Consider the following 72,089-nt stretch of genomic DNA (forward strand, 5'->3'; position numbering starts at 1 on the left):
ACGTTATTTTATCTTATTTGCATCAGTTTCCTACGAAAAGTAGCTTGTGTTTTATTGAAGTATAATATATTTAAGCCCTTGTTTGGAAGCGCTTATCAATATTTATATATATATATATATATATATATATATATATTTGTTTTTCAGAATGAAATTCATCTTGAAGAAGTGCTTCTGAAAATGGGAAAGTGCTTATTAGATTAAATTTTGCATTTATTCGTTCATTAATAAGTTGCCTAAATATAAAGATATTAACTAAATATTATGACAAAAAAAAATATTTCATCTTCAAAGTTGCTTTCAGTACAGTACAGAAGCTTAATTCACCACAAACACAATCGACTTTAAAAACAAATATTATGTTTTCGAAAATACAGAAAGCTATTTCAGTCAACGAAAACAGTTTCCATTTTGAGATTCAATACGGATTTCAGTTACCGTAAACTGAAATCATTCAACAATTTCAACGTTTTCTCGGCAACCAAGCAGAGAGCGAGCGTACGTACCTGAGAAGACTGGCAGCGGTGAGTGACAGTCGAGTTGAATTTAACAACCGGCTTCGCTTTGAGAGTCAAATCGGTCGATTCAGTTGACGAGGAAGAAGAGGCGGAGGAAGGAGAAGCTAAAGAAGAGTTCCTGACGTGGCTGTTGCTGCTATTGAGATCTAAAGAGAAGATGCGGAAGAAGTAGAGAAGGACGATGAGGAGTAGGAGGATGAGTATCTGGATCCAGATGAGCCACGGAATCTTGAAGATTTCGATGGTGAGTTCTTCGCCAAAATCGAGCATGCTGTGATATTTTGTATCTGTGAGGCGTGTTTGGGGGGGTGAGAAAGAAAGAGAAAACAATGAGTGGAAGGATAGGCGAGAAAATCTTCTTTGCTAGAGAGCTGGAGATGGGAGAGAGTTTTATTTAACGTTTTTGTGGCGTCGAGGAAGAGGGTGGACTTTGCAAGGCAGGATTAGTTTGAAGGGAAGCATTTTTAATGTGGACTTTCACGCGTACATTACCGCGCGTGTAATTACTAGGACAGTTGAGAATTGGGCGGTGCTTAAGCGGCTTATGATACGTAGGGTGTTTCTTGTCAAAACATTTTCCCTTTTATTCAAGGAATATTGAAAAAAATACCCTTTTTTGGGTTGTTTATACAATGTATCACACCCTTTTTTCATTAAAAATTTATACCATAAAATATATATAATCTCTAAAATACTCTTATTGTTAACCAAAGTTTAAACTCGTTAAATCTAGGATTTGGATATATAAAAAATTAAAGACTTTAATATGATAATGAAGAGTTTATAATCGAAATATAAAAGTGTTGATTGTGGCTATGATTTGATTGTGAATTTGCTCGCTTGATCTGAAACAGGACAACAACGTGAAGAATACGCAGGCAATATCACCTACAAGGCCATATCTCCTAGAATCGCTTAGGTGATTTGGCCGAGAGTTACTGTTCACAAAATAGTTTTTTCCCTATATATCAAACGCTTTTCTAATTACTAATATTTGTACTATCAACATCTACAACAGGCTTAGAAACCCATTGAAATATATTTGGATTATGAATGTGACTTGTATATACTTCAATATTTATGGAGTCATGACGTCTCGCACTATACTCTATCTCGTTATTATAAGCATTGGTTTGGCTTGGTACACAGTAAATCTCATCATCATCATAAAATCCTGAAAACTTATCATTATCATTATCATCATCATCGTCATCGTCATTACCCTTAGTGAAAAGCCTTTAATGACAAATTAATCTTAGAGGAGTGTGAATAGTATTATTAAAAAAATTAATCACAAGCTTATCAAATGAAAAATTTAATCAATATTTCCACAAGCAACAATCAAATAAATCAAACAAAGTATAAAGTAAAAAAGAAGGGTTGAGGGAATGCTCAGGAGTTTTTGAGTGGTTCAGAGTTTTTCATCCCAACCTCCTACATCCACTTATTCAAGCGATTGACTTGAAGTTTTTCACTTGAATCACTTTTAGATTACACTAGTTAATTTAGAACTACACCCATTTACAATAGTGATATAAGATTTCACCTAAGTGTAATTGAAAAAAGAATTTCAAATAGTATATGTCTTTAATAGACTAATTTTACTAATGTGTACAAATGTTTCTCTTAAAGATTTGAGTTTGAGATATCAAGAGAAAGATTGAGAGTTTGGAGATTGAAATAATGATGCTTGAATACTTTGGATATGTTCTCTAACCCTTTTGAGTTTCAATCCAACTTGTTTATATAGCTTGAAGGCTTGAAAGATTCGTTGGGTTTATTTTAGTAGTCGTTGACTTATGAAAATTATGTTTTGGCCGTGAGATCATGACTGGAAGGGTGTCCTATATTTAGGGACCAACATCCTCTTACACATTTCTACTTTGGTGGCCTCAAATTAGACATCTAATGGTAAAATTTTTAAAATGCATCACTCAAGGACCGATGTCCCTTTTACTAAGACAAACGTCTTGCCTTGCACATTCAAAATTTCAAAATACTTTAAACATGAAAGGATAGGCAAGTGAACGAGTGTCCCACCATGTTAACTTTGCTGACCATCCCAAATTAGCTTTTGAATGCATTGGAGAAGGGATGTGCATCAAATGGTCGTCTTCCAAGCTTAGAGACAAAAATTCTTAAGAGCTCTAAACTTACAAAGACGTGTATAAACAGACAAAGGAACCCCTATATTTTGGGATAGATGTCTCGTGTCTAAAAAATTAAAAACATAGAATTTGTCTATCTTTCGATCATAAAAATTTTATGTGATGGGCTTAATTAGTGCGTTAAATATTAATTAACAATTTTAAACTTAGTTTTGATATAATCAAAACATCTATGGACTTAGGATTATAATCTTCATTCATATTGTCATTATTATTGTCATCACCATGGTTCATACTATACTCTTGGAAACCTTGAGGTTGTGCCCAGTCGTATGTTGGATGGTCCTCTCTTTTTTCTTTTTGAACCTTTTCGCCTTATTATTGTCTCTTCCTTCTATAAGATTCTTCGTAACATAAAGTTTTGTTGATTCACATGAACTTTTTGTTTCCATCATCACATACTCAAGATTATCATCATCTTGAATCTTAATAAGACTCATTGATGGCTCACTAGCGATAAATATGTGGATATTTGATTAACTTCGATCGATTATGAGATGATATTATATTTTTGTCACAAATCTTTTGAAATCAATACTTATGTCAATGCAAATCAGTTTCTTTTTCCTACTGACATATTTCATCATTTGTAATCTATTGCTCTTCGAAACAAACCATAAATTTGGTTTTTTCAATTTTTTTCTTAAAACCTGCATCGTCAAGCAAATATTGGACAATTGCAAGTTTTAGTGGGCACAAAGGGCAAGCGATCTTGCTTACCCTAGGTGATATCGCCTACCTATTTTTCTTATAATTTTCAAATTTCTGTTAAGCTAATGAATGTTACATTTACCCATTTTCAATCAAGATCCAGGCCTTAGTTGAACTATGAATCAATACTACAACTACTTTTAACCATAAATATCAATATCTAACAATATATTAACATAAATTTATCGTAAATCATCTACTTTCAATACATCTTTAGATTTCAACTATTATACAAAAAAATATGTAAGATAAGGGGTATGGATCAATACATCTATAAGATCTCTGAAGAAAAATATTTTGCTTTTTAGTGTTGAAAAAGATGTTCCTTTTTTGTGTTTATATGGGTGAAAATAAGAGTATTTTAAAGCATTTAACAAACTTTATTATATAAATGTTTAATAGAAAAAAAAATATGGCAGAACTGTATAAATGGCAAAAAGTGGCCTTTTTTTCAATATCGCTTTATTTAAAGTTGATTTGATAAATTATAATTCAAATATGATTTAACTTACATATAACTCATCCTGATGTTATTATTCAATGTAAAATGCATTCATTATTACTAAAAAAATTATATACCTTTTACTATGATAAAAAATAATTTTAAAAAAATTATAATTAAACAAAAAAGAAAAGCAATTGCATCAGGTCAAGAGCGCGTGTAACTTACGCCTTAGCTTCCAGTAGACTGCGTTAACCAGTTTCATGTGGGCGGGATCACGAAAACGACAACAAAGCAAGTACACTGTCAGCTCATAGTGATCTGACGTGAGTCCAAATCTGACGGTCAAGATTAATTTTTGATTCCATCAATATTATGATCTGGTTACATCAACGGCCATCAAACATCATCCGTTCAGCCACTTGTGTAATAACTACAACGGGAACAAATTATTCATGAGAAAGGTTCCAGGCCTTACAAGACAGGCACATAAACTGGTTTCTAGGGCCCATTACCCTTAATCACTGGGGGCCCAAAGTTTTTAGGGACACTTTCAAGAGTAGGGCCTAGCCGACGTATTTCTTGGCACCTTGTCTCTGTATGGAAGTATGCTAGCTTCTTATAAATTTTGAAAATTATTAAAATATAAAAAAAACAATTATTGGATTTTTTAAAATATTTTAATTACATAATTTTAAGAAATGTTTATTAATTATATACACTTTAATTTTTAATCAAACTCTCATAACATGAGAGCATAATCTTAAACATATCAAATTAATGAATCTCTAGTGTCCAATAGTTTTTAACAAGATAAATTTTAAAGATCAATTGTTAATTTCACTTTCATTATATTGTCTGTTTTAAACACATAATTTTTATTATTTTATTTTTAAGATGTTAAAATATATTTAAATATATTTTAAATATATATTTTAGATACATTATTTTCTAGGTTAGTAGATATTCTAAATATATATTTTTCCTTTTTATATTATTGTATATTGATTTATATTTCTTTATATATGATATCTAATAACAATAAATTCATATACTATTCAGATAGTTGAGTATATCATAAATTATAATTTATTCCTATTTTAATAGTCAAAACAGTAAATTTATGTGTAATAAAATAAAGTACCAATTTATATATTAACGATAACATGTCATCATATGATTAGATAATTTTTTTTTAATTTAAAATTACTTAATCACATATGATATATCACTGTTCGTATGCAAATCAGTATTTATTGATAGTACACATAGTTTTTATTTAAAAAAAAAAACACATTTGACAAGTTAAAAAATATCCAAAATTATATATACTTAAGGAACTCTCTCTCTCATGAATTGATCTCTTATATAGGGTTCCCTCCATAGAGTAATGCCCACAATAGAGACTTCAATTGGGTATGACTCATGACATGTGAACTTTTCATATACAAGCTCTTTTATACAGATATATCTAATGTTGTTATGTTATATCACATTTATATAACTTGTATTGTTTTTTTTTTTTTTAAAGTCCAATAGTAACATTGAAAATCCTAGTAGTAAGCTTCAAGTATTAATAGGAAAATGAAAGTTATGTTCAAAGTCAAGGAAGCTTTAGGATCCAACTTTGTTTCTTATTCTGAAAATTCTATGGTGGTCCAACTCCAACGTATATAGTAATTAATTTAAGGCTAATTAATTAAAATAGTTGTTTTTAAAGGGTCTATAATAATTAGCAACTTGGATCCTACACCATGTAGTTATCAAACTATGGCCAAACAAACCATGCCTCTATACATAAAGCAGATTTTTATTGCAACTCTCCCATCTTAAAAAATTCATCCCAATCCCCTCCAACATTTTCACAACCAATATCTGACCAAAATCAACTGTATATATTCATTGTATACTTTTTACGATTAAATGTTGTGTTTTTCTCTTATTTGATAAATTTGGCTGTTTTTTTTTTTTTTAAATTTTGGGTTTCAAGATTTGATATTTGCATTGGTGGTTAAGTTGTGATTGTATTTGGAATTTGACTGAGTTTGAATTTGAATTGTATTTTCATAGGAATAAAAAAAATTTGATCAATTTCAAGCAATATTGGATATTTATGGAATGGGTCGGTAAGGTTCGACATAATACGCTCAACTTTGAAGAAAGTTTAGTGCATTTAATGTCAAAAGAGGGTAATGCAATCCACATTGATCTAATGTTAGCCTATTTTCCTCAAAATATAAGAGTACAATAATACACTGACAATACCTCAAATAAAGATTGATTTCAACATATGAATTTAATTTGTACAATGATTTGCTAGAAGCTTTTACATTTGAGGCTATAGTGTTGAATTAGAAAATGCTTTGAAAAATGAAAAATAAAAATATATGAATATATTTTTTTTTAGTATATAAATAAATATATATATAAAATATGTTTTTATGATATTGAATAATTTTAAATTAAAAATAATATAATATCAGTTATACGAGAACATATATATTAGATATTACATCGTTTATTTATTTGTTGTGGTACAAGATCTGATAATATCCACTGAATTCACTTAACTGGTTCATATTAGCATTCATTGGATTGATTTAAATGCCATGTGAAAAATGTGTTGTATGTTCTTTAGTGGATGCCAATCTTTGATAGACAGAAGAAAAAGGAGCAATTGATGATCTGGGAAAAACCTGGGTTCTTCTTGAGAATTCATGTAATCTCTTTCCTAGTCATTAGGAAGAGAGATAGGATAATATTTTGTATGCAAACTTTTTATATAAACTCTTTTATTTAAGTTGATGTGCTCTAAATTTATAGATAACTTTTAAAAAGGAATTATAACATTTATAAGGAATAATAATTTAAATATTAATATATAATTATATAATTAGATAATATTTTATCTTTAATTTAAAACTCAATATCACATATATATATATAACATTATTGTCCAATTTAATGTATGAAAAAAAACTAAAATCATATAAGATCCAATATAATTTACACAAACTTAAAATCCAATAAAAATTCAGTAAATTGCATTCAGTTGAATTGATTTCATCTAAATCTAATTCCTATTATACTGTTTAAACATTGGAAATGATTATGTTCAAAATTTTAAAAAATAATTCATTGTAGAGGAACATAAATTAAGTTGGTTATCCTTTAAAAATATAAATAAATGCAATAAAACAATGTATGTATATTTTGAATATATAAAATAGGTATACAAATTATATATCACATAAGTGATTAAATTATTTTAAATTAAAAATAAAGTAAAATTCAATTACATGATGATAAATTATCTGTGTATCTATTTTGTATAATTAAAATGTATACATATAATACTGCTCTAAATAATAATAATCTCAATATGATAAATCTATCAAGTATAAAAGATAAATATTTATTATTTAATAATATAGACTAATTTTAATAAATAATTAACAATAAATCTATGCTACATATTTTTTGTACACAAAATGATATATTATCATTTGATTATATGATTTTGAATTAAAAATAAAGTAATTCTTAATCATATGATGACACATTATTTATGTACATATATTGTATAAAAAAATATATACACATAATATTACTTAATGGTTAATTTCTCAATACCATATACATGTAAATATAAAATCTGGATTGAACGATGCTTTGAATTCAACCCTAACTTGAATTGAACTATGTTTAAGTAGATTTAACACAATTCAAATTGACCTGAAATCGTTCACTTTTTTCACTCTCCTAATTAGTGTTACATTTCTTCCCAAAATTACCCCAATGTAGTATTAACAAAACATATAACATAAAACTTTGTCTTGTTTACAAATAACCCAAAAAAATTATATATCAAGACCATTTAAAACATTTTAGTAATCTTAATAACCAAATTTCATTATCACTACCCACAAATGAAATAATTTTTTTAAATGAAAACCAAGATTAATTGGAGTAATCACAACCAGTTGGAGATATAATTATCTATAATATGTAAGGATTTTAACTAGTTTTAATACTTGTTCTTTAACATTTCTTTAATCTACTTCTAACAAATTCTACTATAGTAACATTTTTTTAAATATCCAAGTTAGTTTGGATAAATCTAAATACAACCCAATTTAGTTTTGAGTCTAGTTGAGTTAATGCAAACTGAAGTTTCTTTTAAAAAAACAAGTTCAACCATGATCCAATTTTTTTGTATTTTGTCATGTCAAGTTAACAAGTCATATTAAAAATTTTCGAACTCTAGTTTGAAATTGAATTTACTTTATAAATTTGATAACAATCCAATCCAATTCGATTATACAAATTCAAATTTGATCCACTTAATTATATTACCAATCAATCAATAAAAATTAAACTCGTATTTTGAACACCTCAATTCTCATTAAAAAAAAAAAAAAATCTGAAATCCTACATACAACTCAAAAACAATATCTCTTTCATTCCATTATGTTATAAGGTATTTTTAGCCAGCAAAATTTTTATTTGAGAAACTTCTCTTCAAAGTGAACCAGTCTAAAGTGATTACAAGTAGCAATTAGTAATAGGACCAACAATTCAAGAAGCCTCTTAGACGACAAGGGATGTGAATAGATTTTCAACTCGATGTGGAAAAGAGACCTCCACTTAACAAAATCTTTCATAAGGATTTTATTTTTCTCTTTTGTAATAACAAGAGAAAACCAGAATTCCACATCAACTAGATATATCTCTAGCATGATAGAAGATAGTATTTGCCTAATGTCGATTTTCTCTTGAATACTGAACTCAATTGCTTTGATCACTTAGGTGCTTACTGCATTTTGGGCAAATGCTACAAATAGAAATTTCTCCATACATTAAGGGATGTGAAATTTGTTGATGCAAGTTATTATCTAAATGCCTAGAACATATTCCAAGAGTTTACAGCTGGCTACATTTTCTAAAGAGGTCTAATAGGCATTCAGGTAGTCATGTAGATCTAACTTACAAGTCTAGTGATTGATGTTATCTTACTTCTTAAAACCAATTATAGAACCGATGCTTAGGGCCTTGAGCGATTGTCATCCTTTGATTTGGATTCCTTTTCTGTATATCAAGAGGTGTTATCTACTTATTACTATTGTGTACCTTGGGCTTGACAATTTAGGCCACCTTGCTTGTTGTAGTTGAACATTTGAGTCACTACATGGTGGCAAGATATTGGTCATTTTTTAGTAGGACTAAGAATTTAGTTGCTCGTTCCAGTAAGAATTAGTTGCTAGTCACTTTTGAGAATTTAAATTCATTTTATGCCATTAGTAGAAATAAGGTCCCTGGTTTTGCCATTAAGTGGTATGCACCTTTGTCTGATACATTGAGGGTGATACATTGATGATTAATGTTATGAGTTGAGATGCCACCCATGAATATTCGATTAACTTCGTGATTCGAGTAGACTTATGTTAAGAAATGATATGTGAATGAGAGGAGCAGTGCACTTTTGATGATGCCCACTAATTGTGCTTGGCAAGTTGAACTCTAAGCGATGAAAGGCATGCAAATCATGAGTCTTGACCTCTTCTATGTGTATATCCCCTGTTGGTTTCCTTTGCTTGTATGCAAAGTAATGATTGTATAAGGTTTATTAGGGGGTTCTTTCATATAGGAGTTTGAAAGAAATGTTTTGCCTCAATTGGTAAATTGGGGAGATTTATTCATCTGCTAGTAAGTGTTAGGGGAAACTATATGCTAGTGATTGATGGCAAACTTATACTTTTGTCAAGAGAGAAAGGGACCTTTTTTAATTTAGTAATAAAAAAATAGACAATCACAGTAAAAATAATAATAATATAACAATAAAATAATCACCAAAGAATGTCTTTCGGATCAACAGATTTTTATAATGTAATTTCAAATAGATTAAATATGATTTACTAGCGTTTGAAGGCTTCATCATACAGGTTTCATCTCAAATTTGTTTTTGTTTCCTTTGTCACTTCAACTAGGCCTTTCTCATTCACACATGGGCTCTATGATGTCACTTATTGATACTACTAAGCATCAACTACTTGCTTCATTTGATTACTAGCTGCATGCAAATTGTCTTTCAATTGTTACAGTAAGACATCTCGTTAAATGAAATTTTGATCAACTTCATTAACTGGGGATTTTCCCACCTGGCAGTGAGGAATAATTAGAGGCAGGCGACCATATAATGCTCAGAAAGGTGTCATCCCTTTAGATGTGTGATAAGCTGTATTATACCAAAATTCAGCCCATGGAAGAAGAGAACTATATTTTCATGACTATTGGTGGACAAAGCAGCAAAGATATTACTCCAAGCACCCGTTGATGACGTCTTATTGTCCATCCATTTATGGGTGGTAGGTAAAACTCATCTTTAGCCGTGTTCTTGATAACTTGAAGAATTCATGCTAGAAGTTGCTAATAAAAATAGGGTCACGGTCACTAATGATAGATCGAGGCATCCTATAGAGCTTAACCACACCCTCCACGAATTTTTCAGCTACTATTTTAGTAGTAAATAGATAAGACAAAGCTAGGAAATGTTTTGACTTATTGAGCTGATCTATTACAACTAAAATGGTATCCTTGCCATTAGATCAAGGAAGTCTTTCGATAAAATCCATTGTGATATCCTCTCATACATGGAATTGGTAATGATTGAGAGAGACCTATTGGTGTTAGTGTTTCAACTTTAGCTGGTTGGCAAACAGCACAATAAGTGACATAGTTTTTCACCATTTGATACATAGATGACCAATAAAATTGTTGGGCAATTCGTTTAAATGTCCACAACACTCTTGAATGACCAACAAATGGAGAATCATGGAATTCTTATAAGAGCTAGTTAACTATGCGAGAGTTGGGAGACACCATTACACGATTTTTGATTACTACCAATCCATTACACCAAGTGTAAGGAGCTCCTAGCTTTTCAGCGGCTAACTTGCCAATTTTTTTCCATATACGGATGCCCATCAGTTGTGGCTTTAGTCTTATCATATAATTGAGTCTATGAAACAAATAAAGCATTAAGAATTAGGCTGCTCTTCATTTGTGAGAGGGCATCTGCTATAGAATTTCCTCGACTTGGTTTATAGAGTATTTCATAATCATAACCCAGTAGCTTCGCCACCTATTTTTGTTGCTTTAGCTTCAACATACGTTGCTTCAATAGATATTTGAGGCTTCTTTGGTCTGTCTGAATGCAAAATTTTTTGCCTAATAAATATGGTTGCCAAATTCGTGTAGCTTCAATAATGGCTAGCATCTCTTTTGCATATGCAGACCATGTCAATTTTGAAATCCCTCAAGCTTGGCTCTGAAGGCAATCGATTTACCTTGTAGAGTTAGAACAACACTAATTTCTTCCCCTAAAGTATCTGATTCAATAACAAAAGGCTCATTAAAGTTAGGCATAACAAGAGCAGGAGTCGAAATCATAGCTTGTTTGAGGGATTTGAATGCAGTTTATATTTCTTTTGTCTACCCAAATTGTCATTTCTTCAAAAGATTGGTGAGTGGGTGAGCCAATGTACCATAATTGCGAACAAAGGTTTTTTTAATAACTTCTAAGGCCGAAAAACCAATTTAATTCAGTAATATTAGTAGGTCTAGGCCAATTTAACATTGCCTTAATCTTGCCTTGATCCATTTTTACTCCTTCAAGGGTAACAATATGGCCCAAATATTCTAACTCCTGTTAACCGAAAGCACATTTGCTAGCTTTGATAAAATATTGGTAGATCAAAATATCATAAAAAAAGGCCACTATAAATTTACAAAGATAAGGGCAAAATATAGAATTCATAATGGCCTAAAAAGGTGGATGAAGCATTGCAAATACCAAATGACATAACTAAATATTTATAATGACTATTATGAGTACGAAAATTAGTTTTAGGAACATCAGGTGGGAATCACAAGATGCCCCTTGAAATTCATCTGGCATGTCCTCAACTGTGGGAATGGGAAATCAATCTTTGATGGTAATGACATTAAGGGCACGATAATCAATACAAAAGTGCTAGGTACCATTTTTCTTTTTAATTAACAAAATAAGGGATGAAAAATGATTGGTACTTGGTCTTATAAGCCCTAAGTTTAACATGTCATAAACTTAATTTTCAATTTCAGCTTTCTGAAAATAGATATACCTATAAGGTCGCACATTGATTGGCTTCATGCCTTTTTTAAGGTGGATGCAATGGTCAAACTCTCTCGCTGGGGTAGCTGCTCAGGTTTTTTGAAAATGTCAAAACAGGTTTCCAATACCTACTACATATCCGCGTGAATATTTTGTCATGGCACTTTTTCTAGTAAGTGTAGGTAAATTGCAAATGTTGAGCTTCCTTGTCTTACTTCCTTAGAGATTGCCCTCATGGATATAGGTTGAATGAGTTATGCATATGTTCCTTACAACCTTCAAGTCTGATCTCCCTATTGGAACTTCATTATCATTTTTTTCTAATTACAAACAACCGAACCTAATTACTACAACCATTGTAAGCCTAATACAAAGTCCAAGCCAGTTACTAGTAAAGAATAAAAGGTAAGGAAAAAAGAAATTCCTTGAAGGAGGACATGCACCTACTCAAACCTTCCTTGACATTGTAGTGGATTTCTATTAGCCTCATCAAAGTCCTCACATTCTGGAGGTTTGAATCGAGCCCATAACTCTTCCTCAAAGATTGCCTATGTGACTAATCGTCTCTCCTCCACGTAAACTCAGCACAACCATTGCCACCATTGGTTGGCTTCTCCCTCAAGATGGAATAAAGCTAAAGAAACTTTTTGTGCTTCTGTAGTGCCTTAATACTCAAAGAATTGATCAACACGGTTGAACCACTCAGTGGGGTCATTGCCAGAGTATTTCGAAAACTCGAGCTTAGCCAATTTGTATGGAAAAAACTATTGACCTCTATTTGTGTCCACTCTATTTTCCGCTCTGTTGTTGCGATAATGACCATTGCGATCATTGATGTTGTTGTTGGATTCTTCTTTGTTTGAAAGCAAAGTATTGAACAATTTGTTGATAGTCACCTCAAGTTGGTGTAACTTGTCAGTAACACCAAGTTCTATTTAGTTCCTACCATCTTGACATTCTCTGAGCCCAGTTTCTAAATTTTTGATCCTCTCCTTATTAGTTGCCATTGTAACCTACTCTGATACCAATGATATGGTCCCAATCAAATAACTTCATTTCTTAATGCACTTAACAAAATTTAAATAAACAATTGCTAACAACTTTTCCTAAACTTACAACCACAACTTTTCAAAGTAAATACTGACTCAACTAACTTACTGTAACTACTAGCTAACAAATGCTTCCTAGTTCCATGCATACATGTGATTATTAACTTATGTAACAAGGAAACGGAAATGGAGAAACGCAGAAATGTGGAAACAGAAATGTAGAAACGTATTTTTAAAAAAATATAGGAAATGAAAACTTGAGAAAACTTATAAATATGAAAAGTATAAGGGTTTTTTTTATAAATACCAAATTTTTTATAACAAAAACATATAAACTTATATAATATAAAAATAAATAATAAAAAATGAAGAGAAAAAATATTATAAAATAGAATCATAAAACCTATTATAAATTATTCTTGAGTAAACACATGTATATATTTAAGAAAAAACAATAATATACACTAATCTATATAATGTGTCGGGTAGAAGATAAGTAACATATCGAAGAGTAGAGAGGAGATTAATTAAATATGAGATTTAAAGACTTTTCTAGTTTCGAAATATAAAAGATGTGTGTTCAATTGATTTCATTATTTTTCTTTTAAAAGAAACACGTTTTAAAATTTTTCAAAAATTTCAAAATGACCTGAAAAGTTTCTTACAAGTTTCAGAGAGTTTTAAAAATGGAAACATTTTCAAAATATGGAAATACACCTTATTATAAGTTTCTATGCTACTTTGTTATTAACCAATACAATCAGACCAAGTGTTTCAACAACCTCAGGCATTATCCACGTACTTACGATTCTTCATAGGAACACGTTGGGATCGCCATGGCTTTTCAAGTTTAACAAGGATATTTTCAACAACTTATCTCAATTTTTGGTTATTATCATTCACGAGGATTGTTTTGTTAATAACAAAAGAAAAGCTTATGAAAAGAATATTGATACTGAAGATTTCGTCTTGTTCAAAAATGAGAAAAATATTGGCTCTTAAATAGCCTTACATAACAGCTTGACCAAGAAATAAGCAACCCACGTCTAACAACTCCTAAAGACATGGAAAGACTAAAACAAATAGAAAATACCACCCTTAACAATAGGGATATTATTTGACTAGATAACAAAATAACTCAACATTTTCCTCCCTTAAACTGAATGCCTTAAGCATCAGTTTATATCAACTTCAGAACAAACTCCTAAGGCTGCTCTCAACTTTAAGAAGACATCTAACTTCAGAGGTTTGGTCATTACATCAGCTAATTGGTCTTGTGTGTTGCAATAAACTAATTCTACAAAACCAGCTTTTGTGAGCTATCAAAGAAAATGGAAACGTACATCTATATGTTTACTACGACCGTGCATTACTAGATTTTTTTATAGCTTAATTGCAGAACTACTATCATAATAAATAGCAACTGTCTGACCTTGACTCAAGCTCAATTTATCTAGCACTCTTTTCAACCATATTACCTGACATGCACATGAAGCTGCAACAATGAATTCAGCCTCAGTGGTAGATAAACTAACAACTGGTTGTGTTTTTGATAGCCAAGATACAACTGCTGAACTCAATAAAAAAACATAACCTGATGTGCGTTTTCGATCTTCCAAATCCCCTTCATAATCACTGTCTGTGTATGTAACAAGTTTACTATTTCCTCCATTCTTATAGAAAATTCCAAAATCAAGCGTTCCTTTCAAATATCTCAACACCCTTTTTACTACTTGTTGATGAAGTTTAGTAAGATTCTCTATATACCTACTAATAAGACCCACTACGAACATCACATCCGGTCGAGTAACTGTGAGATACATGAGAATACTAACAATTTGTTTAAAATGAGTCTTGTCTACCTTGACACCTCTTTCATCCTTCATAACTTATAACCCAGAACAATCAGATTATGAACTGAATTGCTTCTATCCATTTCAAACCTTTGTAAAACCTCTAATGCATATTTTTTTTGACTAATAAACACACCATTAGATTTCTGCAACACTTCAAGACCTAGAAAATACCTCATTTTGCCAAGATCAGTCATGTCAAACTCACATTTCATAGAGTTTTTAAACTCAGAGACCATCAAATCATCATTTCCAATAAAGATGAGATCATCAACATATAAACTTATAATTAAAATTTTACCTTTTTTTGCTACCTTGATGAAAAGAGTATGCTCATAATCACATTTCTCAAAACCTGCCTTTATGAAATAGGCTTCTATACGACTGTACCATGCACGCGGTGCTTTCTTAAGCCCGTAAAGTGCCTTCTTTAATTTATAAACCTTGTGTTCATGTCCTTTTTGCATATAACCACAAGGTTGTTCAACAAAAATTTCTTCATTCAGCTCACCGTATAGAAACGTAGACTTTACATCAAGTTGATATATGAACCATCCTCTTTGAGCTACAAGAGCCACCGCCAAACAAATTGTTTCCATATGTGCCATAGGTGCAAACACTTTTGTATAATCTACACCTTATTGCTGAGAATATCCCTTCACTACAAGTCTTGCCTTGTACTTGTCAACTTCTCCACTCTCATTAAATTTGGTCTTGTAAACCTACTTTACTCCAATTTTCTTTCCACCTTCAAGTAACTCTATTAATTCCCATGTGTCATTCCTTTTTATTGCTTCCATTTCGACATCCATGGCTTTCCTCCATTTCCCACTTTTTACAGCATCTTCAAAACGAATGGAATCAACAGATGTAAACATAGCCAACTGAGTTTCATTTTCTTCTTCAAAAAGTCCTTTTCCTATTTTGTAGTCTTGCATCCAAACTAATGGTCTCTGACTCCTCCTTCTATTTGAACTAGATGAGTTCTCTACAGCCAAAGAATCAGGGGAAAAATCCTCCTCTTCTTATACATTAGTATCAAGATCAGATTCACCCATATTTCTATCAATTTCAGCTACTTCCTTCTCCTGATCACCTCATTCCAAGTCACAAACAATATTTTCCTCATACTTCGTATCCCAATCCCATCCCTTGTCTTCTTCGAACATAACGTCTCTGTTTATTATGATCCTTTGGGAAATAGGATCATAAAGCCGATAAGCCTTCGACTCCTCACTAACTCCCAGCAAAACACAACTCAAACTTTTATCATCCAACTTTGTTATTTTATTATCAGGTACATGAACATGAGAAAGACAACCACAAACTCTAAAATACTCAACTGAGGGCTTGACTCCACTCCAGGCTTCTTCTGGAGTCCTATTTTTTATAGCCAAAGTCGGACTTCGATTCAAGACATGTACCGTCCAATTAATTGCTTCAAGCCAAAAGGTTTTGGGAATCTTCTTTTCTGAAAGCATACTGCAAACCATATTCATAATGGTTTTGTTTTTTTGTTCCGCGACTCCATTCTACTGCGACGTGTATGAAGCTGTCAACTATCTCTGGATACCATTCTCATCACAAAAATTATTGAATTCTTGTGATGTAAACTCTCCTCCTCGATCAGTACGAAGCCTTTAATTAATGCATTTGTCTCTTTTTCAACACGAATTTTAAACCTTTTGAAGATATCAAAGGCTTTTATTTTTTCTGTTAAAAAGAAAACCCATGTTTTTCTACTGAAGTCATTAGTAAAGGCAAGCAAATACCTTTTCTTGTTGTTGGAGATAGGTTTGATCGCTTCGCAAATATCAACATGTAGTAATTGAAGAATTTGTGATGCTCTCCAGGTGTTTTGCTTTGGAAACGAACCTCTTTGTTGTTTTCCTACTAAACAATCCTTACACAGCCTTGAAGGAGACTTTAGTTAAGGTAGACCATTCACCATTTTCTTTTGTTGAAGATTTTTTAAACCAACGAAACCCAAGTGCCCATATCTGTAATGCCAAAGCTGTACCTTATCCTTAATAATTGTGTGAAAACAAATAGATGATAAAGGCTGAGATATTGCTTGTAGTATGAACATTCATTTTTCAGACATCTTCGTGTCCATGATCAATCCTCTCTCATGATGGAACACTTTACACCTTTCATGTTGAAACATAATAGTAAGCCCCTTTTCCTGCAATTGTCCTATGCTCAACAAGTTATTTTTCAATTCTGGTACATAGATTCCATTCACTTGTAGCCTCACGTTGCCCTTTTCTATTATAGCCAAGCTTGTGTTGTTGCCTAGCATCACCAAATCTCTGAAACTCTCATTTAAATTTGAGAAATATTCCTTCATTCTACACATATGATTGCTACATCCTGAATCAAGGTACCACACATCTTCTTTGTTGTCTTTGTTTCTATCCGTGTACGTCATCAACAACATTTCTTCTTGTGTCTCTGCATAATTTGCCTCTTTCTCCTTACTTGGACATTCCTATTGAAAATGCCCAAGTTTATGACAACAGTAGCATTCCACTGTGGCTTTGTCAAAGTTTTGTCTACCTCTTTCTCATCCTCGTCCTCTGCCTCTAACACTTGCACGACCTCGATTGCTTCCTCCTGACTGATCTCCGTGGGTAACCTTCAAAGCATGTTCTTCTTTGATGTGAGTACTCATACACTATTCATGTACAAGTAAACTACTTTGTAATTCGTCAATGGTCAAAGTGTCTATATCTTTAGACTCCTCAATAGAGCAAACCACATAATCAAATTTGGGAGTCATGGATCTCAAAATCTTTTCAACGATAGCAACATCTCCTTTGTTCTCACCATTTGCTTTCATCTTATTTGCTATTGCAAGTGTACGAGTAAAATACTCATTTACAGATTCTCCTGCTTTCATATGAAGAACTTCAAATTCCTTCCGAAGTGCTTGTAGCTGTGCACGTTTGACTCGAGTTGTTCCTTGATATTTTTGTTTCATAGAATCCCATATGTTCTTTGCTATATCCTTGTTAAGGATCGTTTCCAAGATTGAACGATCTAATGCTTGAAATAGATAGTTCTTCGCCTTCAAGTCTTTTAGCTTCTTATCTTCAATGTTCTTTCTCTGTGCATCTGTAAGCATTGCACCTTCTGCTACTGTAGGAATTCCAGTCTCGATTAAGCCCCAACACTCCTTTGAACGCAAGAAGTTTTCCATGAGCATTGCCCAATGATCGTAGTGCCTATCAAACTTTAGAATTAATGGCTGCACAAATGAACTCTCTGACATCATTGTTGAAGATTGCTGTTTCAAATTTTAATCAGGCCCCGTGATAGAGCTCTGATACCAAATGTTAATAACAAAAGAAAAGCTTATGAAAAGAATATTGGTACTGAAGATTTCATCTTGTTCAAAAATGAGAAAAACATTGGCTCTTAAATAGCCTTACATAACAGCTTGACCAAGAAATAAGCAACCCATGTCTAACAACTCCTAGAGACGTGGAAAGACTAAAACAAACAGAAAATACCACCCTTAACAATAGGGATATTATTTGACTAAATAACAGAACAACTCAACATGTTTCATTAGGATCTGAAGCCTTGAATCCCCTGCTTGACGAAAACTGGTATTTAAAAGGAAAAAATGACAAATAAGATGAAGGCAAAAGTTGAAGGAAAATTTTTTTAATTTTTTAATTATAATTAATATTTAAAATTAAATGAATAAGACGAGAATTTATTTATTTATTTATTTTTACTTTAAAGATTAATATTATATAAATGAATACTATTATATACTTATTGACTATTGAGCCATGTGTGGGCATATAGTTTTTTGGTTTTTTTTTTTTTTTAAATTTAACGTCAAGCTGGGTATCAGAAATTATATATGGGGACCAAAATGAAATATGTTAGACAAATTGCATAAATTAAGGTTAAGATGCAAAGAAATGGATAAGGATGTCAAAAATGACGTTTCAAGGACAAAATTGATATATTTGTATATATAACCTTCATAACCTTTCAATTATATATACTCATAAATTTGCATACTCTTTTATGGAGATCATGTTTGACAAAATCTAGATGGCTGGAGTTCATTTTCTTTATGATTAATCTTCAAGACTCCTACCATTTCTAGACCGTTTTAATAAGATATGAGACACATACATATTAAGTTTAAGTACAATAATTCCATTTGTTCTTCCCTTTTACAATGATTAGGTATGATTTGAGTTTGTTGCTGTATAACGTTTAGATGGATTGCATAATATTTTCAGGTGTCAATGATGGATCATCAGAGAAATTTGTAAAAATTAAAAAGGGACTTGCAACAAAATTTGATGTTCATATGTTACAGATATAACCTTTATTTATGGGTTTTCCGTTTTCTTTCTTTTTCTTGTATTGATAATAATTAGGATAAGATCTAAGTCAAGATCGAGTAAGAGTTGAGCTGCCCTCAAGTATGAGCAATCTGCCGAAGGGATAAATATGCAATGGCTTGATTGTGTAATGGTCTCATTTGAATTAATTAAAGATATCCTCTAAAAATTTTTAATAAGATAAATAGTACTATTTATGGGTCAATAATATCATTAATAAAATAAATAATATTACTAATGAAATGAATAATTTCACTAAAGGGAGATTCAAACATAAATCAAATTGATTTATTGAACTAAAATTTCTATTCAATTTAATTTGAATCAAACTAAACACTAGACCAAATCAAGATAGCTTTATTTGGATCTATACCTAATAATGATAAACACAAACAATGTAGTTTTGGATTAATAATAAGTAATAATTTGTCTAATTCCATACATACATAATTAATGTTTTTTTGGACATTTTATTAAAATTATACAAAAGTAATAATTAATAGGTTAAATAAGTCTTCCAACGTGGTTCTCAGCAGTAGAAGTGAGAATAGGTTGGTCTGGGTAGATTCCTCTCTTGGTGGATTCGAATTTTAGTTCTTATTTCCGAGGAATTACTTAGTTCTTATCACACTAATTTGTAAAGATAAATTTGTGCTAATAATTTTATACTTAGTCTATTATTTCATGTTTTCTGTTTATGCAATTAATAAGATTTTTTTATTATTAGTGGATCACTATTACTTCACGGGTATAGTGGATGGAAATCATGCTGAGTAGGTGGACTGTTTATGCAAATGATTCATGGAATTTAGGTGTATTGTGTTGGGGGAGATCTACCAAAGCTAGGTAGATAGATAGATTCCTTTAGCTCTGCTAAGGGAGAGCAAGAAAGAAAAAGTCAAATACTAAAAGCTTGGTATGCAAATGCTAAGAGTACTCTCTCGACCAAACAGTGATGATGAAGAAGCATGGAGGGGGGGCTTTGTTAGGAATTTTTTAATATAGGTTAACATTAATCATGTTTTTGGTTTAATAAAATTGGATAATTAGATAGTTTAATGTCAGTTTACAAATGAGTTTTAATGATCAACAAAGATAAGTCTAATACACTTAAAGGTTATGATCTGAGTGGATAGACCTTAATAGGGGTTCAATTAACCTATTATAAATTAGCTAGGTTTTTGCTCTAAAACCTAATACAGTATGAATGCAGTATAGTTTACCCATACACAGATATTATTCGAAGAGGTTTCTAGAGTAAAATCAAGTCATATCGAGAGGCGATATCGACAGGTGATTTAGGTGATTCATAAAAGTTTTATGTATTCAGATTGTATAGCAATCCAGGTCATTCTAAAACCCTAAAGTTTAATTCAATAATTTACAATTTATGCATAGATCTTTGGATTATAGTTGATCAATTTTTTTTTAATTTATGCAAAATAAATCTTACACGTGGTATCAGAGCAGTACACATTAGGTTATGAAATTTAGATTTGAGAATTAAACTCCGAAATTATATTTTGAAAACCCTAAATCTAGTGTTTTAAAGTTTTTTTTATTTATTATTTTTAATAATTCTAATTCTTGAATTAGGGTTCTTGAATTAGAATTAGGGCTTAATTTTTTTTAAATTAGGGATTGATTCAGTTTCAATTTTAGGGTTTTAATTAATAAATCAAATCTTGAACTTGGGATTATACAATCACAAATTATAGAAATTGAAAAATCAATTTCAACCTAGTGTATTAGATTTCAGTATAAATCAAACCTAGGAAATTTGGGTTTACATTGAAATCAAGGTTTTGGTTTAATTCCTAAATTAGGGTTTAAAATTTTTGAATTGGAACAAAATTTCAAAAACTAGGGTTTGACCTTGAAAATCCAATTAGGGTGAAATTTGTTTTCCAATATAGGGTTTTTAATTGAAAAATCAAATCCTAGAATTAAGAACAAAGTTTTTGAAATTAGGGTTCTATATTTTCAATTCAAACATTTCAAAATTAGGGAATTTAGTGTTTAATTTGATTTTGAAAGGTTTCAAATTGAACCAATAAGTTCTAAAATTAGATTTGAATAATCTCTAATTTTGTTTTTGGAATGTTAAAATTTTGTATGGGTTGTTCAATTTTCAATACTGAAATTGTTTTCCAGTTAAATAATAATAATAATAATAATAATAATTAAAAAAATCCACTTGAAATGTGTCCTATGTGATTCTGATTCTATCGATTATCGACAAAATTAGAGGTGGTTGAACCTCTTCTGATGTGAGTCGTGCCTTCACACTCTTTCTCTATAGATCGGAACTCCGAATTGATGACTGGATTTGGAAGAAAAGCTATAGGCATCAATCAAGTGTAACGCCCTTATGAGACGTGATTTTGTGACGTTAATCGTAAGCGACAACGTCTCTTTTGTTGTCTCCGATGTCGGAAGTAAGTTTTACTCCTTTTAAATTTAGTCAGGAACCTCAGTCAACGATCAGTGCTGGAAGAGGAAGTAGTGGCATTGAGAATTCAGTAGTTAGGGTTTTTGAAGTCGCCAACTGAAATTGGGTTAGGAAAACCTAGAAACTTAACCTATAAGCAAATGGATAAAGTTTAACCTAGTCAAAGTTAACGAATTGAGTAGCAACCCAAAAACCAGACCCTTATCAATTGATATACCCGACCTAAAGTGTTGATCATCAGGTGCATGAAGATGGCTGAAGAGTGTATTCCACATGTGTAGACATGTGAATGAATCAGGCAACCCATGGGTGTGTTCTGATGGCACGTGTGAGTGCGTGGACTATTCCTGTAAACTTGTGACACATTATGGGAGCACCTTTTTGGCGTGTAAGTGTTCTTTTAGCATGTGCAATGCATTGATATCCTCTATCGACACAATTGTAATCCCTAATGATACGTATAAGCTTATGATTTGTGCAAGTAACATGTAGAGTCTTTCGAAAGTATGTCAATACATATAAATGATGAATTATATTAAGTGGTTGCATTTAATTGTGTGCAATTTGTCCCTAATAAGTGTGTGTGCGTGCATAAAGAATCATTTTGATAAATTTTATATGTATCAAAGTCCTATGATAACATGTAATAAAGTCTTAAAGTTTTTCTTCCTTGTCATGTTGTTGCACGTGATAAAATTTTAAAGTTTTTGGGGCATGCTAATACTCGTATAAGGTATTTAAAGTGAATTAAGAGTATTAGATAATGCATTAAGCATATTAAAGACATATAGACTTCTATAGGTCTTCATTTGAAAGTGAATTGATTTTTCAAATTAAATATTGTGACATAAAGAGATTAATAAAATAAAGTATAAACTATGTCATTTGTGGTTAAGTTACCACATTCGGTCAAAATTATTGTACATGGGCTAGATGCAACTTTTTTAAAAAAAATTATCGAAGATAATAAGGTATCGTATCTCATGAAATCTTGTTATGAGCAATAATATTACATATCATTAGAATATTTTATGAGTTTTTATGATGGTAATCACCAAAGTGGTACATTGTTGAAACTTACAAAATTTTTCCTTTGATAATGATATCTTTTTTGTTTTTTAATGCATAAGGTTAATTTTGGAAATGCATTGGTTATAGAGAACTCAATATGCCTAAAGGTGTTTGGGCTTATTCAATTAACATATGCTTTCATATTAAATAGAGGAGGAATAGTGGTCTAGAAAGTTTTATCTGTCCAAAGATGATATTTGTTTCAAAAATCATATATTTTAAAGGTCCTTATATGACTTTAACCTTGTGTTTGAGATCCTAATAATATGTTATTTTTCTACCTAAAGGTGATTTAATGATGATGCACCACAAATCCTTATAAGGTGTGACTTATACAGTTTTAAAGCTACCTTAATTATTGCCCAATATGGATTTATTGCAATACTTAATTAAGATTTTCAAAGATAATTCAATGTTATATCTCATGAAATCTTAATTTTGACAATATTATTTAGTCTCAGTAGAAGTTATTGTAAGTTATCAGAATGTTTAATCGTCAAAACAATGTATTCATTGAAGCTTGCGAAATTTTTATATTCAGTGAAAGAGACATTCTTCAATTGACATATACAATTTCCTGCCCAAAAGTGGTTATTGTGTGTTAAAATTGATAGTTGCATAAAGTGTTTGAGGAATTACATTGATCATGACAAATTCAATTCACCCAAAGGTGGTTGTGATTTTTGAATTGACTTTTTCCTTTAGGTGTAAAAGAGAGCAGTAACCTAGGGGATTTATCTGCCCAAAAGTGATAGATTTCCAAAAGTTATTTGTTCTTCTTATTTGTAACCTTATGTTTGAAGATCCTAATTATATATCATACTCTCTACCAAAAAATGATTATATGATGATGCATTTGGAACCCTTATGGATAATAGTTTATGAGATTTTTAAGCTATTTATTGTCAATGATATTACTTATTGCTTCTTATCTTTTATAAAATCCATTATTGTGAACAATAATAATAATATTACAATTGAGATCATGATTGACTCAAACTTTAAAGAGTTAGAGACAAAGTTTGAATTTACATTAATTATTAAGGATATATCTTTGGCCCTATGAGTTGATGAACCATCCAACCATAAGATGAAAGATGACTGAATAAAAGGATTTTTATGTTGAGTAAAAGAAATCCATCAGGTTAAGGTTGTCTATCATAAAGAATCTTTTATCAATTACCTCATTAGAGGTTTATCTTAGATTATAAGTGTTAAGAAGGCTCTCATTAAGATTAGCTAAACATCTGAAAATATTGAGATTATTGATTTAGCGAATGATATGACTTGGACAAGGTATGATGGTCATGAAGGAGTCAAAGATTGATGAGTATACGTTTGGTTTTAAAAGGCACCATAAATCTAATTTGACTTCAGCCAAATTAAGACTAGTATATCCTTTAGAATCATATTTGAGATATATTATTAATCTGACTTCTAAATGCTTTTGAATAAGGGAAGCATAAAGTAAGGAGTTTTTAATAATAGACTTGGTTGTTTAATTGATACCTATTTATATATATAAAAAAAACAACAATAAGAAATACTAGTTTTATTGCTCGAATAAGGTTAAGAGTTTAGGGTGTGAAGTTGCTCAGTAGATAAAACCTAAGTAACTGAGAGCCCACATTTGAGATTGGAAATTGTGTGGACACTAAGGTTAGCAACATGGGCATAAAAAGAATTTTACTAAATCTTCAAGATTCTGGGACTCTAAAATAGTGTTGCAATAAAACTTAGTTATAATCTTAAAATTATAATAATAAGCCAACGTGACCAAGTATATAATAGTTTTTTTTTATTAGAATTCTTTATGTACCAATGCCAAAGATTTATTTTAGGCCTTTGGACATGAAGAGACCTAGCCTAATAAATTTTCAGTTTGTAGAGTTTTACTTAAGTATAAATTTATAATCCTATTAAGAAAATGAATATTAGTTACTGTTATGTCATTGCTCATATAGAATATTCCAAAGGATATATTATGCGTTACCCAAATTAAGGTATCAAAGTGATTGACATCTAACTATTAAAATGCCCATACGGTTAGATAATGTCATGACTAAAATAATAGCAGGAGTCAATGAGGTTTACGAAGACCTATGAAATCTGAGATGACCTTGAAGGATGTTCCCACTAAAGAATTGATAGTGAATCTTATAATAGATAAGTCAAATACAACTGACAAAGGTGTGGAAATTTTGATGAGATTGTCTATTATAAAATGATGATTTGCTATCATTAAGAATTATTATACGTATCTCAGTAAGGGAGATTATGATATTAAAAGCCTTTTTGAATTACCAATTTGAAAAGTAGTTTTAAAGTCATGAGAAAAGATTAAGTCTGTGATTGATAATAAAATATAAGACCTTATGACATTGAAAGTTCATTTGAATTAGAGATATAAGAAAGTGAATGTCAAAATTGTTTTTTTAAATGAAAACCTCAATAAAGAAGTTTGTATGGTGTAATCAGATTTATCAAAAATATAAGAGATGAAACTTTTAGTATGTAATCATGAGGAATTTATCTATGGTTGAAATAAACTTCTTGAGAATGGTATTTTAATAAAATGCACTTCTCATGGCCTCATAAAGAATAATTTAGACCAATATAGAAATATGAAGATCAGTGGAAGCAAATTTGTCTTTATGGCATGGTTCAATATGTTGATAATGGTAATATGAATTTGTTTCATAAGATTAAGTCAATTTTATCTAAAACTTATGATGTGAAGGATCTTCAAAATACATCATTTATTCTTAATATTAAGATCTACTATGAAATGACTTATGGAGTTAATGGTTTTAATTATTGGGTTATGGTTTAAGAGGTAATGAGATACTTGCAAAAGATTAAAGATTTTAGTGGTTGTAAAGATAAACTAAAGTTCATTTTTTAGATACAGTATTATACTCACTAAATGGGTCATATTTGGAAAAGTACTACGCAGTCGTTTGTCGTAATACCAACCATAGACATTCAATTTGTAGCTTACTATAGGGCAGCGTCTTAAGCATGTGGTTGATGAATTACTTAGTTGAATTATTTTGTGTAGATTTTATCTACCATGATAGCAATGCAATTAGATAAAATATCATTAGTAGATTGAGACATACAAAATAAAATATATTATAATCAGGAACTTCATAAAGAAATGAGACATTAGGCTAAAATATAAAATACAAAGTTGATAAAGATTAAGCCCTTAACTAAAGGAATAAGATTTGTAACCTATAAAGTCATGTTGAAATATGAGAGCATTTAAGGTCTTTTGATATCTAGGGTTAGTAAGAGTTTTTATTATCATTGTTTTTATTGGTATGTATTGTTACTTATTATTTATTTATTCATTGATCATGATCATATTAACATATTTATTTGTCTATGAATGCGTACGCATACATATGATTAAGGTATAACATGTATCTCAAGATAAGGTTTCTCTTGAGTATAATAGTTATATGTGTATGTTTTACGAGTCTCAAGTAAAATTGAAATATATAGACTTTTTTGAAAGTAAAATATTTCTCTTGTTTCTTTTGAAACATAAAGTTAAAGAAAAATCATAATAAAGACTAATAAAGACATAACACATATTTGTAATCACTTTGTTGGAAGATATTTCTGTTAAACTCCCAAATTTGATCTGTGTTGATTTGATTATTAGTAGCTATGATCAAAGATAATCATAAGTAATGTCTTAGTTTGTTATTAATAGTCATAATAATTGGATTGTTTATTAAAGTGTAATTTATTAATAGTCATAATAATTGGATTGTTTATTAAAGTGTAATTTATCTTTTGACTATTTTGTTTGCTAAAATAGTGGTCACTTAAAGTTAAAAATGTTAATTATTTGAGAGTCAAAAATTGTTTTCTTTTCTTAAAATAAAACAAAATATTTAATGTTGTCCAAGTGGGAGAATGTTAACAATTTCTTAAAGTAGCTAACATTAATTATGTTTTTTGTTTAATAAAACTACGTAATTTGATAGTCCACTGCTAGTTTACAGATGAATTTGAGTGATCAATAAAAATAAGTCTAATACACTTAGAGGTTATAATCTGGGTAGACAATATAAGTATGACTTTTGAAGTTTATTGGATCTTGACAGAGGGTCAGTTAACCCATTATAAATTACTTAGGTTCTTCCTTCAAAACCTAATGCATTATGGCTGCAGTATAGTTTATCTATATAAAGTCGTTATTCATGGAGATTCTTAGAGCAGAAGATCAAATTACATTGAGAGGTAATCTTAAAAGGTAATTTCAGATAATTCATAAAAGTTTTATGTATTTAGACTACATGACTATTTAGATAATTCTAAATTTTAAAGTTTAATTTAGTATTTTATAATTTATATATAAATCTTGAGATCATGGTTGATTAATTTATTTTATTCCATTTATGTAAAATAAATCTTACAAGGTTGGCGTTGGCCCTGTTGCGCGTGAACCTGCAAGCCGCCACCAACCATGTGCAACACAAAGGAGATTTGAAAGAAGAAGAGTACATTATTAAAAAATTATTATATTACTTTTTCAATTTATTAAAAAGGTTTGGGACAAACATCCTATCGGGAAATTAATTAAAATAGGCAGCCAGTTTGCTGTGTAAACATTTTTCGGCAGCAATTCTTATTTTTTACCTTTTTAAGTAAATTATACTTTTCATTCTAAAAATATCCCTAATTTAATTTCTCAGCATTCACCGTAGTTTTTCACCGATTAATTGCGTACATTTCAAACGATACTCATTACGATTAAGTTTTTTGTAATGAATAAAATCTACAGATGAAAATCAGATTAATTTTTTATAAAATAATTGATTCTTATATACTTTTATAAGAAAATACAAGCGGGTATGAGAAGGGGTAAATGAAAATACAAATGGATGCGTGAAAATACAAATGGGTGTATGAAAATATAAAGGGGTGCGTGAAAATATAAACGGATGTGTGAAAATATAAACAGGTGTGTGAAAATACAAACAAGTGCGTAAAATATAAAAAATGTGCAAGAATTATAAAAAGGATGCGTAAAAATACAAACAGATGCTTGAAAATGTGAAAGGTACGTAAAAATACAAACGAATGCATAAAATATAAAAAGGGTGCAAGAGAAACAAAAAGGGTGCGTGGGGCGGAGGATCTCCAGCACCCCTTTATAATTATAAAAGGGGTGCGGGAGATTATAAAGGGGTTCGGGGGTTCCCCCACCCCTCGCACCCTTTTATAATTAATAAAGGGGCGCACCCCTTTATAATTAATAAAGGGGCGCAAGAGATCCCCCGCCCACCGCACCCCTTTATAATTAATAAAGGGGCGCACCCCTTTATAATTAATAAAGGGGTGCATGAGATCCCCCACCCACCTCACCCTTTTATAATTAATAAAGGGGTGCAGGAGATATGTTTCTCCCGCACCTCTTTATAATATAAATTAATATATATTAATATATTATATATTATATTATAAATTATTATATTATAAATATAATATAATATAATAATTTATAATATAAATATAATATATATTAATATATATTATAACTCCTGCACCCTTTTTGTTTCTTCCGCACCCTTTTTATAATTCCCACACTCCTTTTATATTTCACGCACAATTTTTATAATTCTCGTACCCTTTTTATATTTTACGTACTCGTTTGTATTTTTACGCACCCGTTTATATTTCCATGCACCTTTTTACATTTTCATACACCCATTTGTATTTTCACGCACCCTTTTCCAGATTCCTGCACCCGTTTCAGAATTCCCGCACCCATTCCAACACCCACGCCCCTTCCCGCACCCTTTCCAGATTCCTGTACCCCTTTCCGAAACCCCGCATCCATTCCCGCATTTGCGCCCCTTCCCGCACCCTTTTCCAGATTCTTACACCTCTTTTAGAATTCCTGCACCCATTCTAGCACCCGCGAGAAATCCCGCACCCCTTTTAGAATTCCCACACCCCTTCCTACACCCCTTTTAGAAATTCTACACCTATTCCTGCACCTGCGCCCCTTTCCGCATCCTTTCCAGATTCTTGCACCCCTTTTTAAAACCCTACACCCATTCCTGCACCCGCATCCCTTTCCAGATTCCTGCACCCCTTTCAGAATTTCTGCACCCATTCCAACAACTGCACCCCTTTCCAGATTCTTGCACCCCTTTCAGAATGCCTGCACCCCTTTTGAGAAAACGCACCGTTTTAAGAAAAACGTACCGTTTTCGATATATCCATTATTTTCCATATATATCAATCAATTATAAATTTAATTATTTTATAAATTTATGGATTTTATAATTTTCAATCTATAGATTTTCAATCTGTTTTTCAATTTTATTCATAAATTTATATTTTCAATCTGTAGATTTTATTCAATCTGTAGTATATCTGTTTTTCAATATATAGATTTTCTTCATTACAGATAAATTAATCTTCATACGTATAGTGAAACGTAAGTAATTAATTGACGAAATATTAAGGTAAACGTTATGATAAATGTTGAGAAATTAAATGAGGGTATTTTTGGAATGAAAAATTTAATTTGCTTAAAAAGGTAAAACGTATGAATTGCTACCGAAAAATGTTTAAGCGGGAAAGTGGCTGTCTATTTTAATTAATATCCCCTTCCTACCCCTCTAGCGTTATCTAATTTTCATCTTTTTATATTAAAAAAATAATATATTAATTTATTTATCTAGAATTTATTTTACTAGAAATTTATTGTCCGAAGAATCTAAGAGATAAGAACTTATGAAAATCGTACAAGATTATATTATATCCTAATCTAAACATTATTACATGGACTTGCAGGCATCAAGGCCACTCAAATAGACGATTACTATATATCGAATTTACTTTTGACAATTACTCTTACTATGATCCCATCCTAATCATTTAGCTATGTTTATGATCAAACAATACAGCCAACTTCAATAAATACCTAACAATAATCTAAGAAAAGAAATTTTGATTTAAATTTCTTGTTTACTTCTTGCATGGAGCTGCGTAATTTGAACTGTTTGGTTAATGCCCTAAACATGTCTTTGAGAATTCACATATCTGTGTTTCTTCATAGCATATTATCACGCGAACTCTGTAGCTTCGGTTTTCGCATGCATTTTGTCACTACAATGCATTCATATCAAGGCTATCAACTTGACGATTTATTTGTAGTTTAATTGTTAATGCTGCATTTTACGAACAAGACTTGGCATGTGCCTTCCATTTGGTTGGCTCAATCGTCCCCTTTTTGTTTCGGTGGTAGTGTTGTTTGATTCTTACTAGAAAAATTAATGCTTAAATTACACCAACTCTACCACAATCTTTTGTTAGATCATTGTTTCTTAGACCGGTCGGGTATAATTTATTAGATTATATTGACTTGACATCAAACGGTATAAATGGAGTCAATCCAATTAGACATACTGACATCATTGTTCACCCACCCGACTTTTGACCATCTCAAGGCCGATCTGGTCTGAAAATATTGTGTTAGATTCTTCACTCTTCCAAGTAATTTCAGACTTACTCTGATTATCATCACTGTTTTCGTGATTTCCACTGCCATTGATCCATCAGTGTGATCCCTTTATCTTTCTCTCGATCTCTTATTCGGCCTCCTCTCTCTCTCTCTTTTCTTTTCTTTTCTTTTTTTTTGCCCTTCTAGTTAGTTTTCTTCTAAGGATCTGTTTTATTTCATTTGCCTTTTTTCTTCTATTCTAGTTTGGAACTTGGAAGGCAAGTGAACGAGAAAGCAAAAAGAGTTGAAAATAATGGTGGATACTGCTGGAAGTGTCTCTGGCGTTGTGAGCGCCGCTCTTCCGGTTGCCAAGTTTCTGAGTACTCCGATTGGGCGTCAAATTAAGTATGTTTACAACTACAACAGCAACTTGGAGAAACTCGAAAGAGAAGTTTGCAAGCTGAAGGATGGAAGAGACGAAGTGAAGATAAGAGTTACTGCTGCTGAAAAAAATATGGAAAAGGTCAAGCACATAGTGAAGGTTTGGCTGAAGGACGTGAATTCAACCATTGATGAAGCAGACAAGTTAATTCAACAGAAAAACAACTCGTCTTCCAGTGTTGGCTTGATCACCCGCTATAAGCTTGGTAAGAAAGTATTCAAGTTACTGGAGGATAAGATTTCTCAACTCTTGCTGGAGAAAAGGGACTTCGGTGACGTCTCTGTTCCCGCTATTCCGATGGGAAGATCCCTTTCGCCTGACAAAGGTTACCATCGTTTCATATCAAGAGAGCCCACGTTGAAGAAGATAGTGAAGGCCTTGAAAGGAGGAAATTATATGATTGGGGTTTGCGGGATGGGCGGCATCGGCAAGACCACTCTAGTCAAGGAAATTGGTCGACAAGTCAAAGAAGTGTACAAGCTGTTTGATGAGGTGGCTTTTGTACAGGTAACTCAGACTGTAGACATAAAGAAGATTCAGATGGAACTTGGAGAGCAGCTGCGTCTTCGATTTAATAACGAGGCTGAAATAACAAGCAAGCTGTATGCTCGATTGACTAACAACAAGGAGAAGAATGAGGAGGAGAACGAGGAAGAGAATGAAGAGAAGGAGGAGAAGATCCTTATCATTTTAGATGACATTTGGGCTGATCTTGACTTAAAGACTATAGGAATTCCTGATGCAGCTGATAATGGGAAATGTAAATTGTTGTTGACAACAAGAGAGAAACATGTGTTGGAGATGATGGATTCTGCAGTTTTCGAAATTGGCATTTTAACTGAAGAAGAGAGTTGGAGGTTATTTAAGGATATGGCAGGTGATCACTTTTCATCTTGTAAAATACTTGAAAGACGTCATAAAAATTCATATTGTCGCTTCATTGATTTGGTTTTTAATCATGATTTTTGCAGGTGATTTTATTGAAACAGAAGAGATGAGATCTTTGGCGGAAGATATATGCAAGAAATGTGGTCGTTTGCCTATTGCAATCATAACAGCAGGGAAAGCATTAAAGAACAAGAGAGATCCATCTCAATGGAATGCAGCCCTCCTACAACTGAAAAGGTCTTCCACCGCAAACTTCAGAGGAGCCCTAAAGGCGGCATATAGATCAATTCAGTTGAGTTACGATTTCTTGAGTAAGGAACAGCAGAACACTTTTTTGCTTTGCAGTCTAATGAGGCATCGAGGTTTCATTTCAGACTTGGTAAAATATGTTCTTGTTTTGGATATATTTCAAGGAATATATAAGATTGAAGAAGCACGAATTAAAGTTCAAGCATTGATCCATGAACTTAAAGACTCTTATTTGTTATTTCATGATCATATTAGTAACTCCTTCTCAATGCATGAATTTGTGCGTGAAGTTGCTTTATCGATTGCTAGTCGAGATGCCCATGTCTTTTCTGTTAGGAATGAGACTGAATGGGAATGGCCCAGTCAGGATAGACTAAACAGTTGCAAATATATTTTCATTCGTGATAGCACCATTAGTGAGCCTCGTGATGGTTTGGAATGCCCAGAACTTGAATCTTTCTTTATGAATACCAAGGTCGATGATTCTCGTACTGAATTGCCAAAGAGTTTTTTCGCAGGGATGACAAAGCTCAAAGTTTTAGATTTGACTAGAATAAAGTTTTCCTCTTTGCGATCCACACTTGGGCTCTTAAAAAATCTTCAAACATTGTGTCTGGATTACAGTAGTTTTGACGATGTAACAGTTATTGGAGAGCTAAGTGAGTTAAGAATTCTTAGCTTAAGAGGATCAAATGTTAGGCACTTGCCTAGAGAAATAGATAAACTGAGGCAATTAAGATCGTTAGATTTGAGTAATTGTCAGCAACTAAAGAGTGTAGCACGAAAAGTGATATCAAGCTTAACCAAATTGGAAGAATTGTATATGAGAGGATGCTCTATTCGATGGGAGGATAGAAGGAATGCTAGCCTTGATGAATTGAATCAGTTGTCTCATCTCACCACTTTAGAACTAGATGTTAAAGATGAACGTATTTTTTCAAGTGGGTTTTTCTCCAAAAAGTTGAGAAGGTACAATATATCTATAGAAGAAAAGTCTTTCACATGTTGTACATCATGCACATCTAGGAAATATTTGGAAAATGTTGAAATTTTTAATGAGTATGAGACTTTGAGAACGCTAAAACTGAAGCATAATTCTATCATTTGGTTAAGGGAATTGCCATGCTTCAAGAATGTTGAATTCTTATGCTTAGGCAAATTGCGAGGTATCAAGAATTCTCTTTGTGAATTAGACAGAGAGGGATTTTCGCAATTGAAACATCTCCATGTCTATGATAATCCTAAAATCTCCTGCATTGCAAACTCCTCAAGTTTCATAGATCATGAAGCCTTCCCCAACTTGGAATCATTGATTCTTTTTAATTTGACTGAGTTGGAGAACATATGTTCTGGTCATCCCACAACAAATACTTTTAGCAACTTAAAGATCATAGATGTGGAAGGATGTGCTAAATTGGAAAAAGTCTTCTCATTTGCCGATGTTAGAAACCTTCCACAACTTCAAAGAGTCACTATGGATGATTGCGAGAATTTGAAAGAGGTATTTGTTGTTGAAAGAGAAGGTGATGACAACATCAATAAAGTGATTGATGAAGTTAACTTCTGTCAATTACGCTTCCTGACGCTCAAATCTCTTCCACAGCTTACAAGCTTCTGCTCTCAAGTAAAGAAACATGAAACATTGCAAGAGAGACAGATGGATGAGCTTGATACTCTCACGTCACTTTTCAACATAAAGGTATGCTTTATTATAATCTTGTATTTGTCTATTTGTTCTTTAGATTAAAATTCAGTTAACTTTTACTGCAGGTTGGTTTCCCCCACTTGGAGGCCTTAGAGTTAAGAGAAATTGATGTTGAAAAGATCTGGGATAGCCAACATTCAACGCTATTGTCATCTTATAAAAATTTAACACGTCTGACTTTGTCAGATTGCGAAAAACTAAAGTATGTTTTTCCATCCTCCTTAGTCAAAAACTTTGAGCAGCTCCAGCAGCTTCAGATTCACAAATGTAAAGTTTTAAAGGAGATTGTAGGGAAAGGCAGTGGAGAAAGAGAAATTGCCCCCAAGTTTGTCTTTCCGCGGTTAACCTTCTTGAGTCTCAAATGGCTTCCAGAACTAGAAAATTTTTACCCTGGAAGACATTCTTCTGAGTGGCCAATCTTAAAGGAGTTGGTGGTGTGTTATTGTGGCAAAGTAAAGATATTCAATTCACAAAATAATGAAAGGCAACTCGGAAGTTTGGAGCCACAATCCCTCTTCTCCTTCCAACAGGTGCATAAGTGTCTCCTTTCCTCTTTTAATAATACATGTACATGCTTTTAAGTACACAATTAGATAGATTGATGATGTCTTATTGGGTGCTAATATTGTGTGAAATTGTTTACAGGAATATCTACTCCAATTTGATTTGTTTTCTTGATTTGTAGATTAACCGTTATTTGGAGGCATTGACTATAAGCAGAATGGACAGCAATATGATATGGCAAGGCCAGTTTCCATGTGATCATTTTTCTGGACTTAAAGTTCTTAAGGTCAGGCATGATAAGTCGGAAATTATTCCACTAGAAATCTTTAAGAGATTTAAGTACTTGGAATGTCTTGAACTAATGAAGGGTTCATATGAAGAAATATTCTCGCATCAAGAAGTTGAGAATCATGACTGGATGCGGACAAGCATGAATCTTAAAGTCCTGAAAGTATACGGGTGTGAGAAATTGATTAATCTATCTACATCCTCAGTATCCTTCCAAAATCTCACAGTTCTGAAGGTGAAAGACTGTAATGGATTGGTAAACTTGATAACATCTTCAACAGCCAAAAGCTTGGAGCAATTAAGAGAAATGGATATAACAGCATGTGAAACAATGACAAAAGTAGTAGAACGTGAGGAAGATGATGATGCAGAAGATGAAAAAATTGTTTTCAAGAACTTGAAGTCTCTATCACTCAATAATTTAGAAAGACTCACGTGCTTCTACTCTGGGAATTACATTTTGGAATTCCCAGTTTTTGAAGAATTAGAAGTGAATAATTGCCCCATGATGAAGATGTTTTGTAGAGGAGTAGTAAGAGCACCAAGTATGAGAGTAAAGGTATCCAATTATGATGAAAGCTGTTCGGGGGGAGAGCTTAATAAGGCCATACAGAAACCATACAAAGAAAGAGGCAAGTGTTTTGAATGCTGTGAATTCTTGAGATGATGCATGTTCACAGAATCCCAACCAAATCACATTCTCTTCATTTTTATAGCCAGTTTGTTGTGTTTGTGCGCAGGGAGAAGGCAACTAATACTATTCTTCGTGTTGTGTCTTTTGGCTGTGATCTTCGTAAATCTACCTTTCAGGTTTGTTTTGTTCTGTTTGTTAATTTTGCATTTATGTGATAAAGAGAGAAGGCAACTAATACCATTCCTTGTTTGCACAAGTAGCAGATTTTTTTTTTAATTTATGAGTAAATTCTCTTTCTGTAATGGTATCTCAAGGAAAAAGAAGCTAGCAAGGAGCTCTTTACACAGTGTATTAAATGATAGTGTTTTGACTAGGAAATTTCAAGATTCCAGTGATGAATATATTAGTTTTAAGGTACTTCGCCTTATAAATTACTTTGAGTAAAATCGTTATTTTCAAAATAATAAAATTATATATATTTATAATACATATTAATTTAAATTAGTCTATAATCATATTTATTTTTAGTAATATTTCTTATAAGTATATATATTCGGCTTCACAACTATGTAAGTGATATTAAATCAACATTCTTTTTTAATTAACTAATTTACCAACATTTTTCTGAAATGGCAGGATGTCCTATGTTTTACCTGGATCAATTGCTATTGGGTCCATTCTTGCTTTAATATTTAGAAGATCAAGACGCGAATATCTTATAGTTGGTAGAGTTGATTTTGCCTTGTAAAATAATCTAGTGTTGTCTATTAGACAATAAACTTCTGGATCTCATTGTGGCTTCAATTTATTTATTTATTTTTTGCAGTTTTTTACGGCATATTGTGTAATTATTACATCGCACAGTGGCATTTACAGGTGAGTAATTATTGTGCTTTTCACGTAGGCTAAAATTTATGTAATTAAATATGTTTATTCGGCACCAATCGGCATGCACATTCCCTCGATTGTTTTTTTTTTTTTCAATTTCTAAAATTCTAAATGCCGAAAGACTTCAATTCATTTATTTTCATCAATCACCATGATTAATCCACTATAACAGGAATTTCAACAAAAGCTGCTGGCAATAGGCTTAGTCATCTACATCATTGGTATATTCCGTGACATACTGAGCAATCCACGTTCTTGGTGGAAAGGGTATGAAAATCAATTTTTCTTTTTAAAATTCCGAAGTCTTTGCAGACCACAATTAGTGGAAATTAATTTCTACAAAATTAAGAACTATGCTTTTACCTTTCCACTTTCAAAGTCGCCTGAAGTCTTTTGTTTGATGTTTAATTGATGAAACGTAGGCTGCGGACTGAGCAGGAATTAAAGGAAAGCATCGGTTGTCTTCTCACCTTTGGCTCCTACGTTTACTCTTCGTATGCAATGTTTGAATTTATTTTTCGTTTTTCTTATATATAGCCTGTTTGTTGAGTTTGTGTGCAGCTGGAGGGCGACTAAGGCAATTCCTTGTGAGGATTATTTTGGCTGTGATCTTCATCAACCTATATTCCAGGTTTGTTTTGATCCAAAAGTTTATTATTTTTGTTTGTCAATTACATACGTTGTAAAAATTTGTGGAAATTTCAGGTTCCCTTTTGAACTAGATGCAACCATTGGCGTTGGGTCCATTCTTGCTGCTGTATTTAAAGGATCAAAAGGTCCATTATTTCAAGCAGGTGAAGCTGACTTTTCCTTTCACATTCTCTAGTACTTTTGACGGATAATCTGTAAGGGAGAAAGTTTTCTATATAGGTTATTACAATGCAATAAACCAATGAAAGTATATGCTTATTTTAATATAAGCAGAATACACTTGTTTTCACTGTAACGGGTTGTATTCCTACATGATAATTTTTTTCCCTGTTGAAACAGAAAATGTTGCCTATATCCTATGAGTTTCATTCTGGCTTATCTTTCCTTTCTTTTTTTTGCCCTTTTTTGCAGTTGGGTATGGCATACAATGTTATAATTATTGGATAGCCCCACGTGCATATTTACGGGTGAGTTTAGTTTTCTTATTAGGATATTGAATTTTTTATCCTTGTTTTAAACCGTATATACATATAAATCACTCATATCAAACCCTAAACAAAAATATTACAACAATAATTTTTTTTTCTAAAATATCCCTATTAACACAACTCATACAAAAAGATTTTCTCTCTTTTTTCTTAACCTTCCAACAAGGGAAAAAATCTCTGTAACTTAAAAAAATTTGAAGTGGGAGGATTCCTCAATTCTGGAAAATAATTGAAGTAGACACCAATGATCGAATAAAAAAATTCGTAAGAGAAATTCAAAAAAAGGAATCTCCTGTCATTATAAAGAATTCATATAAACACAAGGAAAAGAGAGATGAAAATTTTCAAATTTCTTTAGAAAATTCACATTCGTTGTAAAAATTTCATAGTAAAATCATTCAAATTCAGATCAATCTTGATTTAGGCCTTTATGTTATGTGTTTTCATGTTAAACAATTGAAAATCAAATAATGTATGATAGATTTATATTTATGACTTTATATAAAATATAATTTTATTGTGATTTCATATTGTTATATTGTTTAATGTTATAATTTCATATTATTGTATTATTTAATGTTATTATAATGTTGTATTGATAGTTAAAAATGAGAATGAGTTGATAAAAATCCAGGTATGGATTAAAAATAGATGAAGAACAGGTTGACATCGACCCCAACACTTGGCGTTAATGCTAACCCCCTAGTCTTACATGCCTTATAACGCCCAGGGTTTTAAACACATGCATTTTTATGTTTTTAGGTTTACTTTAAGCTAAGATGGAAAAAACTATATTTAAGATTACTATAAAAGGTAATGGATTTCAGGTAATGATAATGTGACAAGATTTGTTGATGAAAATGAGAGAGGAATATGCATTAACGCAAGTGTTTATCTTGAAGAATTCATAACGAGAATAAGCTATTGTTTAAGACTCAATCGAAGTCAATCAAATATGCATGTATTTACCCTAGGTGATATGGTTTCAATGAAAATTGTAGACGATGATGAAATGAAATCCAATATACTTGTGTATCCACCCACACCTTAAGTGAAATTCTTGAAACCTGCATTTTGACAATCCCAATTGAATTTAATAAATACGACCAATTAACTAAAGTCTGGGAAAAAAAAAGAAACCCTAAACCTTAAATACTTATTAAGGGCCCTCCCTTGGAATATGGTCGTGCCCACATGCCTTCTTAGTCGCTCAAAATGTTTAGATATGAAGTTAAATAGGTAATCTCGGGCAAAGTATTTTATAAACATAAGTAAAAAAATATCACAGTCTCTAGTTGCTACATCTTATTTCAACACGTCACAAATACACTTGTATTGTAACATTGGTGTAGTTTTTGGTGGTTGGATTCTTTTTTATATAAAAAACTTGCTTACATTCCTTAGGTGTGCCAATGTACTATATGATGTCATCAATTTCTTCATTCTCTCTAGGCTAGTGATATATCGGGTAGAGTTGTTTACATACAACTTTCAAGTATTGGTATCTAATACAGTGCACACCCAGTGTTGGTTGTCGAAGGTGATGGGAATGAATACCTGCCAACCAATGAAGAGAAATAAGTACAATTATCGATAACTGTAAACCCTAAACATGTTACATTTGTAAACACCTTGTTGACATTACTTTATGGTCGAAAGCATTCATTGGGTTGTACACATGAGATGCATTAATTTGATCTTAGAAAAACAAGGGTTACTTCATATTTACACCCAAACATTTGAACTCATTGTAGTACTGTAAGAGATGTGTTATGAACTAGGTCAAAATAGTTGTCCAGTTATTATCTCGAAAAGATTTTTAAAGTATTCCCATGAAATCTTCGATGTGTTATGTACGCAAATAAGTTAGACCATAAGTTAAAAGTGATAACCAATATGAACAAAGACAAAAGAATAGTGTATACCGGTTTTTCAACCATTGTTCCTGAGTTACAATTAGAGTCTACAAGGGTTTGTTCATATTAGTTGTCGTTTTGTTCAGTTCTTCGAGGAAGACATGTCGACTATCATTATTTGGAGCAATGCAATACCACAAAATAAATTCTAAGTAGTCCTTAGCCAATCGTGAGTCTATAGGACGCTTTTTAGGTACAGGTTATTTGTTCTTTTGCTTCTTCATTGGATCTATGAAAAGACTTACCAACTTTTTTTTTTTCGCAACACACATCTAAATGTTGACACTTTTTTGGTAGTCAATGGCTTTTCAATAGTTGTCAGTAGGTCTTCCTTTTGTTATTACATATCATCGTTAGATGAGTCATCTAACTAGAAAAAAAATTATGGCTCTCATTATTCTTTAACACAACTAATCAAAATAATAAAAAAGTATAGTGAATAATAACCTGTAATGATTTTGATGCTTGAACATATGAATCTTCAAGTCTCATAATTTGATGCTTTAAAGAGGATTGGAGTTCCTATATCTCCCTATGAAGCATCAATGCATGTAGTTGCCACTACTCTTGCATCCCCCAGGAAATACTGATGCTTGCTATTGTCACTGCTCTATATCTCTGTATAAAGCATCGATGCTTACCCTATATCTCTCCACAAATCATCGATACATGTTGCTGTCACTTAGCATGCATCATCACAACTTGTTAGTCAAGTTGTTATTGCATATGAGAGTTGATGACTCTTACATGCTCAGTTAAGACTTGTTGAAGACAATCATATGATACATCGCTATACGAAATCTTGTGAATTGAGTGTCTTACAAAGGAAGCCCTCTAATACTCTCGAGGATGGAAAGTAAGAGAGATAAACATCCATAGAAGGGATTCATGTACATTATGGGAGACCTTCTGTAACTCTCAGGGGTGCACGATATGAGAGGATGACACCTGTAAAGGGGATGCCTATCTTGTTGTGTAGCGAAAATATAATACACAATTTTTATGCTATTGAATATAATAAATAATTAAGATAGAAAATAAAATATAGAAAAATAAAAGAAAAAAAACACAAGAATTTACAAGGTTTGATAAATGTATCTACGTCCTCGACACCGTTGACTATTTTCACTATCTTCAAAGAATAGTTACAAAGGAAAAATAAATTATTAGAAATCCCTAATAATAAGATTCTCTCAATATAATTGTGTTTGACTACAATTGCTTTTGGGATGATTTTGAATTAAAACCAAAGCTTTTATTTATAGTTTTTGATAAAATACAAAGAGAATAAATTAATATATGTGGGACCTAAAGAGCAAATTTTCCAACATGTCTAATACGAGAAACACCGAGAATAATAGGTTAGAGCCCTTGTGATGAGGATACTCATAAATGGACAAAAGTAGTGGAGACCTAGAGGTTAGCCATATGGGTAGGGGAACCTTATACTGAGGGGGATGCTATAGGGACATTGGGGAGTTGAGACATAATGGTTGAAGATCGTGAAGATCCTCTAGAGGTTGCCTAAATGGTAGTAGGACGAATTGACAAAGTATCATCATTATTGTCTGAATATGTAAACTTGTCATCTGATGATACATGTGGTGCCTTTCTCCCATAAACTTCAGAACTCGTATGTACCATTCAAAGTCTTGTTCAATCTCAGTCAAATGCAATGTAGTTGTAATCTCTACCTGGAACATTAAGGAAATTTATAAGAATTAATGAAATAAAAGATGAAACGATAAAATATAAATATATTAATGAGCAACTTACTAGAGAAGCGTCTCAAAGTATCAATATGTCATCCCAAGTTATTAGTACAATAGTCTTCCACTTCAACATATAGGGGACCTGATTATCTGCTTTTATACGGACATAAGACAATAGATTTTGAATCATCTTATAAATCCAATACTATACAATGTACAACATTTATGGTTAGTATTTACAATCATCAGTATGAATATTAACTTTATGGATTATACAATACTTATCTGAAAAGTAGTTAGGTATCCCAAAATATTATAGCTAAGCAATAAAAGCGAACTCACATACAACAAGCAGTGTTATACACAATATGATATTTGTTATGTATGTCTTTCTGCATCAAATTAACTATTTTGTTCCATGTCATCATCTCTCATAGGTACTAACTAAATGTATTTCAATTTTCAGCTAAATGTAAAAAAACAATCGAGTATTTTTGTTCTATTGTTTGGCCCTAGTAACCTCATAAACGCTAAAAACAATACCACAAACTTTACAACATCCTCGTTATTGTCTCCCTAAATTTGATTGTCAACTGCTTGTTCGATCTCCTCATGGGATAGTAACCTGTCAATACCCAAAAAGTATTCCTCTCTCCATCAAGGCATCCTTGTATAATCAATGTAGTTGGACACCTTCATATCCTCCCCAAATATCAAACTAGTGACTAACACAAATTCAATAGGACTGAATTGGAACTCAAGATCGTTTAATCTGAACCACATTTCTCTCACTGGGTCCTTGTAGTTAATTATACAAAGTAATATCGCATGCATCAAAACAACACTAAACTTTGTTTTCCCTAAATCTAGTAAGTGTCCGAAACAGATTATTTGAAATATAACTCTTTGAGTAAACGTTAGTTTATTTTTTATTATACTCATGGTATCCATCTTTATCCGAAGCGACATGTGCACTTGAAATCCATATGCCTCATGGAATTTGTACACCCCCTCCCGATAGTTAATGACAAATGTTTGAAAAATACATTAATTCGTTTATTATGTTAATAAAAAATAATCATTAATCAAAGATTAATCAAACAAACTAGATTATCATTAATCTGGTTGGCATCAATTAATTCAATTGACACTTCTATTTTTTAAAATTAATAATGGTCTTAAAGTTATATTTTAAAATGATTTTTTTCACGACATATAAATTATATATGAAAACTATTAAATTTGATGTGAGATTACTTTTTTTCTTTATTTACATCATTTATCTTCCTAATGACATAATATGGGTGTTTCTAATATTTTCAGATAATCATCATACTGCTTAATAATTTTCAATCTCTTAACTCAAGGATGGATACATAAATGCCAATTAATTATAACCCTAGTTTTAGATTAGCATATTTGAGTTTAAATGTCATTTCACCTATGCTAATCTAAAAAATTTAAACTCAATCACTAGTATTCTTGATAATTTTCAATGTCTCAACTCGAGAATGGATGAGAGATTGAATAATACTAGATAATTTTAAAAAAAAAAAATTAAGCTTGATCATCTATACTTAATAAAATAATTCTACTCAACTAATCACCACTGTTTGAGTTTAATTTTTAATATATAAAGCACCAACCCATGGCCTGTTCTTCCACTTCCCAAACACTTTCATTTTACAAAAACCAATATAGAAAACCTTACTTATCATCCTGTCTTTGCATTGCCACTACCAAATCCAAGAAGTTTTGTCATCGACTGGTGATCAATAAAGTTGTTCACTCAAGGGATCACTCTAATGACCTCTGAATTTTCTTTGCTCTAACTCCTTAAAATTTGTTGGATTCTTTTTGCTCATTCACGGGAAAGCAATTTGATGGTGATCTCTTATGTTATATGTATAATACTCTTATGCTATATTATATAGGGGGTCTCTTCATGGAAAAGCAAGCAAATATGTTTTTGTAGAAAATATTTGCAAAAGCATGCAAAATATGTATGTATTATGCATACATTCATGTGAATGAACATGTGGAAGCAAGCAAGCATGCATAATATGTATGTATTCTGCATATTCCTTAAGAATATATTCTTTGCAACATTCTTTGCAAAGAATATTGCAAAGAGTATATTCTTAAGAAATGTGCAGAATACATACATATTTTGCATGCTCGCTTGCTTGCTTGCTTCACACCAAGACTTTTAGGCTGCATGCTCTTCACGGGTGACAAAAGCTTCAATTATTGGATTATTTTTTCATGTATTTCTTCAATATTAGATTAACACAAACTAGAATTTATGAAGATGAGATTAAATGGGTTTAAAATTTTTTAGATTTGAATTTAAACTAAGTTTAAATTCAAATGTAATTTAATCTAAAAAATTTTAAATTCACTTGATCTTATCTAACACATATATAAATCTTATTTCAAATATTAATATCAAATATTTGCACATGTAATCTCTCTCTCTCTCTGCAATGTATAAAAAGTATAGTGTTGTCTTGTCTGGTTTTTCAAGGTTAAAGATAATGATAGTTTAGGTATTCTAATATATAAAGTGGTATAAATATTTAAGATATAAAAAGTGTGATATAAACATATAAGTGAGCCCAAATTAAGGTAAAAAATTCAATATCCCTTTCTTATTTCATTCTTCTCTTATATCATAGTTAAGTTTTCTCTGTTAATAAATCACAGCACTGATTTATCAAACATTGCAGGAAATTCGACGACTTCCATGGCTTGTCAAGAAGATGTTGCCAATAGTCCACTTTTTGAACTTTGACCAAACATTTCGCATAATAATTCAGTGCAATAATCCCCCTTCTTGGTTTAAAAGGTATGACATATATTTTTTTTTTTGTGAGCCTCAATAATTCGAGAGAAAATTTTATTAAAAATACAATAATAAAAATAAAAGAACAAGAAGAAGAAGAACTCTTAAAAAAGGGGGACAATAGACATAATGAGAGGTAAAGGCTTACCCCTCCTAAGAAATTAGGCACATAATTGAAATGGAAATGCATGAAGTGCAATTGAGATAATTAGGAGAAAAAAATACAAAGAAATATTAAAAGGAAAAGAGAATGGCAACCTAGAGCTAAAGATATCTTAAAAGAAAAAAAAGAAATTAGGCAAATGGATATTTAGAGAGTCCCCAAGTATGTTCATGTAAAAGTGTGACCAGACAAATAGTGGAAAGAATTTTATCTTTCCATTTTAAAAGTCACCTAGCTGGAGTAGTAATATTATAGCGCTTGGATAACTTGTGGCAGCTACAAATTAAGATGCAAAGAGAAGGATAAGCTTGCTTTGAAACCAGTAAATAGCATCATCTGAAATTATTTTTGGATTGTTTCTAATGAAGTCAATTTCGTTTGATGCTGATGAAATGAAGTTAATTTTGCTATATAATCAAAGAGACTATTTTTGTCTCTGGATTCATTTTGATCAGATATGGCACATATTTATGTAAAATCATTTTTTGTTTACTTGAATGCCTTGATAGAATTTGTAATAACGAGAAAAATGAGATCAATTTTTTCTTTCTAACATTTTAGTGTCGGCAGATCACATGTTGTAGAAATTGACACAAAAGGCAGAGCTATGCTTCTATATATCTTTCCACTTTTAAAGGCACCTGACGTTCTTATGTTTGATGTTTAATTGACGAAATGTAGGCTGCCAACTAAGCAGGAGTTAAAGGAATGCATCGGTTGTCTTCTCACCTTTGGCGCCTATGTTTACTTCCTATACAATTTGTTCAATTTATTTTATGTCTATCTTATATAAGGACTGATTGTTGAGTTTGTCTGCAGGGGGAGGGCGACTAAGGCAACTCATTGTGAGGGTTATTTTGGCTGTCATATTCTTAAACCTATATTCCAGGTTTGTTTTGATCCAACTGTTAATTTTTCGTGTTTGTTTATCAAGTACCATATAGAAATTTGTGGAGATTGCAGGATGGCTTTTTATTTACATGCAACTATTGCCGTTGGGTCCATTCTTGCTGTAATATTTAGAGGATCAAAAGGTCCATTATTTCTAGCAGGTAAAGTTGATTTTGCCTTTTAAAATTCCCTACAAATTTTAATAGATAATCCAAGTTGGATAAAGTTTTCTGTATATCGTGTTGCAATACAATAATCCAAAGTTTGCTTACTCTAATGTGAGTGGAGTTAACTGGTTGTATTGCAATGTGATTGTATTTGTACATAATTTTCTTTTCTGTTGAAACAGAATATTTTCCCTACATAGCTATGAGTCTCAAGCTGGCTTATCTGGCTTATCATTTTTTTTCTTGCAGTTCTGTATGGCATGCTATGTTTTCATCATTGGTCAGCAAGGCGGGCATATTTACGGGTGAGTGCTTAATTTTGTTTTGTTCATGCTCCTTTTATATCAGAATTGAGTTCTTAGTGTTCATCAACGGCAGAATTGATTTATCCAATATTGCAGGAAATTCGACGACTTCCATGGCTTGTCAAGAGGCTGTTGCCAATAGTCCACTTCTTGAACTTTGATCAAACGTTTCACAACATATTTCACCCCAAAAATCTTCCATCTTGGTTTAAAAGGTATGGCATACAATTTTCTTTTCTCCTTTTTTTTTTTTTAGATGTGACTTGAATCTTTCTTTTTTTCTGGTAAACCTAGATAATTCGAGAGAATTTTTGTTAAATATTAATAATAAACACTTTTAAAAGGAGACAATATTGAGGGGTAACTTGCCCCTTGTAAGACATCTGGGTACATACAAGAACTGCAAATGCATGAAGTACAATTGAAATTATTAGCAGAATGCGATACCGGGATGTATTGAAACAAAAAAAAAAAAATGACACCTAGAGCTCCAGATATCTAACAAAAAAAATCAAATTAGGAAAATGGAAGCATCTTAATGTAAAAGTGTGACCAGAAAAATAGTGGAAAGAGTATAATCCTTCTATTTTTAAGGTGACCTACCTAAAGTCCTAATATTATACCACTTGGATAACTTGTGGCAGCTACAAATTAATATGCAGAGAGAAGGATAAACTTGCTTTGAAACCAGTAAAGACCATCATCTGAAATAATATTTTGATTGCTTCTAATGAAGTCAATTTTGTTTGATGCTTGATGAAATGAAGTTAATTTTGTTATATTATCAAGGACACTATTTTTGTCTCTAGATTTCTTGTGATAAAATATGACACATTATTTACGTGAATGTCATACAATTTTCAGGAGTCGACGCCGGATCATTAGACAGAATTTGTAAGGAGGAGGGGCATGCAATGACAGTCATGTGGTATAACTCGAATAATAGATGGTCTGAAGAATTTGTTCTGGATTCATTTTATGATTTGATTTTATGTTCCATCCACTCTATTATGGATCCATTTGGTATTTATGAACTTGTCTATGAATTTTTTATTAGAGGTTTGGATTAAGAAATTATAAAAAAAAAAAGTGGATACATAATTTGTCTTTCCTATTAATTTCATCATCATGATCAATTATAAAAATAAAACTGTTTAGACATATATTTTCAGAGATGAGCGGATTAAAATACTTCACTAAAAAATAAGTATCAAATTCAAAATCAGTCAGCTCCAAAGTTTTTGGAAGTTAGAATCGAAAGCTAAATAGATAAGAATTGATCCCGTCAATTCAAATTATAGTTGAATACTCAACATTTATCACTCGTAATCTTTCTTTTTTCTTTTTTGTTTTTTTTTTTCCTCATCTTCTTCCTCTTCCTTGCCTCTTTCATTTCTTTGCAAAATGTCCGATACGATTCATACATTGCTTCACACTACTCACGCATACGATACCTGAAACGTTATATGACACTAATGAAACAAGATTAATTCATTACTCCGTTCGTGTTCTTTCACTTATGAAACATGTTTTAGATAACCAAAATTCATTGCATTTCTGCTTTACACAATAACATAATTCATACTTGACACTCAATGAAATGTACTACTTTAATTCTGAGTTGTTGGAAAAGCAAGTGTTTATCCTGTAAAAGTTCCTTCGGCCTTAATTATCACGAGAATTTTTATTTATCCTTTGAGTCATATGGGTTCTTTTGGTTTTCATCAGTCCTCACCAATTCTTTCTCAAGAGCTTCTCCGAGTCTAATTTGTTTCCTTGTGGCTTCAAAAAATTAGCTTTACCTTCAAAAATAATAATCCACTAGGTTTTTCAAATTTCTCAAGATTTCTAGGTTGACCTTCAAATTGGTTTCCGTCAACTATCGTTGTTGATAAAAATTAGAGTTTTGGGTTTACAAGAAAGTTGAGTAATGGAAAAAAAAATAAGAGTCTACAAAACTGATAGAACTTTAGAATATTTACTGAAAAATCTTGAGTTCAAGTTTCTGTTACACTTTTTAAGTTAGGTCACCTTTTCTAACGAAAAAAAGGTAAATAAACTTTTCTAAGAATTAATCCAAAACAAGAAGAATTCATAATTAATATTTTTTATTTTTTCCTGATCTAAGCATTACCAAGCGCACTTGCAGCTTCACTTTCAGTTTTTTTTCCACCCATATCAAGGACAATGAATTTTGTTTAAAGTAGGCCAAATGCTGAAAGGATCTTTTAAGTTTAAAAATTTTAATTTTTCATCCCTCCATAAATTTCATCAGTGAAATCCATGATATATTCAATGAAGGATTTAGTGATTTTTTTAAAAAGGGTACCCCTTAAGCTCAAAGTCCTCACAAAATTTACAGGGCTCAACGTCTCTTGTTAGCGTTGGCCCTGTCGCACGTGAGGGACATACAAGCCGCCACTAACCAAGTGCACAGGGGAGATTTGAAAGAAGAAGAATATGCCATTAACAAATTAATAAAACTATGCGCGCACGTGTTTGTATATATTTATATAAATAATATATTATCATTTAATTAAATTATTTTAAATTAAAGATAAAATAATACTTAATCATACGATATCATATAATCTATATATCATAAGTATATATAAAAAATGTATACAAATCATTATTTATAATAAATTATTATATTACTTTTTTCTATATATTAAAAAAGTTTGGGACTATTACTATAGGCCAAAAGACTTATTTCTACATCAAGTTTATTGTGTTTATAGTTATTAGTATCGTACGATATGTAATATATATCATACGATATAATATAATATACATAAAAGATTATACATATCATAAAATGTATTAAAATTTGATACAATGTAATATACGTATCGTATGATATGATACATATTGATAAATTAATGATGCAGACTGATACATTTTTTTAACTAAATTAGACATATAATTAATGGTGGATATAAACTAAACTGAGCTCGAACACCCATTGGCTCGAGTTTGACTCAAATATGACATGATTTCATTCGAATCAAATTGATGTTTTGGGTTTGATTCAATTCAATTTGAATTGATGCCTTGAATGGATGGTTTAGATTTGATTTGATTCGATTCGATTTGAATTGATGGTTGTAGCTTGATTTGATTAGGATTTATGGTTTGAATTTGTAATTTGGATTTGTAGTTCGAGTTTATGGTTCATTAACAAAATGATATTATTTTACTCAAATAATAAGAAAAACAAAACAAAACAAAATTTTTTTATTTGAATTTAACTCGAATTCAAATTAAATAAATTCAAACCAAGTCGAGCTTGCTTTTGATAGTCAACTTAATTTAGATGTAGTTCAAAGCTAGTTCACCCAACTGAATCTATTGTTATTTGTAAAGCGAAAATGATTTTCATATTGTAATTGAATATTTAATGTGTAAGTACATATTATTTATTTATTTTATTACATTACTTATTTTAAATGATAAAATTTAGTTATAATTCTTACTGGATATTCTTACCAAGTTAGTAACAATTTGATAAGATGGTTTTAGTCTTTTATTTATATTTTAAAAACATTGGTAATATTAAATTGAATGGAAAACAAAATGAAAAATATAATAAAAAACTTTAATTTAATTTTTAAATTTTTTAATATTTTATTTTAAAAAAACGTATCATAGATACGATATGATACACAATATAAAAAATTAAATTTTTAATTTATGATATGATACGTGATTCAACTATTGTAAATGTATTTCCAAACTTTCACTTAAGAAAGTTTATTGTGACAGTTCCTTTGGCCTTTACTATCATGAGAATTTTTACTTATCCTTAGAGTCATATGGGTCATTTTGGTTTCTGTCAATACACTACAAAAAAAAAAAAAAAAACAAACCATGCTAACTAATTTTTTTTTTTTTGCTACTAATTAAAAATAGTTGCAAGAAAGGGAATATAACAACTAAAATAAATCTAGTTGTAAAAAAATAACTCCATTTTTAAAACTAATTTCTTAGTGCAAGTAATTATGTTTTGGTAACTAAGAATTTAGTTGCAAAATAGAGGTAAATTTAATATTTTACAACTAATTTTTTAGTTGTCAGTAATTTTGTCTTGATTACTAAATGTTTAGTTACAAAATCATTTCATCATTTTGGTTATTTTAACAACTAATATTTTAGTTGTAAATACTTTTATTATGTATAAATAAAATTAATTTTCTATAACTAATTTTTTTATTACAAATAATTATGTTTTGACAACTAAGTATTTAGTTACAAAATATAGGTAAACTTGATATTTTGCTACTAATTTTTAATTGCAAATAATTTTGTTTTAGCAACTAAGTGTTTAATTGCAGTATAATTTCATCATTTTGATTATTTTAGTAACTAAAATTTTAGTTGTAAATAATTTTTTTTTTTTTTTGCAGCTATAATGTTAATAGCAAAATGTTATAAAATTAATTTCCTGCAACTAAATTTTTAGTTGTAAGAAATTTTGTTATAACAACTAATTGTTTAATTGTAAAATAGAATTGAATTTAATGTTTTGCAACTAAATTTTTAAATGTAAGTAATTATGTTTTGCAACAGTTAATTAACCTTTGGGCTAATTCCGAAGTGTCTTATAATACAAACTTCAATTTATTCATAAACAAACATCATTGCATATCTTAATGTTATCATTAAATATAAAAGTTCTAGAGCAGTTAAAAATAATAATAAATTATAATTTAAAATTTATTTATATTAAGATTTGACTACTTTGATGACTAACAAATTATCCATGATAGAAATTTTAAATTACAAAATTTCAAATCATTAGAAATATTTATAATTTGAAATTTATCTAAATTAAGATTTGATTACTTTGGTGACTAACAAATCATTCATAATATAAATTTTAAATCATTAGAAATATTTATAATTTAAAATTTATTCACATTAAGATTTGGCCATTTTGTTGGCTAACAAATCATTCATAATATAAATTTCAAATTATAATAAAATTTAAATCATTCTAATAATTTTTCTTTAATACTTTCATATTTGCCACATTTAATATTTTATATGTCACTATTAGATTAGGAACCATTTATACATATAAAATTCATAATGAAAAAAGAAAAACTTTAATAACCAATAACAATGATTGCTAAGAAATTTATAACACCCATCTCCAAATACATATTTCTATTTAGAATATAATCTGAAGAGACATGTAAGATTGGACTACTTAATTTTAAAGCCTTATAATTAATGTATGTTTGTAAATATTCAAACATGTAAAAGGGTGTAATGAAAATAAATACTGAAATATATCATTTATTAAAATTCATAAAAGTACAAAATGTCTGAGAACTCAATCAGAAGTTATTATGCATAAATAAATCTCAAAATATAACAAAAATGTTCAAAATACATAAAAGGAAAGAAACTCTAAAAAAGATAGTTATGCTTTTCACCCTCGCACAACTACTTGTTAGACTTCTGATTTCTATACGTGAGTGATACACGAGTTAAATGCGTTTTTATTTTTGCCTTTTAGATGCGACACACGGGCATTTATAAACTTTACATGTGTGTGTGTCATGTCGCATAACTAAAGCAACATCTAATCTTACCGCAATGCTAACTTATCTGGGAAATTTAAATTTATTGATGATAAACGATGGTGTAGACCTCTATACACGGGCATATATTGCTCTGGTAAACATTAATTAACTCAATTTAAAACAAGGGAAAAGACTAGAATGCATTTGGTCTTACCTGTGGGTGTTACAATCCTCGCCCCTTATATGAATTTTATCCTCAAAATTCACTTAAAAAATTGTGGGAACCACTGCCTCATGTCTTGCTTAACCTCCCATATGGCCTCCTCGACTGGGTAATTCCTCTATAGAACCTTGACTAAGAGAATTTGTCTACATCTAAGCTTCTTAACTCACATGTCTAAGATCTGAACTAAGCGCTCCTCACACACCAAATAATCCACGAGCTTGGCATCTTCAACTCTAGGTATATAGGTTAGGCACTGATATACTTGTGTAGTAATGATACATGAAAAATGTTGTGAATGTGATCCATGCTCGCTAGCGATGCAAGCTAGTAAATAACCTCACATAAACCCTCCAACACCTCAAATGGTCTCATAAACCTTGGCTCTAACTTGTCTTTTTTGTTAAATCTCATAATATGCTTGTAGAGGACTACTCTAACAAACATCTTATCACCCATGATAAACTTAAGATCATGTCTCTTCTAGCTTGAATAACTATTTTAACAATCTTGAGCCTACCTCATTCTCTCCCTTATCTATCGATGTCCTCTATCACCCTTTAGGTCATTTCTTGTCCCAAAGCCTAGGTTAGGGTATCTCTCTCTTATTTCATCTCAATACAATGGTGATCTACATCTCTTGCCATACAAAGTCTCATACAAAGTCATTTTGATACTTTTATGGTAGCTATTATTATACACAAACTTCATTAATGGCAACACCTCTATCCAACTCGCTTCTCTATCTAGACAACAAGCCTTCAACATGTCCTTAATCACCTACTTGACTCTCTCAACTGGTTATTTGTCTAGGTATGATAAGTTATATTGAATGCTAACCTTGTACCTAAAGACCTCTGCATACTCTACCAGAAAACTAAGACAAACTCGGTGTCTTGATTTAAAACTATTGTCTCGGATACCCTATGAAGCCTAACTATCTCTTTGACATATATCTGATCTAGCTGGTATGTACTCACAGTGTCTTTTACTATAATGAAGTGCACCAACTTGGTCAGTTAGTCAATAATGACCCACAAAAGCATTATATCCTTTTCTGACCTTCGACAATCCTACCACAAAATCTATAAAGATGTGTTCCCATTTTTACTATAAGATACTAAGAAGTTGTAATAATCCTGATGGTCTATAATATTCAGTTTTACTTGTTGACACACTAGGCACTTAGTCACAAAATCTACTATATCTTTCTTTATACCTAACCATTAGAAAGATCGTCTCAAATCTTGGTACATTTTTACAATCCTAAGGTGGGTAATATAAAGGAAACTATACACCTCAGTGTGAATTATGTGTCTTAAACCCTGATCTCATGAAACATATTCTCAGTTTCTAAATCTTAAAATACCTTTTACAACACTAAAATCTGGTCAGTACCCTCGAAGATTTTTTGTCTTAACTAGACACACCAATCATCTAATACTTGGGCCATATTGATCTTATCTAGAAAGGTCAACTAAATCTATAAACCTATCAACTACCTTGAGATTACCTCACTTTGTTCTTTCACCAACTACTATTGTAACTCTCGGCGAGTGATAATCTATGATAGAATTACTTTTCTACTTAATGCATCAGCAACTAAATTGACCTTGTTCGAGTGGTATTTGATCTCATACCTTTTACAACACTAAAATCTGGTCAGTACCTTTAACAATTCTTTGTCTTATATTAAGATCCTTCTAGGTAAAGAAATATTTGAGTCTTTTATGATCCATGTATGTATTACTTTTGACCCCATATAAATAATGTAACTATATCTTTTGTGCAAAAACGATTATTGCCAACTCAAAGTCATGTGTTGAGCACTTGGTCTCATGATCTTTTAACTAGTAAGAGGCATATGCTATCACTTTACCTTTCTGCATCAAAATTGTTCTTAAACCCTGATGAGAAACATCTGTACAGAGTTCATACTCTTCACTCTCTATCGGTAAGGCTAAAATAAGAACTGATGTCAACCTTCTCTTTAATTCTTGAAAACTCTACTCATATACATCAGACCATCAAAAAGGAACATCTTTGTGAGTAAACTTTGTGAATGGTCAAGCTAACTTGGTGAAACCCTCAACAAATTGCCTATTAAAACCTACTAACCTAAGGACACTCCTCACCTCTTTAGTTGTCTTAGGTTTTTACCACTAATACATCTTCTACATTACTAGGGTTTATTGAGATACCATCTGTTGAGACCACATATCTAAGGAAAGCCACTCTATCTAACCAGAACTCGTACTTGAAAAACTTGGCATACAATTGCTTCTCTCTTAATCTTTACAACATAAACCTCAGATATTATGCATTCTCCTCTCGAGTCTTAAAGTACACAAGGATGTCATCTATGAATACCACCAAAAACTTATCTAAATAGTCTTAAACACTTTATTCATGAGGTCTATTAACATTGTTAAGGCATTGATCAACCCAAAAGGCATAACTACAAATTTGTAATACCCATATTTGGTTACAAATGTAATCCTTGATAAATCTTGCTTGGTAACCCAGACCTGATGATAACATGATCTTAGGTCGATTTTCAAGAATGTTGATACACCCTTAAGCTAATCAAACAAGTCATCGATTCTCAGGAGTGGATATTTATTCTTCACTATCATTGTATTTAATTCTTTATAGTCGATGCATATCTTTATTGATCTGTCTTTCTTTTGCACAAACAAGATCGATCTAATGAAACCATTATCTAATAGCTCTTGCAACTACTTCTTCAACTTTTGTAGTTCTATTAAGGTCATTCTATATAGTGCCTTAAAAATTAGTGTTGTGCCCAAGGTTAGCTCAATACTAAACTCCACCTCTCTCTAAAGTGCTAATCCTAGAAAATTGTCAAGAAAAACATCTAAAAATTCTTACACCACTAAAGTATTTTTCACACTCAGGGTCGTCTCATTTGATTTGTTCATTATATGTGCCAAGTAAGTCATGCACCCCTTACTTAGCATTTTTAAAGCTTTGACACTGTTGATCATCATGCTAAGAACTTGACCCTCTCCAAAATTAAATTGCTCATTACTATCTAAACTAAACCAGACCTTTTTCTTTTTGCAATCTATCTCTACCCAATATCTACTCAAGTATTACATTAGAATCAGACATGTCTATAACTATCAAGTCTACAATTATCTTTTAACCTCCCAAAGAAACCATCTCTCTAATCAATATGTAGCTACTATCGATTTTGTCCTCATTTGACATCTCTATACAGATCTGGGGAACAATTATAGGCTTTAACCCTAATCTCTTTACTATGCCACTACCAATGAAACAATATGTAATGTTAGAGTCAATCAATGCATACAAAGGACAAAAATGAAAGATTAACTAACCTGTCACTACTATCAAGCTGGTCTCGACTTAGGTTTGAGTCATTGCATACACTTAGTCTATCTTCAATAATTGTCTACTTTATTGGGGTTTATGCTATTAGGGCTATAACTATATAACAAAGTGGTCGGACTGCTTACACTTATAACATACCTTGTAATTGACAAACACTCTCCAATATGTCTCTACCCATATCTATGGCAAGTAAAGGGATCATCACATCTCGACTGATTCTTTCTCCTCTATTTCTTACCTATCCAATTCTTATTATTTCTAGGCTAGAATGATCTTTTACCCTTGGAGTCTCTACTACCCCCTCTCAGTTGTCATCCTTTTAACTATCACCTATGACTATCTAGCCTTATTTCGAGGATAAGGCTATTAGCACTAGTTGATTTGGTGTTCCCCTCTCTTTGGCCATCCTTTATCCTATGGTCTCTAACTTTAAAGCTCTACCTAGGGCCTTTGATAAAAATTTAGGAAGACTATGTCCCATCATAACATTATTGGTGATATTTGATCTAAGTCCACCAAGGAAAACCTTTAACTTGTCTCGGTTTAAATTAGCTACTCTTGGAGCATACTTGGCCAAAAGGGTTTAGCTTGATAAATAACTCCTTGACTGTTATAGTACCTTGTTTTAGATAAAGAAACATTTAGGCTTTCACATACATAATACTTGTAGATTGGTACTCTTTCTCAAAGGACTATCTAAAATCAGTCTAAGTTATCTCTAATACTTGATGAGTCCCATATAGCATCCATCATCATACCTTTACACCATCCTTTAGTAGAAGGTTGTCATACTTAATATTATTTGCATCCATTGTGGTGTAGATCCTCATGATGTTCTTTACTACTTCCAACCACTTTTTAGCTAATAATTTATCTAAAGTGCACTCCCTCTAAAATTAGACGGTTGTGTTTACCTACTAGATTATAAATAGGATGAATCTGACCTCTGTTGCCACCCATTATCTCTACCATGTCCTGTTGTGGTGGTATCTTAGTAAGTGAAGGTTGTTTTAGCATCGGTGGACCATGAACTGGGTCCCCAACACTTTAGTATACCTTTTAATTCTACCTAAAAATATCTTTAACTATCCATAAGATAGTTTCACTTTCCACTAATGGCACAACTAACTTGTCAAATGTTTGTCTCCTCTCTTAATTGGGGATCTCTGGGTATTCCTGATCAATCTTCAAAATCTCTTTTTCTTGAAATAATATCATGATTTAGGCACATATGATACTTTAACTTAATACAGGTTTATTATATTTATAGAGGTAAGCATACAGGGGTGATCAACATTGCATGAGAGGTTACTTTCCCTACTTAACTATATTATGCACTTTTAGACATATAAAATCTTTACCATCCTTTTGGATACTAAGATCATGTTCTGATACCATAAATGTAACACCCCTCTCCAAATACATACTCTTACCTAGAATATGATCCAAAGAGATATGTATGACTGGATAACTTTATTTTAAAACCTTATAATTAATGCATGATCATAAATATTCAAGTGTGTAAAAGGTGTAATGAGAATAAATACTAAAATACATCATTTATTAAAATTAATAATGTGCGAAATGTCTGAGAACTTAGTTAAAAATTATTGTGCATAAATAAATCTCAAAGTGTAACTGAAATATTCAAAATACATAAAAAGAAAGAAAGTCTAAAAATGATAACTATGCCTCTCACCCTCGCACAGTTGCTAGCTAGACCATTGGTCCTCCCATATGCCTTGTTACTTGTCTCCACCTGTAAAACAACAAAAAAAGCATGTGAGTGAACACACTCAATAAATTAGTAGCCTTTCAACACTTAAAATACTTATAAAACAAATAATTCTAGAGTTCCATTTGTGAATCTGAATATATTCATAGTTTGGCACTCTCGTGCCCTGACATAGGTTATCTACAAAGGTTACTGAAACCTAAGCTGAAATTAATATAGTTGATGCCCTTGTGAAAGCATAAAACACCTTATATGTCACTATTTGTCATGCCTTGCACATATGTCATACGGCCTATTAGGCTAACTAATTAGAACACCTTAGTCACACAAGAAAAAAACTGGTAAAAATCTCTTTCCTTATCATATAAGCTAATTGGAACTGTTATCTAAACCATCATAGGATGCCTCTTACCATAGGTACATATATGATGCATTTCGTTAACCATATGAGGAAATATCTAAAAAGCCGTAATCTTTACCATGCACACTTAAACTAAATTAAGTGGCTATGCGCGTTGGTGCTAAGTGCATAATACATTTCATAGGTATCTAACCCTATCACTTTCACGTATCTAACCACTTCCGCACATAGCTAGTGGCGAACTAGATATGTACCACTTCCCAATTTTTCACTCGAATTTGACTTAATCAGAGTCTTATGTCATTTACCACATAGTTGGACACTCTTTCTAATTCCATCTGGCTTACTGTACTAAAGTCTTTTATTCTTTCCTTTTTCTTCTTTTTTCATTTCATTATGCTTTAACTATAGGTAAAATAGTCTTTCTAACTGACTACATGGATATGTGCCTAAGATGCACCCATATGTGTCTTTTTTAATGTGGCGTCCACTTTTGGAAAGTCACACTTGGCGTGTATCCCATACTACACGACCATCTATGGTTTCCCTCAAAACGATCGTAAAATTTTTTTAACTTTCTTATTTTAAACTAAGGACACACAGGAGTGTATGAGGTTATACATGATTGTGTGTCATGATCTGGAGATCGTAACATCTACAATTTCTACACTTTTCTTCAGCTAATTTCTGACCATACAAGGCATATGTGAGTCATAACACATGCTCATTGTCCTCCTTAATCCATTTATCAAACTTGTAAACATAAGAATAAGTTTCATATCTATAACCTAGTCATCATTATCATTAATTTGTGATACCTTTCTAGTTCAATAAACTTATAAATATATACAAAGGCATCACAAAAGAATCTACTTGTTCAAACATCCCTACAGGCCTCTTTAATCAAACAAGTAACCAAAACCATAAATTAATTCATATCAACAGCTCATAATACTCAATATACATTCATCAATGCCTTTAATTCAATCTCTATGATTCTATAAACATGCATATGTTTTAATAATCATCCAACTAATAGGTACTTCCATTCACAGACATCAAAATAGATACAACATCTCAACCAATCAACAAATAACATGGTTTCTTATTACAACTAACTGAAAGTCATCCAACTTACTGGACTTTCAAAGATTGCTAAGGTTTTCACGTGGTTGTATTGTTTCAAGCAATTGACGACTTACTTTATTAGATAAAGCACTTCTTTCTCTCTACTCTATTTTTTAGGTGCGATTGGGTATGAAAAAGAATTAAAGAAATTAGGTTAAACATGCTTTTTATTGTTGCCTTTTGGACGCAACACATGGGCATGAATGGACTCTACACAGACATGTGTTATGTCGCACAACTAAAGCAACACCCAATCTTACTGTGATCCTAATCTTATTTGAGAAATTTAAACTTGCTGACAATACACGACCATGAATAACCCTATACACAAGCATGTATTGATTTGGAAAACATTAATGAACTCCATTTAAAACAAGGGAAAAAACTAGAATACATTTGGACTTACTTATGGGTGTTACAAAATTAGAATTCAAAAACTACAAAATGACTTGTAACATTTATCATTCTTTTTCTTCAATGCAATAACTTTACTATATGACTTTTCCCTCTATATTATACATATGAGTGAGAAAATAATTTTATGGCCTCTGTAGACACATAATTCAAAAAATTGTCTTTGGTCACACGTATATCATTTACATCTTTCTTTAGATCAAAATATAATCATTTATTTGTGATATTTAACAAATATATACACTACTGCACAATTCTCACAAAACAATTATAATGCATTTATTTGCTAAATGTGACATGCATTATATGTATTCTTCATAAAAGAAAAGATGTGGCATGCATTATATGTATTTTTCGATACAATACCAAGACTTATTCTTTGCATTTACACACAAATCAATATTGTTACTTCTATATGCAATCAAACAAAGTTAATTTAAACTTTACATAAAATCAACAATCTTTGATGGAAAAACATGAGTTTAAACCATGTTCTAATACCACATGTAAGTCATAGTAATTACTTTCAAGGAGAAACAATTAAACATCAAACTATGTTCTTAAATCTTCAACTTCATGTTTTTCATATAATTTTAAGGGGGTGTTTGGTTTGGGTAATATTTTATTATCAAAATAGGGAGATTAGCTTGAAGATAAATTACTTAAAAGATTACTGGGTATAAATAATTACTATGTTTGATAAAATTTGGTAGATATAAATAATTATTGTGTTCAGTTGAAAGTAATAAAAGAATACTAGTACATTATTTTAATTAAATGCTCTTGAATATAATTATTTTTAAATTTTTTATATTATTTGTTTTATTAATTAAAAATAAACTCATTTTTGTTTCAAAAAATTAATAAATAATAATATAATTATAATAAAATCAAGATTACTTTGGTAATCTTTTAATACCTAAGGTAAAGGTAATAATCAGATCACCACCTATATTATCTGTCACGTCAACATTGATAATAGAATATTGCTTTAATATTTTATTATTGACAAACCAAATAAGGTAATATAAGTAATAAAAGATAGATTATCAAGGTAATCTTTAAATCCCTGTAACCAAATGACCCCTAAAAGATAGAAAAACATATCTTAATCCATCGTATTTTGGATCATACTAAACATAAAATAATCATGAAAAATTTAGAGAATTTTGGTTTCTCTCACTTGACCTCTTGACTTAATGATGGATTAAAAAAAGAACTTAAGTTATTTAATTTATAAGTTGTTATTATATTATGTGTTGTAGTGTGTAAGTCTGTAAATGTAAAGTAAGGCTGAAAATGAGTCGATTCAAGCCCAAACAAGGCATGGCTCATTTTGAACTAAGCTCAGCTTGGGTTCGGGTTTGGGTTCAGGCTCGCTGAGCTCGTTTAATCACATGTTTGTGATCAGGTTCGTATTCATTGTCTCGAGTTCATGTTCAAGCTCATCCAAGCTAAGCTCATTTCGAGTCCGAACATACTCGCTTTGATTCACCCTTATCTTTAGTTAGGATTGAAAACAATGTTATTTGCTAAGGGTTCAAGCGAGTTGTGCTTGGCTCGCAAGTCGAGCATGGCTATAGTTCAATTTTGGGCATCGGTTCGTTTCTAGTTTTACTTCTTAGCCTGTACTCGGGTGTTCATTGTCTTAAGCTCGTTTTGAGTTCAAACAAGCTTGCTTCGAATTTAACCCTAGTGTAAAGGATAGAGAAAAAACCAACTCTTATTTATAGAGTTAATTGTGACTTCTTATTAAAAGTCACATATTAGAAAGAATCACATATTTTAATCATAAAGAGTCACATTCTTACATTATAAGGAATCACATCTTCATATTAACTAATATAATTTGGGTATTAAAATTCTTATTTAATACTAATTATTTTATCAAATATTATAATTATATTTGATAAAATAAATTTTTAATGTTATGTGAGTAAAAAATCTTATAAAATAAAGTAATATCAATAATTAAAGATGGATAATAAAATATTACTTTGAAACAAATGTCCCTTTAAAATAATATCATATGCACAAAAGGTGATTATTAATGGGTATGAACCATCAAATGTTAGTGTAACTTTAGGATTTTGTCAAGATATATCTCGAATGGTAGAGCACTCACTTTGCACACAAGAGGTATAGCGTTTAATTGCTTGCATCTCCATTTCTCTTTCAAGATTTTGCTTCATATATATATTAATTGATGTGATATTAAGTTGACAGATAGTTTATATAACATTTTATAATTACAATAATAATATTAATTATAAAACTTTTTCAAATGATTTATCATGTTATGAAACATGGACATGTATATAAAAGGACGTTGTACTATTGAATCCACCGTCAATGATTTGTCAATGTTGACGATTCATATTGGAGTGTGAAATTTGGGGCATCCATAAGGATATTATTGAGTTCACTGCAAATAATTTCTTAGTATGAGCAATTTATAAGATCATTAAAAATATAAGATCAATACAACTAAATTAAATACTCTTAAATAAATCATAAAACTCAAGTAAAAGTTGCAAAATGAATAAGGGAGTATTACACAAAGTACAAATTAGTCTTCTTAGACTCACATCGAACATTGATCCAGTCAAAAGATCAGTTTAACTTTTATTCTGTACACCAAGTTGTCAGACCAATGATAAAACAAAATAAATATTATAATAATATTTATTTATGCATAATTGTAGCATGATACACACACACACACACAGATATATGTATGTATTATAAGATGGACTAACCAAACAGAATTGTGGCCTTGCATTGATGAGACGTCTCAACAATTATAAAATTTTGCAAAACAATATCTTGATATTAGAATGATGGTTTGACCAGATTGACCTAGTGATTGAACCATGACTTGACATGATTCGATGTTTAACCATGAGTAAACATGATTTTGATGACTAGAATGTATTTAATCATTAACATCAACAAGATTGGCCATTGAGTCCCAATTGAACTAATTCAACCAACCGATCAAGGTTTTAAAACACTACTAGAAACACATGCAATCTACTACTGTAATAACACCAAATAAATAATGTAACAGTGAGAAATCAAATTTTGTTGTATTTATGTTGGATTTTTCCATCACGTGAAATGAAAGTTAGAAACTTTGGTGGGAATGCATTTAATTAAAAGGAAGAGTGGGCAGTGAAAATTGGGAGGTGAAATGATATTATTGACTTTGGATAATGGAATTTGCGTATATAAAGAGGCCCTCTCCCCTTTACTGCAATATATAATTTCTCTATCTTTTAAATAATTTGTATACATCTTTTAATGTGCTTTGTATTTCATCTAGAAGAGTATCCCCTTTCTTTCATTTCTCCTTTTCAATTATTAAAATTTATAACACATTATTAGCACCATCAACTCAGGTATATTTTAATATTAGTTATCTTTCAATTATGTTATTGTTTTGTTTGTATATTACAAATACGAATATTTCAATTATGATAATCCTATCTACAAAATACAAACTATTCATGTTTTAATTATTGTTATCTTCTATTTAATTTTTTATTTATAATTATATTATATTTGCAACCCAAAATTTACAAAATCATGAATCTGGACCTGAAGTCTTAAGTATCACTTGTAACCCGAAGTTTACAAAAACATGAATCTGAGCCAGAAGTCCTGAATATTATTTGAATACTTATTTGTATTATAACAATTGTATCCGATTTGCAATCTGAAGTTTGTAAAATCATGAGAATATATATTTATATATATGGGCTTGAAGTCCCAAATTTCATCAAAAATATTTATTTGTTTTATATGAACTATCTCACATTTGCAACTTGAAGTTTGCATAAATTGTGAAAATTATGGACTTGAACTCTGAAATACAATCAAAATTAAAGTTTTAAATACTATAATATTTTGAATACTAAATATAAAACCATAAGTTTTGTAAATATGAGATAATATATAAACCTGAAGTTTCAAAAAATTAATATCAACATTTCCCTTACAAAACAATTGTCTTGTAAATATGAGATAATATTTGAACCTGAAGGTTCAAAGATTAATCTCAATATATTCTTTACAAAACAAGCAGTTTTGTGAAGATGAATAATAGTTGACCCTGAAGTTTCTAAAAGTGGATTGATATAACTAAATGAGCTTTTTACACAACTCTCCACCTTAAATATATGAGTCTTAAAAAATTGATAAAATAAAATGTCCCAGAAGGACAAATACAAGGCCACTATTTTACTAACATCACTTCCACGAGAATTGCAAGCCGAATATTTAGATATAATAATAGATCCATTAAACTCATGGAGAAATTTGAAAGATAAATTTGAACATCAGATTTAATAATAATCTCAATAGCTCTGTAATTTAGTACAATTTCGTTGTGTTTAGAATCTTTCCTTGATTGAGATAGCGTGGAAGAAAAAATATTCTTCACCTTTCATTTTATAGTATGTTCCTGTAGTAATAATTTTGGGAAAAAAATTCTAAATTAATATTTTCTTATTAATGAAAAACTATCAAACTCATCCCACAAGCATTGTATCGTTCTCTGAAGTAAACGTAACTACCAAAAATAGTTATCATGGGTGTGAGTATAATCATGGAAGAAATAATTTTTTATCTGAAGATGATTATAATAGAAAATTTGTCATAAGACCAGAAGTGGACTAAGACTGTAACAAAATAAATAATAATGCAAAGTAAACCACAAAACAATAGGTGCGATTGTAAATGTCATTAGTTGTATACTTGTAGTATACACAAACATTGGGTGAATCTATACTAAGCATCAATAAAAATTAAATTTATTGATAATTTAGATCTTATTGATCTAATGAATCTTGATATTTCAAAACTTCTTTCAAGAATAAAATATGAGTCACTTGACTAGTGACGTGAATGCCTAAGATTTTTATAATTAAAATTCATCATATATAATTATTTTGAAGTCATAAATATTATTTTATATTTTATCATCATGTTCTCCTTCATTTTGTGTACATTATAACTAACGTAATTTTTAAATAAAAAGATATAGACTCAAAAATTGAAGTGTTAACTTCAAAAGCTGATGATGGAGGCATATATTTGGTGGATAGTGCAATAACACATACAATTATCAAAGAAAAAAAATCTTTCATAACTTTAGAACCAATTGAAGCTAAATTAAAAACTATAGTAAGATCAATAAATATGATATAAGGCTCTGAAAAAGCCACAATTATATTAAAAAATGGGACCAAATTAAGCATTAATGATGCATTATATTCAAGTAGATCAAGAAGAAATCTACTTAGTTTTAAAGATATAAGAAATAATAGTTATCACATTAAAACAATGAATGAAAATGATACTGAATTTATCTGTATAATTGATAATGCTTATGAAAGAAAACTTATATTAGAAAAATTGCCCATTTTATCATTTAGATTGTATTATGTAATTATAAAGGAAATTGAAATTTATGTAGTATTGAACCAGAAGTTTTTTTATCTAAAAGTATCTATTCTTTAACATGACTATTTAGGTCATTCAAGAGCTATAATGATGCGTAGAATTATTGAAAATTCATATGGACATACATCAAAGAATCATAAAGTTTTATCCAATGAAAATTCAACACTACCTATACATAAGACAAATTGGTAATCAAACTATCTCCCTCCAAAATTGAAATTGAATCATCATCATTCCTACAAAGGATTCAAGAGGATATATGTGGACTCATTCATCCATCAAGTGGTCATTTTGTTATTTTATGGTCTTACTTAATACATCTACTCAATAGTCGCATATTTATTTATTGTCAATTCGAAATGTTGCATTTGCTAAAATATTAACACAAATTATCAAAGTAAAGGAAAATTTCACATATTATTCGATCAAGTCAATGGGTTAGATAATGCTAGTGAATTTACATCCAAGATATTTGATGATTATTGCATGTCTATAGGGATTGATGTTGAACATTTAGTCTCACATGTCTGCACTTAGAACGGATTAACTAAGTCTCTCATCAAATGACTTTAGATAATTACATATAATTTATTACTAAAAACTCAATTACCAACTTCTATATAGGGACATGTCTTATTACATGTTGCAGTGTTAATTCATTTGTGACCTTCTTTTTATCATTAATATTTTCTCATGCAATTGGTTTTTGGTCACTAACCAAATATATGCTATTTGAAGATATTTGGTTGTGCTATATATGTCCCTATTGCATCTCTTCAACACATAAAAATGAGAACCCAGCATCGTTTAAGAATTTAGGTTGTATATAATTCACCGTCCATTATCAGGAATCTGAAACCATTAACAAATTATTTTTTTACTACATGATTTACATATTGTCACTTTGATGATACAACATTTCTATCTTTAGGGCAAAGAAAAACGCCTTTTGAAGTTAGGTAAGAACTTATTTAGTACGTACCTACCATATTTTATCTAGATCCTTGCACATCCCAAAGTAAAACTAAAGTGTAGAGAATATTGTGTTTACAAATTATTACTAACCTAATGTTTGATGCATTTTTAGATACAACAAAAGTGATAAGATCACATGTACCAACTGCCAATACACCAATAAAAATTAATATGACTGTTGAATAGTTCATTCGAGCTACGACTAATCAATCTACTACACAATGAAAGTGTGGTAACCCATTGGATCAAAAAACACTATTCCTCAAAAAAGAAAGGCAAATAACAAAAAAGATATCAATCAAGATTATCCTAAAATAAATGAAAAATCCACACCTTTTAATATTGCTCCAGAAGTGGTTATGGTCCTTAAAAAGACTCAAACCCCTAAAGTGATACAAAATCCTAAAGAACGGAAAAATAAAAATATTGAAATATCTTTAAATTATGTTATACATTAGAGATGTGAAACCATGAAACAGTTAACATTGATGAGGTATTCTCATTTGCAATAGTTATTGAAATTATGAGTGATGATGATTAAATGAAAAGAAGAAATTCTAGCAGAATTAGCTTCTCTAGCAAAACGTCAAGTGTTTAGGTCTGTAGTTCCAACACCTAAAAACATACAACCCATTGGATATAAATGAGTATTTGTGAGAAAAAGAAATAAGAAAAATGAGATTATTTTATATAAAACCAGGCTGCTTTTCCCAAAGTTCAGGTATAAACTTTGATGAAACATATACTCCTATAATGAATATAATCACATTCAGATATTTAATCAGTTTAACAGTCTCTAAAGGACTAAATATACGTCTAATGGACGTAGTTTCTACTTATTTGTATGGAAACTTAGATACTGAAATTTATATGAACTCCTTGAATGATTTAAATTGCCTAAAGCAAAAAGGTTCAATTTAAAAGGTATATACTCAATTAAATTATAAAGATCATTATAGGATTAAAACAATCTGAACAAATATGGCACAATCGTTTCAATGACTATTTGAAAAAAAAAAAAAAAGCTATATGAATGACCCTATATGCACATGTATCTTTATCAAAAAGTCAGAATCAGGATTTGTCGTTATTGCAGTTTATGTTGATGACATTAATTTAATTGAAACTCTTGAAGAGCTCTTAAAAATTGTTGAATATCTAAAAAAGAAATTTGACATGAAGGATTTAGGAAAAACAAAATCTTGTCTCGGCTTGTAGAGCAAGTACAATTCAAATGGAATACTTATCCATCAATCAATATATATTGAAAAATTATTAAAACACTTTAATATGGATAAGACTTATCCTTTGAGCACCCTAATGGTTTTTTGATTTCTCGATTTGAAAAAAGACCTATTTCGTCCTAAAGAAGAAGATGAAAAGATATTGGTTATCTTTCTAACCCTTATAAGACCAAATCACAAATAGGGTATGTTTTTACTTATAATGATACAGCGATATCCTGACATTTTACCAAACAGACTTTGGTTGCAATGTCTTCAAATTATTTAGAGATTCTAGCTCTCCATAAAACCAATCGAGAATGCATATAGTTACGGTTTGTCATCTATCATATCCGAAATACATGTAATTTTCCTTCTACAATAGACACTTCTTTTATATTATATGAAAACAATGCAGTTTGTATTGCTCAAATTAGATGTGGATACATTAAAAGAGACATAACGATATCTCACTAAAGTTTTTTTAACTCATGAGCTCTAATAGAGTAGAAAGATTGATGTCAAACAAATACGATTTAGTGAGAATCTTGTAGATTTGTTTACCAAGACATTACTGATATCAATATTTAAAAAGTTAATATATAACATCGGTATACGGCGACTCAACAGGCAACTAAATTAATCTCACTATAAAGAGGGGAATCATTCATCAGGGGGGGCAAATTTTTTAATTTTATCATATATTAGATAAAAATGTGCACTATACTCTTTTTTTTCTTAACTAGGTTATGTCTCACTGAGTTTTCTTAATAAGGTTTTTAATGATGCAGTTTAAGCACGTCCAACACCACTTTGCAGGATATTAAATAATTGCATTCATCTACTTTGGTTTTTATCCCAATGGGTTTTTCCTTAACAAGATTAATATAATTATTTATAAGTGATAAAAATCTAAGGGAGAGTATTATATATGGTGGATTTTTCCACCACATGAAATGAAAGTTAGAAACTTTGGTAGGAATCAAAGATGTCAATGGGCCGGGCCGGGCCAACTCTGGCTTGGCCCATTGGGTTAATGGGTCGGGCCAGAGACCTAAACAGTAATGGGTCGGGCCGACCTGTTAAAATATAAAAGCCCAAAGGCTAACCCATATACTAACGGGCTTTAAATGGGCCGGATCAGGCTTTATTAGGGCCAGGCCTTAATCGGGCCGGCCCGACCCACTTAATTAATATTTAAAAAAAGATTTAATTAAATTTTTTAAACACAAATTATTTTTCAATTATTAAAACCGAGGACAGTACCTCGAATATTTTATTTATAATCCCTCACTTGTAACGGAGGAATACCGTGATTACCTGATGAAAAATATTATAAATTATTAATATAATACAAATAAATTAATTTACATATTGTATAAATTACAAAGCATAAATAAATTATATCTACTATATAATATTCATCTACTCATCTTCTACATCCAAGTCTCTGAATTCTTCAAAGACATCTTCTATCACACGATTCTGTAATTTAAAATCAGCTTTGACCCAAGCTTTCATATATATTATCGCTTCGACCATATTTGGATGTAAATTGGATTGTCTATCATCCAGCACGCATCCCCCTGCACTAAAAGCGGATTCCGATGCTACAGTTGACACCGGAGATGTTAGTAGATCTCGAGCCATGGCTTCAAGCATAGGAAAAGCTTCTGCCTTGTCTTTCCACTATGCCAAAACATCTAGTTTTTCAGCATTATATCTTTGCACAATTTCAGGATAATGGTCAATATTGATATAATTATAAAATTAACTATAATTTGTACTTTGACTAGCAGTTTGTTTACCTTTGCACAATAAAGACCATATGTGTGACTTTTTTTTACTTGAACTATCAGAACTTACCTCTGGTGCAGAACTTTGTCCAGTTTTTCCATATTTTTGTTCATAAATACTATACATATCAAATAAAAAATCTTGAACATATTCAACAGAATTTACATTGCTATTAATTGACAAATTTTCATTAATAACATCAAATAAATTTTGTAATCCATTAGTTTTTGCCCTAGGATCTAAAATAATAGCTGTAAAATAAAGTAAAGGAATTTCACTCTAATATTTTTTAAAGTTTTGTTCCATTTGCATACATATATTTTGAAAAGTATGATGAAAGTGACGATACCTATGTTCTTTAAAAATATCACTTATTTCTACCATACTATATATTATAGAACAAGTTGTTGGATAATACACACCTGAGCAATGATCTGTGGCTGTTTTCAATGGCTCTAACAAGTTCATTAAAGCCATAGCTATTTCCCAATCTTGATCTGTCAAAAAAATAGGATCTTGCGAATCCATTGATTAGGTATTGAAGTATCGTGTTATAGGAATTTCATACCCTTCGCATGCTTTCAACATGAGATATGTTAAATTCCACCTAGTTCTAATATCTATTTTTAATTTTTTCCTTTTTAATCCCATTGATCTACATAATTGATGATATGCTTGTCCCGTGATGGGGATGATGAAATATATGCAATGACATGTCTAATTACTTCTAAATGTTTTTTTACCAAGCTCAAGTCATCTTGAGCGATTAAATTAATAATATGACATGCACACTTAACATGAAATAATTTTCTATTAAATGGAGGAGATAAATGATTATACATATATTCAATAACTTTATCATTATTTTTAGCATTATCAAAAGTAATTGAAAAAATAGAATTATTAATTTTATATTCCTCAAAAATATTTGCTAATGCACGATAAATTGCAAGACCACTATGCGGATATTCTAAATTTCTAAATGCAATAACTTTTTTGCATAGTTGCCAATTAGAATTAATATAATAGGCAGTTGCACAAAGATACCCTATATGTTGATTTGTAGTAGTCCATAAATCAGAAGTTATTGAAACAACACCATTAAAATTACTTAATTCTCCAATAATTTTTATTTTCATTAATTCATAATTTCTCAATATATCTGACCTAAGAGTTGACCAAAGAATTCTTCTAAATGCTGGTTGAATACTATTTTGCATCAACCATTCTAAAATTTCATCTTCTGCATAACTAAAAGGTTGATCAAAAGCAACGACATACCTAGCCATGTAATCTCGCACCTTCATTTGATCGTACGTAAAAATCGACATTTCTCCCATATGTCCAGAACCGCTTGGAGCTCCTGCTGAAGTGGCACCTGGACCAACGGATCGCGATCTGGTGAATGCAATTTGTTTTTGTCCTCTAAGTTCATGTGGAATTTTTTTTACAGTAATCAGTAACATGTCGACGAAGATGTCCCGTCCCACTTATACTTGCACATGTTAAACAAGAACCGCAATGTTTACATACTACTCAATGAATTAATTTCCCCTCTATTGTTTCCTCTATTCTATCAAAGTGTTCCCATACCATTGACGTTTGTTTTCTTTTTTTGTCTGTCGAAAATGCGAACCTGTACCCATACCACTTTCACCCGTTGGTGCTCCACCTATTCCACCTTGTGCATCATCAATAATATCATCAGCACCAGTATAGTAATATTCAAATTGATTGAATTCATTTGACATTAGATCCATTTGTAATATTTTTAATGATAAAATTAAAATAAAATGAGATTAAAAATATAATAAATAGTTGAGATTGAGAGTTTGAGAGATTGAGAAATTTGTAATTATAATTGAAAGTGAAAATGAAAAATTGAACAGGTTTTTATAGGGAAAAAATAAATTAATTAAAAAATTTTTTAAAAAAGTTAAGCAACGACTTCTGTCAGACAGAAGCTAGACCAAATGGCAGAAGCAAATTTTTGCTTCTGCGGCAGGATATGCTTGTGCCAGGAAAAAATAAAAAATAAAAAATTTTATATTATGAGCAGTGTCGTGCCGGGTCAGGCCAATCCATGGGTCTAATATTAAAGCCCAAGGCTCGGCCCGATAGGCCCATGGGCCTAGCCCGACACTCTATGGTACCGTGTCAGGTTTTTTTTTTTTTGCTTTGGGCCGGGCCTCCATTCGATCCGGCCCAATTGACGTGTCTAGTGGGAATACATTTAATGAAAAGGAAGACAGGGCAGTGAAAATTCGGAGGTAGAATGATATTATTGGCTATGGATGATAGAATTTGTCTATATAAAGAAGCTCTCCCTGTTTTACTGTAATATACATTTTCTCTATCTTTCAAATAATTTGTATACATTTCTTAATGTGCTTTGTATTCCGTTTAGAAGAGTATCCTCTTGCTTTCATTTCTCCTTCTTAATTATTAAAATTTATAACAAGTTCCAATATTTACTTTGCTTCAAATTATTAACTTAAATTTTTCTTAATAAATTGGGTAGTAGTAGAAGATGAATTGTAATGGACTTTACCAGGTCCAGCCCAGCCCAACAATTGATGGACTCACCTGCCTTTATGGACAGGATTGGACAAATCAAACAAAGCCTATCAGCGACGTGGATCAATGGGCGGCTACTAAATAGACCCATAGATATGTTGAAAGGATCAGCTGGCAATTGCCCAACCCTCTTGAAAATCCATGGCCCGCAACTATCCATAACCGCCCAAAACGAATTAAATAAAAATAACCTAAGATGGACATGTTTAAAAAAAGTTAAAAAGGATACTTTGTATGTTTTGATTTTGGTATTTATATAATCTTGCAAAGAAAAACAAATTAGAGAAATAAAAATATTAGGAAAACATATATAAATAATAGAGTTCAAATCTTTTTACGGTGATCTCAATGTTAACATTCTCCTGCCTATCCAGATTACTTATAATTGCATAATTCTTTCGAAGTTTGACCATTAGTAATTTATTTCCTTTGACCATTCAGAGATTACCTTTCGTCTTTGAAAGATAGCGGCATGCTACGTAAAATATATATTTTTGTACTATTTTGCAACTATTAATAAGTATTAAGTTAATTACTTTATTTTCGTGTATAGTGTATGATGTTATAATGTTACTAACAGTAACAACATGACAACCCTTGCAAAATTCTACATATATATATATAGTTTTAATATGTATATATATATATATTAAAATTATATATATCTATCTTAAATATATAAAATAATTATATTTAATATATGTTATAATGTGATTAAAAATTTTATAAATATATAGATATGTGAATTTCTTTTCATTAATTACATTGTTTGATAGGATAAATATTTAGTTTGTTATTTTCTCATACAAATATCGTCGTTCCGCTCAATGAAAATCGAAAAACGTAATATTTTAGGAATTAAACCAAAATAATATATCATATTCCTAGAATGCCTTATTTCTTTTACTTTCAAGTATACACATAAATATAACTATAACTAAAATTAATTAACACTGAAGAGAATGAAATTAATACTCATTTAACTGGGAAAAAGTTCCCTGAATTTTTATAACTAAAACTTTCAATAAATAGATTATCTTAGAAATAAAATTGTTAATTACTGTTGGAATGGGGCTGTGAAATTTCAATGATGTAACACACCACTTTGGGTACAGACCCCTAACTGTAATTATTATTATTTTAATAAAAAATTATAATAAATAGATAAATAAAAAAATGTACAATCTAACGTTTATGAAGAATTATTATAAAATATTTATTGGAAATCAATAGGTGTGTCAAAATATCCCAAAATAAAAAAAAAAAAAAATTGATAATACTGGAATGTATGAATTCTATAAGGTAATGGATTATAATAATGAACGAAATAGAATTAAAATAATTGTAGTCAAAAGCACAGTTCAACGCGCTAATCCACTTGTCTCCTCATCTGTCCCGTTGTGTTTCTTACCTGTAATACCCCAAAAATAAATATATAAGTTGTAAAATTCAATAAACCTTTACAATAAATTCATTATTTCTCATGGATATTCTTGACGGACTCTCACCGTCACATGCATCTATGACACACTCCACTAAACACCCGTCTCAGGTGCTTTTTATGTCATCGTATTGGAGGGGAATCCATTTTGGATGGATTGTATGTTCATTTTCATAAAATCCAAATACCTATCTCAGGTGTCGTTCACGTTATCATTACATATCAAATTAATTTCACTTTATCTATATTCAGAATCGAGACATCTCATCAATCGATTCAATTATATATAAGACTAGGATACCACATCAATCGGCTCATAATAAAACATATAACTAAAAAAGATTGCAATTCAATAGGAAGACATAACTAATATATGTGTTGTTGCCAATTTAATTATTATAAAAAAAATGTCTTGCCTTTCTAGAATTAATAAACCAGGGTGTATGTGAGGTAATTAAATAATTAAAAAAATATTAAATGGCCTGCAGCTTCGCTTTTAAGAAACCAGTGCCTTGAACCCATCATATTAATTTGACAAATTACAGCTACAAACAGTAAACTATGCCTAACATTCTTTTAATAATTTTTCTTCTGTAATATAAACTTGGAAGAAAAACTGGGAATTAGGCTCTAGAGAGGGGAAAGAGAGCGAAATATTGGCGCATGGGTTTGAATTTGGAAGAAGGCATGTGTGTTGTACGACTGGAGCTAGAGTGCAACATGGCAGGCCTAACATCAGTGCCGATAATAACCCAGTCAAGGCACTGCCAAGCATATCCCGACTCTCAGATAATGAGCATCACAAATCATCTCCAACACAATATGTATCACCAGCATTTAC

The 72,089-nt window shown here is 30.9% G+C and overlaps 3 protein-coding genes across 3 annotated transcripts in view; 2 read left to right on the forward strand and 1 right to left on the reverse strand.

Moving 5' to 3' along the window:
* Nucleotides 1-970, reverse strand: part of LOC123217283 — a 1,695-nt gene extending 725 nt beyond the window's left edge. The window contains exon 1 of the mRNA XM_044638211.1: nucleotides 507-970. Coding sequence (XP_044494146.1) covers nucleotides 507-788 — 282 coding nt within the window. The 5' untranslated portion in view covers nucleotides 789-970. The remainder of the gene's footprint in view (nucleotides 1-506) is intronic.
* Nucleotides 971-30,240: 29,270 nt separating this feature from the next.
* On the forward strand, nucleotides 30,241-35,006 carry LOC123216527 (probable disease resistance protein At4g27220). Its single transcript, XM_044636967.1, has 4 exons — nucleotides 30,241-31,582; nucleotides 31,677-33,541; nucleotides 33,613-34,077; nucleotides 34,233-35,006. Exons 1-4 carry the CDS (start codon nucleotides 30,577-30,579, stop codon nucleotides 35,004-35,006), a joined length of 4,110 nt encoding a protein of 1,369 aa, XP_044492902.1. The 5' UTR covers nucleotides 30,241-30,576.
* A 3-nt stretch (nucleotides 35,007-35,009) lies between these two features.
* LOC123216535 lies at nucleotides 35,010-46,109 on the forward strand. Its single transcript, XM_044636980.1, has 15 exons — nucleotides 35,010-35,149; nucleotides 35,610-35,698; nucleotides 35,800-35,849; nucleotides 36,034-36,128; nucleotides 36,284-36,318; nucleotides 36,423-36,492; nucleotides 36,567-36,655; nucleotides 36,924-36,979; nucleotides 43,358-43,476; nucleotides 44,318-44,352; nucleotides 44,456-44,525; nucleotides 44,600-44,688; nucleotides 44,944-44,999; nucleotides 45,096-45,214; nucleotides 45,864-46,109. Exons 1-15 carry the CDS (start codon nucleotides 35,010-35,012, stop codon nucleotides 45,895-45,897), a joined length of 1,146 nt encoding a protein of 381 aa, XP_044492915.1. The 3' UTR covers nucleotides 45,898-46,109.
* Nucleotides 46,110-72,089: the final 25,980 nt, after the last annotated feature.

The sequence above is a fragment of the Mangifera indica genome, chromosome 1 (genome assembly GCF_011075055.1).
Source record: "Mangifera indica cultivar Alphonso chromosome 1, CATAS_Mindica_2.1, whole genome shotgun sequence".
Taxonomy (NCBI): domain Eukaryota; kingdom Viridiplantae; phylum Streptophyta; class Magnoliopsida; order Sapindales; family Anacardiaceae; genus Mangifera; species Mangifera indica.

Coding starts and splice junctions, on each gene's coding strand:
- LOC123216527 (XM_044636967.1), top strand. CDS start 30,577: ATGGTGGATACTGCTGGAAGTGTCTCTGGCGTTGTGAGCGCCGCTCTT. Junction 31,583..31,676: donor GTTATTTAAGGATATGGCAG/GTGATCACTTTT, acceptor TGATTTTTGCAG/GTGATTTTATTGAAACAGAA. Junction 34,078..34,232: donor CCCTCTTCTCCTTCCAACAG/GTGCATAAGTGT, acceptor CTTGATTTGTAG/ATTAACCGTTATTTGGAGGC.
- LOC123216535 (XM_044636980.1), top strand. CDS start 35,010: ATGTTCACAGAATCCCAACCAAATCACATTCTCTTCATTTTTATAGCC. Junction 36,129..36,283: donor CCACGTTCTTGGTGGAAAGG/GTATGAAAATCA, acceptor GATGAAACGTAG/GCTGCGGACTGAGCAGGAAT. Junction 45,215..45,863: donor CTTCCATCTTGGTTTAAAAG/GTATGGCATACA, acceptor TACAATTTTCAG/GAGTCGACGCCGGATCATTA.